The sequence below is a fragment of the Eucalyptus grandis genome, chromosome 5 (assembly GCF_016545825.1).
Source record: "Eucalyptus grandis isolate ANBG69807.140 chromosome 5, ASM1654582v1, whole genome shotgun sequence".
Taxonomy (NCBI): domain Eukaryota; kingdom Viridiplantae; phylum Streptophyta; class Magnoliopsida; order Myrtales; family Myrtaceae; genus Eucalyptus; species Eucalyptus grandis.
Genome location: NC_052616.1, coordinates 61,182,962 through 61,255,050, shown reverse-complemented (window position 1 = coordinate 61,255,050; position 72,089 = coordinate 61,182,962). Strand labels below are relative to the sequence as shown.

Below are 72,089 nucleotides of genomic sequence, written 5' to 3'. Positions count from 1 at the left end.
TTAATTTAGTCAATTTAGTCCTAAGCATTTTGACAATTTGCCAATTAAGTCATTTAAGCTAATTTTGGTTGGAAATTGTTGATGCGAGCACTATTCATCTACATGGCATGATCCAAATTGATCTAGACAATTTTTTAAATTTTTGCTGAATTCTTTATCATTAATTTGAATTTTGCATTTCCTTTCAATTTTTTCTTTGCTTTTTTTCATTGTGGCTGGTGATGGTCACATGGCCGTTGAGCTGTTGGCAAGGCCCTCACTAGTTACAAAGGCCTTGGGCGAGGGTGTGAAGGCCCTTGCCAGGTTTGGGTATGGGCCTTTGCAACTTCGGTAGTCCGAGGCAAAGCTATCGTAGTTGACAAGGGTCATTAGTAACTATCATTGGCAAAATGAAAAAAAAAAATTAATAATAATTTTCAAAAAGATTTGAAAAATTATAAACATTGTCGAAGTCATCTTTGACTGAAGCACATAGAATATCTAGTATCCACGTTAACGATTTCTGATCAAAATTGGCAAGAATAACTCAATTGATAAAAAGTCTAAAACTAAATTGACCAAATTAAAAGATTTAAAATTGAATTGACACATGTGCAATAGGTTTAAGACTTTTTTTTGGTAAGTTCTTCATTTATGATTCAATTAGCAAAGTTGAAATGTTATGATTGAATTAACGTATGTATAATAGGTTTAGGACTAATTGAGTAATTTTCCCTATATATTTTTGTTATTTCCAAATAAAAAAGTGGAAGAATATCAATGAGCATAGAACTTTTTTATGCATGTAATTCACATCCTATTCCGTAAAACCATCGATATACATACTCTCAACCACAAGTACCAATAGCAATTCTACAGCACCGACGCTATATTTAAGCCTAAAACGAAAATTAAGAAGAATATAGTCAATAGCTAATAATTCGTCAAATTATTGATGGACCAAAAACATCTTGTAGGTAAAAAAGGCATTCGCTTTGAAGATATGTCAAATATTTGATTATCCATGAATCATTTTATAAATAATTTGTACATACATCAACTTATTAAAATCGACAAATTCCCTCCATAGTTTTTTCAAATTTCTTGCATGATGATCCATTCACTCTAAAATTAATAATCCATAAAGTTACAAAAAAATCATAGAGAAAAAATTGCTAGAAAATGAACATCACCACTCAACCTTTCGTTTCGATATTCGTAGTTTAGACTGCCATAAACTAAATTAAAGTTGAGATAATAAAAGGACATTTCATTGCCCAACACACTACTCAATGATTTTGTACACATGTTAACTTAGACATGTTGATTAGATGCAAAAATATAAAATCAAAGGTCTTTTCATTTCTGCTGAATAACCAAATTGAAGAAAATGTCAGTCCGATAGGGGACTCCCACTCGATCGGACGTTATTCTGACATTTTGAACTGACATTTTCCCTAATGTACATTAAAAAGACACACACTTCAATCTGTACATTTTATGCAGATTTTTCCAATCAGGTAATGCCAATAGAATTTATTCAGTTGTCATGACCAACATATACGAAAATAAATTAATCCACAGATTTTGCATAAATCAGTCGAGACTGTAAGAATCTTCTGGAACCAAAACGTCAAGACCGAGCCCCACGACCGTGACTAGGCTTCACTCTATGGGCCCTATGTGGGGGTCTTTTTGTTTGGCAAAATTTATTCCAAATGGGCTTTTTTTTTTTTTTTTTTTTGAGCAAACTATGTGGGGTTTCAAATGCCCAAGAAAATATTGGGTGTCCAAGTGTAGAAACGTGAGTTTGGTACTAGTCCACTCAACCCCCGCCATGTGTCAATTTGGGACCCACTTGTCATGTACCCTCCCATCCTGTCTCTTCAACTATTAAAATTTTTTACTTTTTTCCCCTGTGGGGTTTTCCAAGAAAATATTTTTTTTCAGTTTTCTTCCACTTCCTGCTTTCACTGTTCCACGCATCCCCTCTCTTTCTCTTCAATCAATGTTTTTACTTGTTCTCTTCTTTTTTCTTTTTGTCCTTTCTTCTTCTCCTTCTCCTTCTTCTTCTTCTTCTTCCTCCTTTCAGTCCTTTCAGTCCGTGAGAGACCTCCTCCTTTCACTTCGCCTGGAAGGAAATGCCTCAACTAAGACTCGCTATCAGCTTAATCCCGCGAATCGCCTTCCACCACCACCTCACCGCTGTCTATCCTGCATTGTCGAGCTCGAGTTCCACCGGCGAATTTGAGCCTCATTTTTTTGATCTAAGATTGAGTAAGTCCTAAAATTGTGATTTAGAGGTCAGCTTGACCTCGAATCAACAGATTTGAGTTCGACTAGGGTCGGCATAGGCAACGGAGAAAGCGAAGGCAGAGGCATTAACAAAGGGAGAGACAGAGTGGAAGGAGGAAGAAGAAGAAGTAAAAACAAAAAATGAAGAAAAAAGTAAAGACATTAACAAAGGGAGAGGGGACGACGTTGAGTGGACTAGTGCAAAGCTAACGTGTCTAGGGCAACCAATATTTTCTCGCCCAAGCAAGTCAAACACTGATGCAGCTCTTCTTGCCACGCGTCAACATGATTCGTCCACCTCGTGCTTACGTGGCCTTACTCTCCCTTGAAATGCCGTGCCAGAAAATGATGTGGCACTAACTAGGTTGTTTACGTAAAGTCGATAATTCATTTTAACTTAGGTAGGTAATATAATGATGGAATTAATAAGTTACATGCGTTAGCAGGTCATTCAAATAACATGTGGTAAGTTAGCATAAAGATTGGTAATCTATAAGCTATAAACAAGTAGCTGATACTCATAATACTATGGTTAAATTATCAACATGCTACTCGGAAAAAATAAGTCACTTATCATTCTTTTAACCAGTGGTTGTTTCATATTTATCATCATTTATTGAAATTTACTGGCACAAGAAATCTGCATTTTTAACACGTAATCATATCATTCAGCATAGGTAATAGATAATTGTTATTTTAAACTAGAGAAGTATGACCTTAGCAATTTTATCACAATCAGACGTGCTATCAATCAATTGCTCCTCGTGAAGGAAAATGAATCGAATCGAAATGGGAAAAAAAGTCATAAAAACTCCGACCTATGCTCATATGATACATTTATCCCAACATTATTTTATAATATCAAAAATTCCAAATTATACTCATTGCAACACATTTAACATAAATATTTTTTTATGACATAAAAAACTCTAAATTTGTACTTATATGAAACATTTATTCTCCTTCAAGGTTTCGGTAGATTTTTTTCAACCAAAAAATAAAGTTTCTTTTAGCCATGTCAATACTATTTACTTTTGTGGTGTCAATGTAGATAGATATTTAGGAGTTCTCATTGATAGAATTTTGATGGAGCATAAATATGTCATACAAGTATAAGTTTGTGATTTTTTTATTTCATGAAAAAATATTTATGATAAATGTGTCATCATGTGCATAATTTAGGGTTTTTAGTGACTTTTTCCAATCAAAATAGAAAATAATTTCAATTCAGAAAATTATCTTTCTTCCACGCCCAACCCCTTCCTACTTAATAATCCTCAATAACCTTCCACTTGTTTCACTTTTCTTAGTGAACTTGACTTTTAATTAATTACGATAACTAATCATTAAAAATTATCCCTTCTAGTCTATAAGAACTATAATTTCTTTCTGATACTTACAATTTATCATGGTTATCGAGACTTCCCGCTCTTCTTCTATGAATTGTTTATAGAATTTTTATGGATCTCTAGAAAATTGTGTTGAAAAACTTTTGTTTAGCCTCGTAACTAAAAATCTATAAATTATAAATAATTTCGATGCAATGTTGAATTCTCACCTACCATTAATTTGTATTCTTGGTAACATTAAAAAATCTCAGAGAATAATAGCTTTTGCTTTTGCTTGATGTGACTTATTTCTCCCACCGATTATCGCGGTGTATCATAAACACATGTCAAAAGATAAATCTCATGCTTGATTCAAATTCAAACTATGATCCGAAGCTAGACAAATTGACCAACAAGTCAACAATTAGATCAGAAAGAAAAACATATTTATTCTAGAAACTCGTAATTGCCCATAAGATCCAAAAGATATCTTGAAGCTAATTATGACAGTGACACGCGATATAATTTTTTTTATAAAAAAGCAACTGATTTATGAATTATAAGGACTTGTCTACTGTCATTTTATAACCACTCTACAATAATCAACGATATTCGTACTATTTTTGACACGTCTAAATGTCTCAAATGCACATAAAATATATGTACTATGCAACGCAAGCATACCCATTTATTTTGGACTGCAATGAGTTTAACCAAAAACAAGAGGAACCCCTTGGAATATATAATAGAAAAATTTCCTAAGTTTTTAAATGCAACGTGCAAAATTGATATTCTCCATATTCTGACCTATTAATTTGTCCGCGTCAATTGTCGAGACATAGATCAGTGGCGCTGCCTGTACAGATCGGCCATGGGATGTCACAAACCAAGCCGGCACATGAGATGCTCGTTCAAGTAGGGTTTTGGTCAGATCTATGATCTGACTAAATTAATTGATATATTCTGTTGTACTAAGAATTCCAAGTCATCTTACGCAAGAAAAAAAAATTATATTAATCAGTTGTTGCTGACTGCTCATCGACAAAAAGAAAACAATCTTTGCGAAGTGAACATCACAATTTTTATTTTATTTTTGGGCCATAAACATAAAGAACAAATCGAATTTGGACGTTCCAGTATAGAAGATATATAAGCATAAAAAATTGAACAAATTTTCTGATGTCAGTGGAATTAACAAAAATTTGATTTTAACAAAAATTTGAAACTAACTCTAATTTGATTTAAAATCTCTATATTGCTAGTAAAAGGAATACACCATTATTGATGCGGAAAATTTTAAACAAAAATTTTAAATGTGTAAAGTAATTGGGTATGATTGATGACACCAATATTTTGACAAAACCCCATTAATTATTTATTGTATAAAAAATAAGGATTGACTGACTCCGATCCCTTAAAAAAAACATTATAAATGTCATATTATGAGCATTTTAATGAGCCCACATGAACTAGAAATTTGGCCAACCCATTTAATATCCTTGATTTGATGAGCTGGGTGAACTAAATTAGGCGGATGGGTGAAACTTGAAGAGCGACAGTGCATATTTCCTCTTGAAAATTTGGTCGCGAGGAAAGATAAGAAAGATATATTCTGAATATTTCCATTTTCTCGGCCACAAGAAGAAAGTGTAAAATGCCACATGTTCTCAAATCTCAAAGAGTTAAGTGTCAAATTCTTTTCTTAAGGTCTTGGCGTCAAAAGGAAGCTAAATAGGGCATGTATATTGGGGCTCACCATCATCATTTCAATCGTTTACCTCTCTCATACACGAATGCTAAAAGAATTTTTCTGCAATTTGTCATCTCACCAATAATCTCAAGAAAGAAAGGTCACTTATCATTTTTTGAGAAAAAAAGCCACCAAAACCTTAAATTATATCTAATGACTACGATTTTGGGTATTCACTTAATCTTGTTAAGCATTTATCCTGAACTTTTTTTTTATAATATCAAAAGCTCCAAACTATGCCTATTGTGATACATTTATTCTAAATTTTTTATTATGATATCAAAAATATTAAACTTGTATCCGTGTTACACATTTACTCTCCATCAAAGATTTGTCCGATGATATTACTACCATTTTTATTTTATTGTGATGTGAGCTCTATGTCAACACCATTTGCCTTTCGTTGTCCATGTAAGTAGATTTTTAATGATGCTTATTAACAAAATTTTGATGGAGGATAATTGTGTCATAGGTACAAGTTTGGGAGTTTTTCCTTCATACAAAAATGGGTTAGGGTAAATGTGTCACAATGCACATAATTTAAGATTTTTGGCTTTTATTCCTTCTTTTAACTAAAAACTTATTGATATTTGCAATATTTTTTGAAATTTATTAATACACAAAACATTGGATTCTATAGACGATATAGATAATCGCTCTTTTTAACTACGTAAATATGAGTACTTCTATTATCTAAGCAAATGTATTAAATTCAAAAGTCTTACAAAATCCACTGCTCCTCACTGAGGAAATTGTTGCGAGTCAAAATAGACAATCATTTCAGTTCAGAAAATGATCTTCTCCCCACTCCACCCCTTCTCTCTTGTTTTTACAAATGGTTTCCTCTGTCTTTCCGGCAATGTCTTGTTTCCATGACAATAAATCTTAAAGTCAACCTCATGACAAACCCTAAATTTGGGGCTTGCTCACCTTTTACCTAACAATGATAAATAAACTAAAAAGATGTTGAGGACCCATATTGACGGTGAGGGAAAGTACACAGTACTTTTCTAGTGCCATGCTCCCAAAGGTATGTACATGTACTGCTCAGCTTTCTATCGTGCTTAAATGCAGCGAAGTCTGGATCGTCTTCATACTCTGCTTCCCCTGCTTTTATCACGATCCATTATGCTTCGCAACGACCTCCCGCTCTCATTTATATAAGGTCTCGAGTTGACACGTGTCCATTGGCTATTTTTATGTTACGGTGCCAGGAGGTACGTTTTTGTTTTTGTTTTTTTTTTTTCACCAATTTAATTTCTTGCCCTACTCTCACTCATATTCATGCTGTGAGGTGTAGTCGTCTCAATCCATTATTTTTCATTAGAAAGTCCAACATAATAACTTAAACTTATAGATGAAGGGATAGCACATGTATATAAGAGCATATGATGAGATATATTTCAATAATCCCTCTAATGTGTAAGCTGAATTAAGAGTGACATATAGTAGACACACACACGAAATAAATTGAGGCAGAAATATTAAAATGTTTAACCCAAAAGTTTAGGCAAATAAGTCGAGGGACATCCTATTTACGTAAATAATATATGAATCTCACAGTCAAGCGATATATGATATATTTAAACAATTTCATATCAGTAACCCTTCGTTTGTCATACTCGCATGCTATGCATTAAGATTTTATTACTGCAAACACACATAAACAAGAGATGATTAATTGTACTACCCTTAGCATGTGCATATTATTCCTTTTTGCAAGAGCTCCATGCGAGTTTTCTTTTTTAATTTCCACGTGCAGTCCCTTTTGTCTACCAAGAAACCATTTATTCAACTCTAGGCATGTCCTGAGTTAACAACTGTTTGCATACAGGGACAATATATGAACAGATGTACAACGTGCACCCACGATAAAGTAAAGGATGCCAAACTTTTTGCTTTGATTTGTTCACCAAATAAGTTGGAGGGAAGGAAAAGATGGTCCACGAGCAGCTGAGATCAAGGAGGCCCATTTGGGTAGAAAAAGGGAGTTTTCTAAAAGTTAATAAATTAATCCTTTTTACTTAATTATTTGTATAGCTAACTTTCGTTTGGATCTATGTGGGTGGAATCAACTGAGAATGGTCAGAGCGAGCCTTTGTTTAAAGTGCTACAGCTAAATTCCTCTTGATCAATCTATGACCAAAGCTAATTGATGCACGTTCCGTAGGTGTATTAGCGGGTCATAAATGAGCACCTTCTAGGAACAGGATCATCATTCTACCTGATGGAAAACAACTACATTTTTAACTTCTGCGCCACCTCTTCTGCTGCATCATTGGTGCATATCTGTAATACACGACTAGCAAAAGTACCTGTCCAGGGGAAAAGGTGATTCCTAAAAATGCCATTGCTTAATTATTGCACATCACATCGATTGTTCTCTCTTTTGTTCAACCAATCACAAAACAAAGCAGGTGGACAAGTTTTCTCTGCACGCCAGGTTCAACAAGAGAGGGGATCGATCCACGAGGAATCACTTTCCAGCTTATTCCACTACTGAAATAGTTGAATAGAATATATCCCGGCTTTGTGAATTGCCAATAAGTCTACTAAAGCTTATCTTGTCATTATATCACGTTATCATTGGTGATAATGCTATATTACCAAAACCTAAAGCTCACATGGACAATAGTAGAGATGATTTGGTCTCCATGATCTGTGGATAAGTCATTGATTTCTTTTTTTTGAATATTCCGTCTTTTTAGATTAATTGATGGGAACCTTGGAGTGGGTCTTTTTTCTTTTTGGCCAGTAAAACCATGGACTGAATCATTGGCTTCTTTTTTACCAGGATGATCTCATTTAGTTTGTTGAGTTCTCCATTATTACCCTAAAACGTGCCCATACGGCAGATATAATTATTACATGAAACAGAACATGGCCAATGTACCTAGTCAGCCCACGGAATATTACAGTAAACTAAAGAACAAGGTCACTGCCGTGCATGCGACAAGGGCTACTGTGATTAACAGGTTGGCCATGTTGCGCTTATCTTTTAATTGTCCCACACGACCTTGTTTAATATTCTAATTGGACGCAAGATAATTCCGCTAAAGCACCTTGATCGACACAACAACGTAAGCTCGTTTTCAATCTTCCCAAATAATTTTGCTGTCATTTTCGTGTTCTCATAATCATGTGATGGTATGGTCAATTGAAAGGGCGTTTTGTATGGCAGTGGATGTCAATTGAAAAAATGATTGCCTGAAGAACGAATGACATGCCAACGAAATGGTGCTGAAATACATTAGGAAACTTCCATCGGATGGGGATCTTCTCCAGCTAAGGAGGAGACATTGTGGGAAAAGCATCACTTTAAGGAAAGTGTCTACACGCCTCAAACCTATACATTCTCCTTCATTCTTCCTACATTTCTTTCATGGATTCGTGGATAGAAGTAGATCTCTGACAAGGGAGATATTTTTAGATGCAACCTAAGACTTTCTCGTCTCCCAAACTGATAATAAAATTTTCTGTCCAAAAATTCATCAGTTTGGAAGAAAACGAGAAAATATACAATACTTAATATGCGATAATTTATTTGGATGGATTGTGATGTTGTGTGGTCGGAAGTGTATAAAGTTTCTATTGGCGAGGGTAGAGCGTTTGACGACTGGCCTCTAAGGGCCTGTTTGGCAACATGCCAAACGGTGCATTCGATTTTTGTTCCCAGAATCAGTTTGGGACGAGAATCGCGTTTGGTAAAATTTTTGTTCCCGGGAACGATTTTGGACAAGATTTGAGAATAAATAAAAATTTGATTCTACGTCCGAGAATCAGAAAAAGAATCAAAACGTAAAACCCTTGTTCTTCTCTTTCATCATCTCGGTTGCCATCCGCCATCGCCCGCTGCCGTCCGCCACCGCCCGCCGCCGCCCGCCGGTCGCCGGTCCGGCGAGGTCGCCGAAGGCTCGCCAAGCCAGGGCGAGGTCCGGCGAGCTCGCCGGAGGCAAGCCCAGCCACCGGCGAGGCCGGCCTCGCCGGTGCCAGCCGGCCTCGCCCGGCCCGGCGAGGCCGGGCGAGCCTCGAGCCCGGTGGCTGGCGAGCCTCGCCGGCAGCTGGGCGAGGCTCGGCCTCGCTAGATCGGGCGAGGTCGAGCCTCGCCGGTGGCTGGGCGAGCCTCGCCCGGCCCGCCGGTGGCCAAGCTAGCCTCGCCGAGGTTGGGGGCGGGCGAGGCCGGCCCGGCCACCGGCGAGGCTCGGCCGACGAAGGCCGACCTCGCCGAGGGTCGGCGACGCTCCGGTGAGTGTCGCCGGCCCTCGTCTGGCCGGTCGCCCGGTCCGGCGACCGGCCAAATGAAGAAGAAGAAGAATAGAAAAAAAGGGAAAAAAAAAAAAAAAAAAAAAAAAAAGAAAAAGTAAAAAAGTAAAGAAATTATTTAAAATTTATTTAAAAATCAAAAGAAATTAATTTGGAACATAATCAATTAATACGGTACCAAACGCAATTCTATTCTAGAATCAAAAATTTTAAACAGTTACCAAACGCGCTTTTTACTCGAATCGGTTCAGGAAGAGAATAAAAATAATCATTTCTAGTCGAATCGCTCTCGGGAAGAATGTTGCCAAACGCGCCCTAAGACCATTGACTACTAAATTTACTGATGTGGTGTCCTCTCAAGAAAAAAAAAAAAACAATTATTTGTTTGCATTTTAAAAAGAAAATAGCAATTCTTTATTTTCATGTTAAAATATGAAATGATATCCGAATTTCAGACAATCATTAAAATTTAAAATTATATGTTAATTCACATGTCAAATTTATATATTGTGAAAGTTTTAGATGTTTTGGGATTAAAAAAGAAAAATTCAAAGTGTTTCCATTGCAAGATTTAGATAAAACAAAAGGAAAAAATTAAAAACTAGAGGATTTTTAGTTGATTGAAGCATTGGTGAATTTCTAGTTAAAAATTAGAGGTCATACTGCATGCAAACTGTCATGGGCTAAGATTCCTTGCTAAGGTCAATGATCTTGACTTAATTAGTTCACGGGTCTTGCAGGGTGTTTTATAAATTTTCAGGTACTCCCCACGTCTATGCTTTTAAAGAAAAAAGAGTAAAAATAAAAAAAGTCTATCCAGATATGCCTTGAAGGTTTGTGGACGTTGGCAACTCGAGGCTCATTGTAGACCAATATTTATGCCAAAATTTTACATTTTGGAAACAGTTTGTACCCGAGCTTTTTGTTATATGTACAAAAATATATGTCAGGCATATCATGTAAATAATATTCCCCATATTTGTGTGTGGGGGAAAATAACACGAAGAGAGAGTAGGAAATCAAACTCTTTTTCTTGAGGCATTAATTGATGATTATATTGGGAAAATAACCCTCAATCACCGAGTTTCAAAGTGAAGGGTCTCATAGAAGTATGGTCAATTTTTTAGGGCATGTGTTGGTCGAAAGATGTTTGTGAGTGAAGAATCCCTTATTTTAGAACATCCCCGGCTACCGGGGGTCCATTTGATTTTTGTAAAAGTTGACCACTTGGGTTTCGTCTGATTATATAGATCCTAGCTATTATTTAGTCAGAATCACATTATAAGAATGCAGGGCATGCACAACTTACCGAATAAACCACTAATCACTGACTAATCCCCGGTCAAATATCATTTGCGCCCCGTGATTATTAATCAAATCCAGCATAAAACCGCTTGAGCATGTTTTTCAGGTACAGGAGGATGATTTTTTTTTTTTTGGCTCTATTTTTTACTTCAGTAATCTACACATTCTTTTCTTCTGACAAAAAAATAAAAAACTACACATTCTTTGGCGAAGTATTTAGACATTTTAAAATATGGTCATATTGAAAGAGTCTCTAAAGACAATAGACAATCACGCGTTTTAAAAAGTGATTTGATATCAAAAGAAAGTCATATTGAAAAAATGTTTGATTATTTGCTTTTTTGGTTGTTGAAATTGATTGGACAGATGCTCTGAAAAATTCTTTACATGAAAGAAAATATCACATATTAGGCATCGGCACTACATAAGAGGTGATGCCGATAAGATGGTTGGCATAAAATCTTATGATTATTTATTCAACTAAAGGCACAACTTGCCTTTATGACTGGAGCAACTGTGCAACATTAACTAGAATTCTGCATGAGTTATCTCTCTCTTTTTGTATTTGATATACCATTAGAAAAGGCATTTTCTTTTGTGCTTTCTTTTAATGAAAGATACAATTTTCTCTGTTGAATATCTCTTGACTTCTAGAGGCTCTTTACCATACGATAAATTTCAGTGGTAACAAGGGACTGGTCCACTTTGTGTTCAAGAAAACGTTGATGCCCGCTGTCTCCCTAAAAGAACAAAAGGGAAATCATTAATGAGTTTTCAAGCAGTGGGATGAGCACGTAAAATAATGTTTCTTTTTCTCTCTCTTTTTGCCGACATGACAGTAAAGTTGACAGAAGTTTTGTCACCTCCTTCCTCTGTGACGCTCGTCAATCAATCTTCTTTTTCGTGGAAACGACGGAAAAAAAAAGAAAGAGCTCGAGCCTTTGAAAGGCGATTGCTCTTTTTCCTTCAATTTGCATTTGTTATTATCTCATGGGACACGCTTTTGTGAGCACCAAGACCGCTTCGTTTTCACGTGGCGCCGATTGAGACTGACTAGACAGGCACCATCAGACATTGCAAGAAGTTCCCTACAAATAGCCACCTTCAATGGAAGGGGAAGGTCACAAGAAGAAAGAGACTGAGCATAACACAAGTCTCCTTTCTGGATCAAGTGATTGGTACAAGTTCAGTTGCATCTTGTTGAGAGAGAGAGAGAGAGAGACGATGGGAACATTTCTAGGGTTTGCGCTCACTTTGAGCCTGCTCTTTTGCATGGCTCAAGGCAAAGTCCTCTTCTATGATTTCGTGGTGAGTAGGAACATCCCCTTCTTAAGCTCTATAAGTGTCTTTTCTAAGACATATAGAACATTTAGTGACTATTTGTGCATTTGTTACAAGTTAGACTATATTGAGGCATTACAGTTGATTATGATTTCATAATTCATAAATGTTCTCTTATTAGTGTATTCAACACAATAATCTCCTTTTATCAACGATGATCTTCACATCTAAATCTTCAGCTAGCTAAAGCTTGGACTATGCTTGAGGCCAAGTATTACAGCATGTATATACCAAACTACATTCAATTATCTGCAATCGCTTTATTTATCTACTTACTCTTTTGCAATCTGGTTTCCAACCCAATTTGGAGTTTTTATTCCGGAAGAAAGTCCATATGCAGGCCTTTGAGTTAATTACTGTCACTTGTGGATAATGATGCACCAAAAGGATTCTGCATCAATTAAAAAAGAGGGATTATTTTATGGGTATAATGGTCCTAGAGTCAATGGATGATTTTTGTTGCAGGTGAAGGAGACACCTATTAAGATGTTGTGTGAGACGAACCGGAGCATATTGACAGTGAATGGTTTATTTCTTGGGCCAGAGATTCGTGCTCGCAAAGGCGACACCATTTATGTTAACGTCACCAACACAGGACCTTATGGAATCACTATTCACTGGTAATAATAAAACCACCTCCCTCTCTCTTTCTCTCCCTCTCCCCCTCCCTCTCCCCTAATGTCACACACACCTGCAGGCATGGAGTGAGACAAATAAGATATCCTTGGTCCGACGGACCAGAGTTCATCACGCAATGCCCAATCCCTTCGAACTCGAGCTTTCTTCAAAAAATTGTACTCACCGAGGAAGAAGGCACATTGTGGTGGCATGCTCACAGTGATTGGTCACGAGCCACTATACACGGCCCTCTCATCATCATGCCCGCCTATGGAAAAATGTACCCTTACAAGTTTGACCAAGAACACACAATCGTGATTGGTATTCTATTTTCAACTAACTTAATTGACATTATAATTTTTTCACTTATTCAAAAACACACACAAATTAATAGTTTGGTTTGTTTTTCTTAACAAAATTATTAATTGGCATGTAGCTGAATGGTATACGAGAGATACAAAGGCCATAATCGACGAGGCTCTTGAATCCGGAGGCGATCCAGACTTGTCTGTGGCCTATACCATTAATGGTCAACCAGGAGATAGTTACTCATGCTCTAACGGTATGAATTCTAGTATATATGTAAGTTTGATATGTACTATTTATATAAAAAAGAAAATTCCTTATTTATAGGTGATGATATCTTGCAAAAAAATTATTTGTAAATACTAATTAATGACAATCGCTATATATTACTAGTAATTTCAAGATCTCCCCCGATAATATTTGATATGTTGCTTTTTTACCTTTTGCAGGTTCGGCGTACAACAAAACTGTTGTGCACGGAAAAACATATCTCTTTCGGATCATCAACTCTGGGATGAACGAAGAGATGTTCTTTGGCATAGCCAAGCACAATCTCACCGTGGTTGGAATGGACGGAGCTTATCTAAAGCCTCTTAAGACCAATTACCTCATGATAACTCCTGGTCAAACGATGGATGTTTTGGTCACTGCGAACCAAACTCCTGGTCGCTACTACATGGTTTTCAGTCCATTCGTGGACACCAATGCCCCATCCAACAAAAATGTCACACAGGGGAATATTCCAATACAATGGCAATTATAACCACTCGAAGACTCCCATAATACCCGAGTTTCCAGGTTTTACCAATAAGAGTGACGCTGGAAACTTCACTATTCAATTGAGAAGTTTGAACAGTAAAGAACATCCTTCCAATGTTCCAACCAAAATTACTAGGAACATTACGATCGCGGTGTCCGTGAATCAACAGCCATGTCCAGCTAATCAAACATGTACCGGTCCAAACGACTCTATGCATTCGGCAAGCTTGAACAACATAAGTTTTTCAGCTCCATCGATTAGCATTCTCCAAGCATACTACAAGTACGTAAATCGCTAGACCTACCAATTTTGATCCTATTTGGTAGGATTGAATATTTCTCTCAAACCGGTGGGGTTGATTTGGGTTGAAATATTCCCCAAATCAAAGCTAATTTAACGGGTCAAAAAACCTTCGATGTCTTAAGGGTAAGGCATAAATCAACATCTGCATGTCTATATCATTGTGTTTGTGGTGTGTGCAGCAATATAAATGGAGTCTACAACAGAACTTTTCCGGATCAACCACCTACCTTGTTCGACTTCACCGGAAATGTTTCGGCCTTGGGGAAGCTGCCAATGTGACTACCGAAGTGTTGAAGATTGACTATAATGACGAGGTTGAAATAAGATTCCAGGGGACCAATTTCGGGGCAGCGGAGAATCACCCAATGCATTTACATGGGTATAGCTTTTATGTCGTCGGGATGGGCGATGGAAATTTCAGTGAGACCGAAATATCAAAGTATAATACGGTGAATCCACCTTATGTTAACACCGTCGGACTTCCCAAAAACGGGTGGGCAGCGATCAGATTCAAAGCTGATAATCCAGGTACTACAATTTCATCGGTAGAAATGCATAGAAACATATAGCTTGCACGGATTTAAACTTGTATATAGATGCATAATTGACACATTAGTCTATTACGGGCGCTTGTAGGAGTGTGGTTCATGCACTGTCACTTAGAACGCCATTCGAGCTGGGGAATGGACGCAGTCCTCATCGTCCGAGATGGGAAGAAAAAACATCAGAAGGTTCGTCCGCCGCCCAAGGACATGCCTCCTTGTTCCGTGTCTTCGTCATGATGAAGTGTTCTTTGAGTTTATTGACAGGGCAGAGGTAAATTGATATCTTAAGGGGATTGAAACGTCTGTATTTTGTATCTGAGTTTGCAATTTTGCATCATTCTAGTCAGTTTCAATTGGCTGCAAATGTTTTGGCAAGTAAGAAGGTTTGTTCGATTCAAAATAACTGTACTCTTTTGCTATAAGTGATTTGAAAAAACCTTATATTCCCTGAGGAGGTAAACTGATGCGGTATCGACAAAGATACGACTGTTCTCCTAAGCTTGCGCAGTACTGAAATTTTGTTCATCCCGTTTCTCGTGTGCGAGTCACTCTTCCGATCCTACTGTTTGAGAAAGCCTACCCTAGGCTTGCATCATTAACGCTCTTTAATGGAACTTTAGCTTTAGCTAGTCATGAACCTTTCCTTATGGGAGTAGGAAAATCATGATCGGGATAGCGGACCCAAGGCTATGGAACTTGGGTGTGGGTCTTTGGTCAACATTGAATGGCCTTCCTTTCTTCTTTTTATTTATTATTTCTCGTTAAGGGCTGAAAAATGAAATAGAGTATGCCCCGGCATATTTTGGGGCAAAATCTTCAACTATGTTGGCTCATAGATGTACTCTGGACAAAGGATTGATCACGCAGTCAAAATTGTGTAAATTTTGTCTTTTCCTTGGGACCTTATGCCTAATGAAGGTTTCGTCATATCTCGAATTTTAGATTTAGCTTGTCAACGAGAATTTGTTGCGATTAGTCTACTCTTGAACGAGATGGTCAGCATTGCAATGTCGGTATTGCGATAATAAAGATAAATCATCCCATCGTTCTCTAATACTTAAAGCTATCAAAAACAAGAGCAGGGTTTGGTATACTTCATGTCACTCAACAAAATTAGTATACTAAGATCACCAAATAATACAGATATACAGCGTGCACCCATGATAGAGTAAAGGATGCCGAACATTTCGCTTTGATTTCCTCACCAAATAATTTGGAGGGAAGGAAAAGATGGTCTACGAGCAGCTGAGATCGATGAGGCCCTTTTGGGTAGAAAGAGGGAGTTTTCTAAACGTTAATTAATTAATCTTTTTTACTTAATTATTTGTATAGCTAACTTTCGTTTGGACGTATGTGGTTGGAATCAACTGAGAATGTGTAGAGCGAGCCCTTGTTTAGAGTGCTAGGGCTAGATTCCTCTAGGTCAATCTATAACCAAAGCTAATTGACGTACGTTCCGCCGGTGTATTAGCGGATCATCATTCGCCCCGATGGATAACAGCAACATTTTTAACTTCTGCGCCAACTCTTCTGCTGCATCATGGGTGCATATCTGTAATACGAGACTGCAAAAGTACCTATCCATGGAAAAAAATGATTCCTAGGAATGCCATTGCTTAGTTATTGCGCTTCACATCGAGTGCTCTCTCTTTTGTTTGACCAGTCACACAAAGCAGGTGGGCAAGTCCTCTCCACGCCGGCTTCGAAGCTAGAGGGGATCGATCCTCGAGGAATCACTTTCCAGCTTAGTGCACTACTGAAAAAGTTGAAAAGAATATATCAAGTCTACTGAAGCTCATCTTGTCATTATATCACGTTATCATTAGTGATAATGCTAGATTACGAAACCTAAAGCTCCTAAGAACAATGGTAGAAATGATTTGGTCTCCATGATCTGTGGATAAATCATTTATTTCTTCTTTTCGAATATTCCATCTCTTTAGAGTTATTGCTGGGAACCTTGGAGTGGGTCTTTTTTTCTTTTTGGCCAGCAAAACCATGGAATCGTTGGCTTCTTTTTGACCGGGATGATCTCATTTAGTTTGTCGAGTTCTCCATTATTTACCCTAAAAAGTGTCCATATGACAGAGAAAATTATTACATGAAACAGAACATGGCCCATGTAGCTAGTCAGCCCCCGGAATATTACAGTAAACTAAAGACCAAGGTCACTGCCGCGCATGCGACCAGGATTACTGTGATTAACAGGCTGGCCATGTTACGCTTATATTTCAATTGGCCCCACATGACCTTGTTTAATGATTTAATCAGCGATTATGCAAGATAATTCCATGAAAACACCTTCATCGATACTACATCATAAGCTCTTTTTCAATCTTCCCGACAAAATTTGGTTTCCTTTTCGCGTTTTCATTATCATGTAGTGGTATGGTCAATTGAAATGGCATCTTGTGTGGTGGTGGGGACATGTTAATTGAAAAAATGATTTCTTGAAGAATGAATTACATGCCAATGGAATGGTGTCGAAATACACTAGGAAACTTCCTTAAGTTAGGAATCTCCGGTTAGGAGGCAACATGGTGGGAATAGCATCAATTTAGGGAAATTATCTACATGCCTCAAAGATATTCTATCTTGTTCTTCCTACATTCTTCCATTGATTCATCGGCAGAAGCAAATCTCTGATGAGAGAATTTTTAGATGCGGCGCAAGACATTCCCGTTCTCCCAAACTAATAATTATGTGTCAAAATTCATTTCTTTGGAAGAAAACAAGAAAATAGACAATACTAAGTATGTGATTACTAATTTGGATGGATTGTTGATGTTGTGGAAAAATTAGACGATTTTAAGTTCATTGGGGTACTAAAAGATTTTTAATTAGAAACTAGAGGTCATTCATTCAAATCCCACAAACTACTATGGGGCACGGTCTTTCTTTAGAGGGCCAAATTTTGGACTTAAGTGGCCTTTACAGGGTATTTCATAATTCTCCATGTGCTCGAATCTTCATGGCCGTGTCCTTAAATTATAAAAAAGTAAAAAGTCTTTTTTTTTTTTTTAACGAGAAAGTAAAAAGTCTATTCACACAAGCGGTTTGCAGGTTGGCATCTGGAGGTTCATCATTGAAGCATTAATCAAGCGAATCACACAAGTTTCGTTTCCTTTCATCTTTATTGGTCAATCGGCCGCCCGAAGCAAGTCATGCAACGATAAGCAACTTTCAGAATCAGATATAAGCATCCCTTGCTTTGGAACGTCCACGGTTTGTCGGGGGTCCATATGATTTCTGTAAAGAAAAGTTGACCACATGGTTTTGTCCTATCAGGTAGATCCTGGCGATTGCAGACGCATATTTCGAAGGTGTAGGGCCTTGCAACTTGCCGAACAAATCATAAGAACACCCACTATTTCCTATTCGCTAGTCAAACAATGATATAGACCGCGTGCTTGTTAATTAAATCCTGTAATTAGCTACTCGAAAATGTTTTAGTCTGGATTTTTGTTATCGTCACTGATCTGGATTTTGTTGTTTATGTGTCACGAGAAAGATCAGACAAAGATATATCCTACACGCTTGTGTTTGGCGGAGGAATTGAGACAACAGCTTGGTCTAGGTAAAACCCTACTCTATATAACTCCCGGAGAATTGGTAGAGTAACCATGACTGCAAGCCATCATTTCACATTGGCAAAAACAACGTAAACCATACCAAAATTTGCTTTTACATTCCTATATATTGCAATGAGGGGTCTACGATGAGAACCAATGAAGATCTAAGGCCCTTCTCTCGACTATCCATAAAGACTTGTTAATTTTCAGAGACCATTAATTCCTATCTCAAGGCTCTCATCTTTAATTAAAATCCATAGGATCTACATAGGGTAGCAAGTAGAGAGTATACTCGTAGAACTAGATAATCTTATCAGACGAGCACAATAATTTGGGAAAATTACTCATTTAATTCTAACTTATTGTACAAACGTCAATTTAGTTATAAACTTTTCAATTTCATCCTAAATTTTTGTGTGAAATTATGATATAGTCTTTCCAATAAATTTTCTCAAGAAATCATTGAAGTGGTGCTCCAGTCATCGCTGGCAATCCTATGTAGAAGGATTGCCCATTAGCAATTTCCATGAAAATTGCCGGTGGGGCTACATTGTAATTTTCCAAGAAAGATTATAATCAATTTGTAAAATCGGAAAGTTTAGGGTAAAATTGACATCCGTAAAATAGATTTAGGACTAATTGGATTCTAACCTTTTAATGACATCAGACTTCGAGGAGAGGGGAGGGTGTTTAGAAGAGCGTTGGGAGAGAACATTATATGAGATTCAACTCTTAGCCCACTGTTGCAACTATAAGGTGTGGAAAAAAGTGAAGTTGAGTTTTCTAATTTTCTTTCTGACATTTTTCATGTACAGGAGAATGGTAATATTTGTGCTTTATATTCACTTAAATAATATACACATCCTTTGGAGAAAAAAATTATTTATACACCATAGAAGAAGGTTGTGTTGAAAGAGTTTGATGATTACACATTTTAAGGAACAATTTGATTTGTAAAAGTTTTATTTACACGTGTCACAAGAGAGCCGTCACTTTAAAAACTGGAAAGTTTCTTTTTTGATTGCCAAAGCTGATTGAACAAATGTTCTAAAAGTTTTTTAAACAAGAGAAAACATTATGTGTAATGGGGTTGTGTTGCGTAACAAGTGACGTGGATAAGATGGTTCACATAAAATCCAATGATTATTCATTAAACTTAAGGCTCAACTTTTTCACTAGAGCACCTAGAATGGGATAACTAGACCTCTGTACGACTTATTCTTTTTTATTGTAGATGATAATGATAAACCATTAGAAATATATATATATATATATATATATATATATATATATATATAAACAGTTTTCTCTTGTCCTTTCTTTTTTTGCAAAATACAATTTTCACTGGTCAACCTGTGTCAAGAAAACGTCGATACCTCCTGTCTCCAGAAAAGAACATAATGGGAATCGCTAATGAGTGTTAAAGCAGTGGATGAGCACATAAAATAATGTTTCTTTTTCTCTCTTTTTCGCCGACATGACAAAATAAGTTGAGAGAAGTTTGTCAGCTCGTCCATCTGTGATGCTCTTCAACGGATCTTCTTTTTCGTGCAAACAACGGAAAAAAAAATAAGCACTGGAAGGCAATTGCTTTTTCTCATTTAATTTACTTTTTTTTTCTTTTAATATCTCGTAGGACACGCTTTTGTGAGCACTAAGATGGCTTCATTTTCACGCGGCGCAGACAGAGACTGTCTAGATAGGGACCATCACACATTGGAAGAAGTTCCCTATAAATAGCCACCATCAATGGAAGGGGAAGGTCACAAGAAGAAAGAGACTGAAGATAACGCAAGTCTTCTTTCTGGATCAAGTGATTGGTACAAGTTCAGTTGTATCTTGTTGAGAGAGAGAGAGAATATGGGAACATTCCTAAGGTTTGCGCTCACTTTGAGCCTGCTTTTTTGCATGATCAAGGCAAAGTCCTCTTCTATGATTTCGTGGTGAGTAGGAACATCCCCTTCTTGAGCTCTTTAAGGGTGTCTTTTATGGGGTATATAGAATATTTAGTGATTACTTGCACATTTATTACAAGTTTTAGATTATATTGAGGCATTACAGTTGACTACAATCTCATATCTTCACATCTAAATCTTCAGCTAGCTAAATCTTGGATTATGCTTGAGGCCAAGGATTACAGCATCCATATACCAAACTATATTCAAATATCTACAATTACATTATTTATCTGCTTTTTTGCGATGTGGTTTCCAACCCCATTTGGAGTCTTTATTCTGGAAGAAAGTCCATATGCAAGCCTCTGAGTTAATTAATGTTACTTGTAGATAATGATGCACTAACAAGATTCTACATCAGTTAAAAAACAAAGATTATACTATGTGTATAATGGTCCTAGAGTCATAGGATGATTTTTATTGTAGGTGAAGGAGACACCCATTAAGATGTTATGTGAGACGAATCGGACCATATTGACAGTGAATGGTCTATTTCCTGGGTCGGAGATTCGTGCTCGCAAAGGCGACACCATTTACGTTAATGTCACCAACATAGGACCTTATGGAATCACTATTATATATATATCTCTCTCTCTCTCTCTCTCTCTCTCTCTCTCTCTCTCTCTCTCTCTCTCTCTCTCCTCTAATGTCACACACACCTACAGGCATGGAGTGAGACAAATAAGATATCCCTAGTCTAACGGTCCAGAGTTCATCACACAATGCCCAATCCCTTCAAACTCGAGCTTTCTTCAAAAAATTGTACTCACCAAGGAAGAAGGCACTTTGTGGTGGCATGCTCATAGCGACTGGTCACGAGCCACTATACACGGTCCTCTCATTATTATGCCTGCCTATGGAAAAATGTACCCTTACAAGTTTGACCAAGAACACACAATCGTGATTAGTATTCTATTTTTAGCTAACTTAATTGACATTTTAAGTTTTTTGCCCAATCAAACACACACTCACACAAATTAATAGTTTGGATTGTTTTTCTTAAAAAAATTATTAATTGACATGCAGCTAAATAGTATACGAGAGATACAAAGGCCATAATTGATGAGGCTCTTGAAACCGGAGGCGATACAGACCTGTCTGTGGCCTATACCATGGTCAACCAGGAGACAGCTACTCATGCTCTAACGGTATGAATTCTAGTATCTAAGTAAGTTTGATATGTCCTATTTATATAAAAAGAAAATGTTGTATTAATAAGTGATGATATTTGGTGAAACTATTATTCGTAAATACTAATTAATGATGATCCCTGTATATTACTAGTAATATCAAGATCTCCACCAGTATTATTTAACATGTTGCTTTATTACCTTTGGCAGGTTTAGCATACAACAAAACTGTCGTGCGCGGAAAAACGTATCTCTTTCAGATCATCCACTCCGGGATGAATGAAGAGATGTTCTTTGGTATAGCCACGCACAATCTCACTGTGGTCGGAATGGACGGAGCTTATCAGAAGCCACTTAACACCAATTACCTCATGATTACTCCCGGTCAAACGATGGACATTTTGGTCACTGCGACCAAAATCCCGGTTGCTACTATATGGTTTTTAGTCCATTTGTGGACACCAATGCCCCATCCAATAAAAACATCACGAGGGGGGTATTCCAATACTAGGGCAGTTATAACCACTCGGAGACTCCCGTGTTAATTGAGCTTCTGGGTTTTACCAACAAGAGTGATGCCGGAAACTTCACTATTCAATTGAGGAGTCTGAATAGCAAAGAACATCCGTCCAAGGTTCCGACCAAAATCACTAGGAACATTATGATCGCAGTGTCCGTGAATCAGCAGCCATGTCCAGCTAATAAAACATGTCTTGGTCCAGGGAACACTACTATGCATTCCGCAAGAAACTTGAACAACATAAGTTTTTCGGCTCCGTCAATTAGCATTCTCCAGGCATACTACAAGTAAGTAAATTGTTAGACCTGCCAAATTTTATCCTATTTGTTAGGATTGAATATTTCTCTCAAACCGACAGAGTTGATACGGGTTGAAATATTCTTTAAATCAAACACAATTTAACCGGTTAAAAGACCTTTGATGTCTTAAAGGTAATGCGTTAATCAACATCTAAATGTCTCTACAACGTTATGTTTGTGGTGTGTGCAGCAATATAAATGGAGTCTACAACAGAACTTTTCCGGATCAACCACCTACCTTGTTCGACTTCACCGGAAATGTTTCGGCCTTGGGGGAAGCTGCCAATGTGACTACCGAAGTGTTGAAGATTGACTATAATGACGAGGTTGAAATAAGATTCCAGGGGACCAATTTCGGGGCAGCGGAGAATCACCCAATGCATTTACACGGGTATAGCTTTTATGTCGTCGGGATGGGCGATGGAAATTTCAGTGAGACTGATATATCAAAGTATAATACGGTAAATCCACCATATGTCAACACCGTCAGACTGCCCAAAAACGGGTGGGCAGCGATCAGATTCAAAGCCGATAATCCAGGTACTATGATTTTATCACTACTTGCACGGATTTATACTTGTATACGAATGCATAATTGACAGATTAATCTACAACGGGTGCTTGTAGGAGTGTGGTTCATGCACTGTCACTTAGAACGCCATTCGAGTTGGGGTATGGACGCAGTCCTCATCGTCCGAGATGGGAAGAAAAAACATCAGAAGGTTCGTCCGCCGCCCAAGGACATGCCTCCTTGTTCCGTGTCTTCGTCGTGATGAAGTGTTCTTTGAGTTCATTGACAAGGCAAAGGCAAATTGATATCTCAATGGGAATAAAACATCTGTATCTTCGTTCGATTCATTGTATTCTTTTGCTATAAGCGATTCGAAATGTACTTGCCTGTTGCCGATAATAATTCCAGAAATTTAATCGATAGGGGCAAAATCTTCAACTATGTTGGCTAATAGATGTGCTCTGGAGAAAGGATTGATCACGCAGTCAAAATTGTGTGAATTTTGTCTTCCTTGGGACCTTATCTCTAGTGAAGGTTTCATCATATCTGGAATTTTAGATTTAGCTTGTGAACGAGAATTTGTTGCGATTAATCTACTCTTGAACGAGATAGTTAGCATTGCAATGTCGGTATTGCGATAAAAAAGATAAATCATCCCATCGTTCTCGAATACTTAAAGCTATCAAAACGAGAGCAGGGTTTGGTATAGTTCATGTCACTCAACAAAATTAGTATACTAAGTAATGTGACCGGTTGCAAGTGATGAACTTCTCAAATTAGTTAGCATCGTTTCAAAAAATATCTTCACTTAGCTTTAAGATGATGTCGACTGTCACAAAATAATTGAAAGTGCGCACGTGTTTCTTAAAATTTATGTGAAGCATTTAAAAAGTGCTTAATTAAATTATATTACCTACTTGGCTAAAAAGATGACAGAGTAATTACAGTTGGGACTTTAACTATTTAACTCCAAAACACGTGCGACATGCGTCATTTAATTAGAACCACTTGCTAAATTTTAATGACGACACTTCCACTTGTGCACCAGAAGATGCGGTCAATAGATGATGAATTTTTTTTTTGTCAAAAGACAAACACGTGGTTCTGGGGTTTCGATTATAGTGTGACCATAGTGTGAATAGATTATAGTACTCTTGTTTTATACGAGGGTGGCAAAAGAAAATTGCAAATTGGAGCGGTTGAGGGAGATACTGAGAAAGAACACTTACTCCATCCTTAGTTCACATGAACAGAATTCCTGTTTTGGAGACATCGGGGACCTTCGTCTCGCAACAGCTGATCTTCTTCGTGGAAAAAGATGGAAAGAATCTAAAGGACATTGCACACTTTTGCCCCTTTGTAAAACCCACCTTGCTTTCTTTTAACCCCCCCAAAAAAAAAAACCACCTTTTTTGGGTCCTCAAATGTTGGGATTTATGATTTGAGAATGGCGAAATTGTACATTTTGCTAATTTGATTTGTAATATGATGTCTGGTCCTAATGACATTTAGATACATTGATTCCAAAGTCAGATATACCTCGAAGCAAAGCAATCTACAACCATGTTAATAAATAGCTAAACAATGGTTCTAATCATCATACAATTCTAATTAATTATTTTTGGGTTTTCTTCAATGAAGACTAATTATATTATATTCTAACTTAAGGTGAACATGCTTGATGTACTATTCTAATGACATATGATATGACTTAATTCTAACATAGCATACAATTTTAATCAAAAGACCTAAATATGCAATCACTATATGACATGGAAGTTGTCGGGCAGGGGCTTGCTGCTCAAAGAGGCAGCGAACGGTGTGAGCTTCGGAGGTGTCCAAGAAGTCTCGGCTATGTTGTTTCACTAAGCAGGGCAGCCGCCGCTTTGTCGTCGCTTTCTGACTGCAGTAGCGGCGTGGATGGACGTTGGCAAGAAGGAGCGCGGAGCAGCAGAGGGTAGCGGTGGTGATGATGGGAGAACGGTAATAATTCGAACAATATCGAATCAACGCATCAGAATAAAATAATCTCCCCTCTTGTGTAAACTTAATAGGAATCGATATAGTAGAGTAAAATAAATACCAAGCACGTGAACACAAGATGATTTTTTACGTGGAAAACCTCCTCGATGTGAGGAGATAAAAAACCACGGGACCAGAGTCCACCTGAAAATCTTCACTATCAATAAAATTGTTCTTCTCTAGCAAATACTAGAGGTACATAGCAGCAAACACCTCAAGAACATAATCATTGGTAATACACATGAACTTCACAAGAGATCAAGGATAAATCTGACCAAAAACATAGGTTTTGATCAATCCACGAAAAACCTGATGTATAGAGCTTCAAACGAAAATCAAATCGTTCAGATTCGATTAAATTGTGCCACGAACATGCTGACAAAAGTTCAGCTCAATCGGACCACGAATCGACCTCCGACGCCAGCTTGATGTAAATAAGATATTGCCTCAAACCCCATATTTTCTGCTTTCTCTTTTTCTCTTGTTGTTGTTTCATTTTTTGCTGCTACCCCTTTATATAGATAGTGAGAAACCCTATTTCCTCATATAACTTATTATATGGGCTCAAGCCCTTTTTGGACTTACAACTCATTGGGCTTCCTCCACATAGGAGTGAACCTAGCTAACAAATCTCCCCCTCACGACAATGTGGAGGGATTCACCATCCCTACTATCAAACGGCAATGTTCAAGCTTTTCTCTTGGTAAAGTCTTCATCATCATATCGGAGCCATTATGATCCGTATGAATTTTCTCAAGTTCCAACAACTTTTCATCTAGAACATCCATTATCCAATGATATCTAACATCAATAGTTTCGATCTAGAATGAAAAGATGAATTCTTACCAAGATGAATTGCGCTTTGATTATCACAAAATAGCACATACCTCTTTTACTTGAACCCAAGTTCTTCTAAGAACTTCTTTATCCATAGCATCTCTTTACTAGCTTTAGTCGCTGCAATAAATTCAGCTTTGGTTATAAAAAGTGCAACACACTTTGCAATCTTGACTTTCATGACACAACTCCACCCGCAAAAGAAATCAAATATCTAAAAGTAGATTTATGAGTATCAATATCTCATGCCAAGTCGGAATTTGTGTATCCAACTAACTCAAGTTTCCGGTCCCGAAGCGAGTTTCAAATTTGAAGTTCCCTAAAGATACCTCATAATCAACTTCACTGCATTCCAATGCTCCCTACCTGGATTTGACAAATAGCGACTAATAACGCCAACTACATGCGCCAAGTCTGGGCATGTACATACCATCGCATACATTAAGCTTCCTATAGTTGAAGCATATGGAATACTTTCCATATCTTTCTTCTCTTTATCAGTCGTAGGACTTTGCATCATATTTAACTTAAAGTGGGCAGCAAAAAGAGTACTAACCACTTTAGCCTTGTCCATGTAAAATTTCTTAAGGATATTCTCGATATATTTCTCTTGCGACAAAAATAACTTCTTAACATCTCTGTCTCGGGTAATTCTAATGCCAAGAATCTGCTTTGCCGAGCCCAAGTCTTTCATGGCAAAAGACTTGCTCAACTGTTTCTTTAATAACTCAATTCTTGAAGTATTCCTGCCAACAATCAGCATATCATTAACATAAAGCAAGAGAATAATAAAGTCATCATTAGAAAAATTTTGGACAAACACACAGTTATCCGAGGAAGTCTTCTTATAGCCCTGTTCTGTCATAACTAACACAAATTTCTTATACCACTGTCTTAGTGCTTGTTTTAGGCCATATATACTTTTCTTCAATTTGCACACATAATCCTCTTTCCCTTTCACTTTGAAACCCTCAGGTTGTTCCATGTATATCTCTTCCTCCAAGTCACCATGTAGGAAGTTCGTTTTTTAACATTCATTTGCTCAATTTCTAAATCTAGGCTAGCTGCCAAGCCTAGTACCACATGGATAGAAGACATTTTCACTACCGGAGAAAATATATCATCAAAATCAATACCCTTTCTCTGACCGAATCCCTCAACAACCAATCTAGCTTTGAACCGTGGTTGTAAAGTATGTTCATCTTGCTTCAACCTATATACCCACTTGTTCTTCAAAGCTCTTTTACCTTTAGATAACTTCACCAATTCAAAAGTATGATTATCATAAAGTGACTGCGTCTCATCTCGCATAGCATCGAACTAATTGCTTTTGTACTCATCTTCTATTGCTTCTGCATATCACTCTGGTTCACCTGCATCGGTCAATAATACATACTCATCTTCAGAATACCTGGTGGAAGGTCATCGGTCTCTAACGGATCTTCGAACTGGAACATCTAGTGGAACATCTAATTGAGCCTCTGGTTCAAGAATAGTATTATCTATTTCAACATGTTCAGGAACATGCGTTATTTGGAACATTGACTTCCTGCTGCTCTTCATCAACTTGGTTAGGAATATTTGTAAGAGGAACTGGATCTAAATCAACCAGATTATCACTAACCTGTGGTGCTGAAATCATCTTCGATTTCTCAATATCCTCTATTGTTTGATCTTCCATAAACACAACGTCTCTGCTTCTTACAATTTTCTTTTCAAGTGGATCATAAAATTTGTAGCCAAGCATATCTTGTCCATAACCAATAAATATGCACACATCAAGTTTAGACCTCTCATCTTTGGGAACATGCACAAATGCTTTGCACCCGAATCCACGCAAATAATCATAAGAAACTTCTTTGCTTGTCCAAAATCTATTATGAACATCAAACTCTAAAGGAACGCATGGAGTAAGATTTAATATATGCACAATTGTACTTAAAGCCTCACCCCAAAAGGATCCAGATAGCTTTGATTGTGAAAGTAAGCATCTTACCCTTTCAACTAGTGTTCTGTTCATTCTCTCAGCTAAGCCATTTAACTGAGGCGTCTTGGGAGGTGTCTTTTGATGTCGAATACCTTGTTGTCTATAGTATTCATCAAAAGGTCCAATATACTCTCCCCCATTATCAATTCTGATGCATTTCAATTTCTTTCCAGTCCGTCTCTCAACTGAAGCCTGAAATTGCTTAAAAGCATCTAACACTTGATTTTTAGTTTTCAAGGTATAAATCCAAATTTTCCTTGAAAAATCATCTATAGAAGTAACAAAATAAAGAGAGCCACCAAGTGATTTTGTTTTCCTAGGACTGCAAACATCAGAATGCACTAAATCTAGAGTACCTGACTTTCTTGAAGGAGGGGAGCTTTTAAATGCAACTCTGTTATGTTTTCCTGCTAAACAATGAGCACACTTCTTTAGTGCTGAACTTTTCAATCCTAAAAGGAGCTTCTTCTTGGCCAATATTGACAAATCTTCTCACTGATGTGACCGAGCCTCTTATGCCATAACTCAGCTGCATCTTCACTATCTACTGCATTAATTTTGTCTCGTAAACAACTTTGCTCGCATAATGTATAACGAAGAATATATTTCACCTCTAGCCACAACAAGAGAACCTTTGGTAAGTTTCCATTGACCATTACTGAAGGTGCTGCAATAGCCCTCATCATCCAACTTACCTGTAGAAATCAAATTCAAGCGGATATCAGGTATATGTTTAACATTATTCAATACTAACCTTGTGCCATTGCTGGTTTCTAGGCACACATCACCGATGCCTACAACTTGAGCTAGTCCATTATTTCCCATCTTCACAGATCCGAAGTCACCTGACCTGTATGATGTAAAGAAATCCCTACGAGATGTAGCATGAACGGATGCACCACTATCAATTACCCAACTGGTCTCATGAGAAACAAAATTCACCACATCACCATAAAAAATAGTGAGAAAGTCTTCTTTAAGTGCAGCGACATGATTGTCATCACTGTCATCATCACTTTTCTTCTCTTTACCTTTCTCCTTTTGTTTCTCTCTCTTTAACTGGTGACAAAACCTCTGAATATGTCCATTCTAATGACAATAATGGCACTCAACATTAGCAAATTTATTATACTTACCTCTGCTTTTGTCTCGACTTTTATCTCTATTTCTCGGACCTCGACACTCACTTCTCCCCATTTTCTTAACAACCAAGGCATCGGAATGTGAAGAGGACGATCCATGTGTCTTCCTTCTCATCTCTTCATTCAAAATACTACTCTTGGCTAAATCCATGGTAATTGTACCATCCGGGGCAGAATTAGACAAAGATGTTCGGAACGTCTCCCATGAGTTCGGCAAAGTACCAAGCAACCATAGTTCTTGTATCTCATCATCAAACTTGATTTCAATCGTAGCCAACTGATTTATAATTCCTTGAAAAGAATTTAAATGATCAGTCAAACGAATACCATCATGATATCTCAGAGCCATCATCTGTCTTATAAAAAATAACTTATTATTCCCAGTCTTTCGAGCATATAACTGTTCGAGCTTATCCCATAAACTGTGTACATGTGTTTCCTCAATAATATGGTTTAAAACATTATCATCTACCCACTGCCTGATATAACCACACACTTGACAATGAAATATAGACCATTCAGCGTCAGTTTTATTCTCTCGTTTCTCCTCAGCAAATACAAGCAAATAAAAATCTTTCACATATAAAAGATCTTCCATCTTCCATTTCCAGATATGATAATTCGAACCATTCAGTGTAACCATTCTACTCGTATTCGTTTCCATTATTTAACACAAGGCAGAAAAATCAAGCAATAACCTGTTGCTCTGATACCACTCTGATGGGAGAACGGTAATAATTCGAACAATATCGAATCAACGCATCGGAATAAAATAATCTCCCCTCTTGTGTAAACTTAATAGGAATTGATATAGTAGAGTAAAATAAATACCAAGCACATGAACACAAGACGATTTTTTACGTGGAAATCCTCCTCGATGTGAAGAGATAAAAAACCACGGGACCGGAGTCCACCTAAAAATCTTCACTATCAATAAAATTGTTCTTCTCTAGCAAATACTAGAGGTACATAGCAGCAAACACCTCAAGAACATAATTCTTTGTAATACACATGAACTTCACAAGAGATCAAGGATAAATCTGACCAAAAATGCAGGTTTTGATCAATCCACGAAAAACCTATTGTATAGAGCTTCAAACAAAAATCAAACTGTTCATATTCGATTAAATTGCGCCACGAACATGCTGACAAAATTTCAGCTCAATCGGACCACGAATTGACCTCCAATGCCAACTTGATGTAAATAAGATATTGCCACAAACTCCAGATTTTCTGTTTTCTCTTTTTCTCTTGTTGTTGTTTTCTTTTCTGTTGCTACATCTTTATATAGATAGTGAGAAACCCTATTTCCTCATATAACTTATTATATAGGCTCAAGCCCTTTTTGGGCTTGCAACTCATTGGGCTTCCTCCACATAGGAGTGAACCCAGCTAACAAGTGAGGTGTCCGTGCGCGTGGGGGCAGGCGCGAGGACTACACGATGAATGGAGAAGACTTCTTTCTCTTTTTTTTTTCTTATGTCCTCTTTCGCGTTTTCCTTCTGCAGAACATGCCCACTCTCTCTCCTTATCCTTTTGTGTGAAAGGGCTCCTCTTCTCCTTCTCTCTCTCTCTCTCTCTACTTGCCGTCTGTCAATTGTTGTGAACCCCACTAATCGTGAAGACTTCATATGATTATACAGTGAAAAAACTAGGTCTAGCTTTATGCTAACGGGCTTAATTTTGGCCTTTCAAAGGTAATGGATTCTAATTTCAAGGCCTTTTACTAATTCCAACTCCTACGAGTTAAAATTAGTTCAATTGAAGCTTAATAGGACTCTCCCTCCTTGTCAATTTTCGGCCAGCATAGGTATCTAATTTTTTCTTTCTTTTTTGTGCAAGCGCATAGGTATCTAATTGGCTTGGCCGAATTTGCTTCTTTCATGGGTTTAGTCCAATCAATTTAAGTTCAGAACTTTGATTCACTGCCGGTCCAATTTTAATGCCATTTATGAACTTATTTATTAATAAATTTTGTTCCTAATACCTATATGTAATATTGTAATTTAACTAATATATTTTTTTTAGGAGCCAGGATTGATTCCTAAATTTCTATATTACTAACTGAGTCGTCAAAACTTAGGTGTCAATAGAGTACTATATAAATAAATAAATTAAATTGCATATAGATATTAAGACATTTTAATTTAGCCTATAAATTGATTTGATTGGTGCAGAGAGACGCTGAGCTCAATTTTTTGATAAGCCCATAATTCCTCCATGGTGGCCGAAATTACTTGTGCCATGCACATGGATGTTCTAAATTGGGAAAGTCGATTTTTGAGAATTAATTGGGAAATTTTGGTCAAATGGAGTACTTTCTATACTAGAAAGTTGATTTTTGAGAAGGGAGGGATCCCTTCCTTGCGCACATCTGGGGCCCAAGGCGCGGATGCACCACCATCCCCCCTCCCCGCGCACCACCGGCTAGGATCACGGAGCATCTGCGACAGTGCGGGGCCTAGAGAAGACAATATTATGGCTTGGGAGAGGGATGACAGTGCGTCCACACCTTTGCCCCTGCATAACGTGTTTCAAAGCCGTGAGAGCCGAAGCCCCAAAGTAGACAATATTACATAATGGGAGACCTGGGTCCTTACAAATGGTATCAGAGTTGACTCCCGACCGTATGTGGGGCCACAACAAGGATGTTGTGCTCCTAAGGGGTGGAGAGTGTGACGGCCCGGGTGGCGGTGCACAAGGAGGAGGGATGTCGGTGCGTCCACGCATTGGTCCCCAAGCATGCGCAAGGAAGGAATCCCTTTCTTGTCCCACATTGCTTAGGAGGAGTCCTAAGCTAGTTTATAAGGCTTGGGTTCTCTAATTTGTGTAACGCGTTTCACACATGCTTCCACTATGCTAAGAACAAAGCCTTGAGGGTCACCGACTAGGATGGCAGTGCGTTTTCGCCTCTGCCCCTACATAACGTGTTTTAAAGCCGTAAGGGCCGAAGGCCCAAAGCGGACAATATTACACAGTGGGAGGCCCGGATCCTTACGAGCACGATCAATTGAAAGGATGCCTTGTGTTGTGGAGGGAACATGTCAATTGAAAAAATGACTGCTTGAGGAATGAATTACGTGCCAATGACATGGTGTCGAAATACATTAGGAAATTCCCATACGTTGGGGATCTTCTCCGGTTATGAGGCAATATGGTGGGAATAGCATCAGTTTAAGGAAAGCATCTACACACCTCAATTTGATACTTTCTGTTTCGTTCTTCCTACATTTTTCATCAATTCCAAAAATAGATCTCTAACGAGGGAGATATTAAGACATTTCCCGTCCTCCTAAACTAATAATTGTGTGTTGAAATTCATTAGTTTGGGAGAAAAACGAGAAAATACAATTGTACAAATCGTTTTTAATTTGTAATGATTAATTTGGATGGATTGTTGATGTCATTTAAAGCAAAAAGTAAAAATTAAACGATTTTCATTTGATTGGTGTATTGGAAGATTTTCCTGAAAAGAAGTCATTTTCTTGATTGAATAACTCCACTTATAGAAAACAAGATTTGCTTGTATGGATGACCAAATCAATAGGATCTTTGATTGTTTTATTTTAACGGCTACCATAATCTTCTAATCAATTGTCCAATGGCTAAGTATGGAGATTGATTCTAACAGAGTTTGTCCAATCAATGGGAAGTTTTGGATTCCGAGAAGTACAAAAGAAGACCAAGGTGCTCAAGAGAGATTTATCAAGAGAAAACAATTCTAAAATTCAAGATAGCTTCACAATCTTTTATTGTCTTAAGAGAGCTTACCATTGTAATCGTTTAAGAAGTGTTAGTAGAGTATTAGTGCAAGATAGTGACACCTATTAGCTTGTGTGTGAGCTTTACCAACTTTGAGAAGAAGTGCTTCTGAATAAGCAGCAGCACTCACTACTAATCCACTTGCCAAACAAATCATATTATAGGGCTTGGGCAACTTGCCAAATAAATCATATTGTAGGGCTTGTGCAACTTGCCAAACAAATCATAAAAACATCCACTAATCCCTTTTTTGCTAGCCAAATAATGACTCAGACCAGGTGCTTATTAATCAAATCCTTTAATTAGCTACTTGAACATGTTTTACTTAGGCCTCTCGTGAGAGTCTCTGATTCGGATTTTGTTTGTTTATATGTCACGAGTAAGAACACACAAATATATTTTCTGAACGCTCATGTTTGGCAGAGGAATTGAGACAACTCGAGACAAGTATATACCTCACGGAAAATTAGTAGAGTTGCCATGACTGCAAGCCATTATTTTACATTGGAAAAAACAACTTAAATCATTCCAATGTTGGCTTTTACATTCCTATATTTTGCGATAAGGGGTCCAAAATGAGAAGTAATTGAGATTTAAGGCAAGTATACTCTTTCATGTCTACGGCCCTTGTCTCGAATATCCAAAAAGGATTGCTTAGTCTTCATACGCCATTAATTAACATATTAAGACTGTCAGGACTCAGAATTTTCGGATCCACAGGTTCTACATAAGGTATCGAGCGGAGAGTCTATTTGCGAAACCAGATCATCTTATCAAATGAATACTATAATTTGGAAAAATTACCCAATCAGTCCTAACCTACTATATGGATGTTAATTTAGTTCTAAACATTTTTTTTTTTTTAAATGTCAACTTTATTTTATTGATGATATTTTTTAAACTTTTTTGTGATTGTGCATATTAGGGGTGAGCAACGGTCTAGGGTCGACCCCTGGACCAACCATGGACCGGCTTAACCCGCTGGTCCTGGTTCGGTTCCTAAGGAGACTGGGTTGGTCCTTGGTCTTGAAATTCTAGGACCAACACTGTACGGGTTGGTCCTCGGTCCTAAGAGTTTCGGGTCGGTCCAACCCTAGACCAACCCCGTATATTATATTATATTATATTATATTATATTATATTATATTATATTGAGATGTTCTATCAATAGCATTAATAGTAATTTTAATTTAAAACTTTTGTTGAATATTAATTATGTGTCGTTTGTTTTGTTTTTAGGTGTTCGAAGTTCAAGTGAATTAACAAGATGTGAAGTTATATATTCATGGTTTATATGAAGTATTTTGAACTTTTTATGGTTTAATTGTATTTTACTAATGAATTTCTGCTGCACTTTGCTTTTCAATTTGTGTCAAATGATAGAAGTTTTTGAATAGTAGAGTAATACTGTAGTTGTTACGGTGATTTGCTAGTCAAGTGGTGTAAAGCTCATTTTTTGGTTGAGTGGACTCTACTGATCAAATGCTAGTCAAGTGTTGTGAAGTTCATTTTTTGGTTGAGTGGACTTTATATGATCAAATGCAGGAAAACGCTTTTGCATATGTTGTTATGAATATTAAAGATAGATTATTACAATAACTTTCCATCTTGTCCCATATCTCGATGAGCGGTTAGCAGGTACGAAATTTCTATTATTGTGTCATCTTAAATTTGTTAAATATGTATTGGTATTTATAGTTTAGTTGCACAATGCCGCATTGTCAATGGATGTGTAATTTGAATTTGTAGGTTTGCTTTTTTAAGGAGTATAAAAAATAAGACGAAAAAAATTATTGATTGGTCCCGAGTTGACCCTGGAACCGGACCAAACCCATTGGGTCGGTCCGGTCCTTGATCCCAAGCTCAATAGGGTCGGTCCTCAGTCCTAAAAATTGAGGACCGACACTATACGGGTTAGTTCTAGGGTTAGGGGGTGGCCCGGACCAACCCGGACCATGCTCACCCCTAGTGCATATATTTAAATATTTTCCATATCCTTGATTGTCCTTATCTTGATTAATTGTACTTGATTTGATTACCTTATGTAGAAAATTAATAAAGCATAAAAATAGACTCATATATTTTTTTCACTAGTATCATCGAAATATACAAAAAAATTCAAATTTTTCCTTTTACATAAATTTTTGGAAAATTTCAAATAATGGCCTGAAATACTATCATTTTCCCAAATAAGAGCTCAATGTGAATATTATTTCAAGTGAAGATGTAAAGTGGCAAAATCATCTAAATTATTCCAACCATCAAAGAAGGGGAATTTTAGTCAAAAAAATTCTAAATATATTTTTAAATTTTTAAATTTTATTTTTTATTTTCTTTCCTTTCCTTTTTTTTCCCTCTTCCCTCCCTTGGCCATCATCGTGCCTTGTTGATGGTCGACAAAGGTTGCCAACCTCAAGTGAGGGTTGCCCTCACCGATATCAAGTGAGGGTAGCACATACGAGGGCGAGGGTGGAGGCATTCCTCACTAGATCTAACAAGGGCATTCCTCATTGAATCCAACAAGGGTTGCCCTCACTAGTGTCAAGCGAGGGTCGCCTTGGTTAGGCTAGGTGGGCAAGGGTGACCCTCACCAAATTCGGCATGGGCAACCCTTGCCCGAGTCTAGCAGTCTTTGCCATGGTTGGCGAAAGGAAGAGGAAAAAGAAAATAAGAAGAAAATAAGGAAAATAAGGAAAATAATTTTAAAAAATAAATGATAAAAATGTCATTCGACTAGTGAGGTTAGGCTATTCTTTAAGATTTATATGATCACTTCAAACTCTTATTTGAAACGAGTTTTATTTCAAATCTTTATTTGAAAAAAATTAAGGCACTTCATGCTTTTATTTAAAAAAAATGTTCATTTTAGGTTTTTATTTGAAAAAATAAGAACACTTCTGGCTCTTATTTGAAGTTTTCCTAAATTTTCTTGTCTATAGTTATGGGCCTCCCTAGATGTACGTAAGTGACTTAATACTTCTTCTATTGTTGCGTACCCACACACAAGAACACTGGAATTCTTACTACGCAAACACCCCCTCCATCAATGTCTGTTGTCACTACACAGTTGTCACGGTGTTGTCAATCTCCCGTGCACCACTTCAGATCAAGGATGAAATAGAACTTTCAACTTTCCCATCATCATTGTTGCGTAGTGTCAAATCCCTAAGAATCTAACTTTTTTTCTTGTCACTTGTTAACTAGATCCTAAGAAAAAATTATGAATGAGTAACATAAATATACACTGGAATTAGAGACTAATATTCAAATTTTTGCAATCTCAATATTCGACTCAAGCAGAAAACAGTACATTCTTCAAAGAAAGCTTGTCACTTAAAAAAACAAGTGATTTTTATTCGACAAAATCCATTAATACATCACAAATTAGAAAACAACCTACTAAGAACATAACGATTTTCCTTATCGATGCACTCGTCAATAGAGAGATCCTTCTGAGGGACATGAACGATGGGCTCATCTGAATCAGTTTGCTAGTTTTTGGGCTCATCAATAATGGTTCGCATCTAAAACATCTGGATCATTTGCCCAAACCATACATGTCCTTGACTCCTAGCAACTATCGATGACATAATTCAGCATACAACAGTAAAAGGAAATAGCAACAAAAATCACAATTTATTGCCAAGGATAAACGAACATGAAGAGAAAATAAAACCAGAACAGCGAAAGAAGCAAAAAAAAGGACTGGTATGTAACATGCTGCCCCAATTCTGTAACTGGGCTTAAGGACATGTTTGTCAAAACAGTGGGGTTTCAGCTGGGAAAACTTAGGCCCAGTTTACATTGCACGCTCTTATAAATTACGTCATTTGGAAGAGATAGAAGAAGCAGATTCAATTTCACCCTACTCTCAATGTCAGTTCATTTTCTTCGGATCTAACTTTCCCACAATGACATTGTTTAAAAAGCCATTTGGGGTAAATGTGTCACTTGATGGACCAGTAAAATTAGTTTACTATTAATGTATCATTGGCATAGAAGTTTGAATTTTGTGGTGTTATTATGCCATGCTTTATTAGAAATTTTCCTCGATGGTAACAAATTTGTGCCCGAGTGGACACCTATCTACCTAGAGTATGAAATGCATAGCCCAATTTTTTAAATGAAAGATAAGCACTTATTGGCTGTTCCGTCTAAATAAAAACTCTTTTACGAAAAATTATAATGAAATTCTACGTTATTCAAATTACCTTCTTGTCAATATTATGATTGTGAAAATTTGAGGGTGTCCACTATAAATTAAATTCTGAAACCCTAGAGGCACAAAGCATAAACTTAATCCTAGAAGCAAAACTTCCCTAACAAACGAAAGATACAATCAAAAGTGAGGGTTTCAAGTATCTTATCGCACCATATCCTCTGTAACATGCAGATGAAGACAGTCTTGACCCTTTTTTTTTGTTTTTTGTATTAGCAGGGGTTTGATGTGCTTCACAAAAGAAATCACATAGAACATGCATGGACTGTCATGAAGGAAATAAAGCAAGAGATAAGACACTGTTGAGTGGTCAACCTGAAAGCTTATTGACAAATAAGCATCCACGCCTCCCCTTATAGAGCTGGCGTTGTCCTATTAACTGGTCTTTGGTTCCATCTCGAAATCATCAAATGCCGTTGATTTAACTAATATTCTTCTGTTAATTGGCATCCTGTTATATATATATATAATAAGTGTTGTAGGAGTGCTTGTTAATTAAATAAATAAGGAAAATTTCATTGCATCACTGCCGTATCAAATAAGAATAGTGATTTGAAAGTCGAACGAATTTCTTATTAAGCATGATTGATGGGACCAATGGAAAATACACAACCACAAAACTTAGAAAAGTTGAAAAGAAAAGGATAAGTACACCTCAAACACTAAGAAAAGTTATACCCGACCACAAACAAACAACAAAAAGAAGAAATTTTTGTGGGTCATGTAACATTCATGCAAGTTTTCACTATTAATATTGATGTTTTATCATTTACAAATTACAATTAATCCGTTTTCTTGTGTACTATAATTAGCAATTGAATAAGAGTGTGATTCTATAATCCCCTGTAGCAAGTAAAGATAATCCAAAATAGGTACCTGCCGAAACCAAGCACTTTTTGACTCTATCTATGGAATTATTATTTGGCTCAAGATATAAAAAGAAAACAAGAATCAAAAAAGGAAAAGCCCGCACTGCGGCCTTGTATATATGACCTGTATGCCCTCTCCGCCATGGATTTTCTCTTGTCCTTGCCTTCTTCCATTCCCTTTAAATTAAATTACTCCTCCTCTTTGTTCCCAAGCACAGAGAGAGAGAGAGAGAGAGAGAGAGAGAGAGAGAGAACAGCGAAGAGGTTAAGGAGACTCTTCGATGGAGACTCTTCGATGGACCAAGCTCCCAACCGAGGAAGCTAGAATTCTCCAAGGGCAAAGGTAAGTGCATCGAGCTTTAGTATCATCCCAAGTTTCGATTTCCCAAGAACTCGAGTCATGTGTGATGTGATGCTATGGTTATTTCAGAAATAGGTAAAGGATCAAAGGAAAAAAGAATAAACGTGACAAGATGACCCATGGCTTTGCAGGTTTTGACTATCAAGCTCAAAGAAAATGTCATGTTTGGGCTGGGTAATCTGAAATTGGACTTGCCTGGCTCCCTGAATGCCATCTAAGAAGCAGCTTTTGCCAAAGACAGAGTTGGCAACTTCCTTAGTTGGCATGAGGGGAGCCATGCAGGCCCTAATGCATACATAACCCATTACAAGCAGGCAAGCCCCGGTCATCAACATCCTCAGATAAGTCGTTAATTTCACTGGCTTAATTTCTCGTTCACTCCTCGTTAGCCAAGAGCAGCACGTCAAAGGTAGCAAGCTAGGATAAGTCGTTAATTTCACTGACTTAATTTTTCGTTCACTGCTCATTAGCCAAGACGACTTATCCTAGCTTGCATCCTTTGACATGCTGGTCTTCATTAAGAGGATATGCACGACATTTCCAGGATTGTGTGTACGCTTCTTTCTTGTTATTTGTGGATGAGTTAAGCTTTTCTCAACAACATGCATAGATGCGACGGTTCAGATTGAAAATCTTTGCAAAATGGTCCACATAAACTTTAGAGAAGCGTGGTGGGGCTTTAAGACCTTACCACATTGCGGCCTCGCCCTTAAATTGGTCCTCTCTCTCCCTCTCTATTTATGTATTTCCAATACTCTTTTGCTTCTTCCCACTTAAGGGATAGCATAGGCCGGTGATACAAATCGAAGGATAAAACTTCTAAGTGAACCCTAAAGGGGCCAGTTCCAGAGAATTTAGAATCAGAACTTGCAACTCCCTGCATGCATGTTGAACTAATTCTAACCTAGCAATATAATCTAGCTTTAAATGATAAAGAAACCAGTAGGGTCCTGTATTTCCACTTGAATTGATGAGAGGTAATTATGCCCTCAAAATAATGTTGCTCAATTTTTCATTCAACCCTACTTATTGGACTGTCATCTTATATGATATTTCGTGTTTCATGACACTGCTTATCTTGTTTTCATTTCATTGATTGATCAGACTTCTTGTATTTTTACTAAAGCACATATAGCATTTTGAATCTTTTCTCCAAATTTCATTTGGCTTCTTTTATGTCACAATGAGTTCAAAAGGATATTAGATATAATTAGAAGATTTTCCATATCTTCCTTGATTTTCCTTATTTCGATGTTCATATACCTTTCTCGAATATGCAGATTTTACATTGATTATAATTGATATTTTCCATAAATAATCTTTTTAAAAAATTAATAAATATCTCATGCAATTTTTATTCTGGAATACGCAATAATTACAAAATTCTTTTCCACACTTTCCGATCTTTCTTGATCGCTCTGCAAACTCTTTTTGACAGATTGCTTCCACATAATGAGATGAACGATTGATTTGATGTTTCGTATGGATCATACAGAACCGGACTAGATGCTTTGCCCTACTTCCAGGTTCCAATTCACATCTCTCAGGTCATATTCAGGTTAAAATTGGACGGTACGTACAGTGATGTCGTGTCCAATATTGTCAGCTACATTATTTGTTGGAATTTTGTGCTCCTGTCATTTTCTAAAACCAAAAAAAAAACAAAAAAAAAAACCCCTCCGGAGACGTTGATTTCCATATTCCACAGGAGCCAAATATGCATGATACAAGATATATATTGATCTTAATAAATTATCTGGGGTCGGTCCATGACAATATAATTATCAGTTCATACAATAAAGTGGCCTTTTTCTTTACGCTAAAGGTCAAATTCTTTGCAGGATTTCTGAATAACATGGTGATAATAAGTGGAAGAGAAGACAGACGTGTACTGCAGGGTGGTCTTATGTGGACGCTGGCTTTCAGGCTTTCCATATGATATTAGGTCTTGATTCCAAGTGAGAGAGATCTTTCCCATTTCGGGACCGACCGTGTAAAAGGAATCTACAAATATGGCATCAAGATAGCATTACGTGCAGCTCTTATCTAAGATTAATATGTTGTGCTTAATCATCGCGTTTTTTGATATGGTAATTTAAATAAAAATAGTGAAGGTTGTTTTTATTTCAAAATTAATTGTGAATGAATTTTCCTTCTGCAATGACAATTTTTGGTACTCAAGTATCAAAATAGGAGGACTCGATTTTGTTCCAATCCAAGATTAAGATTGTGTCTAAGTCTAATTTATTTTCTATGGTGGTGGACAGTAGTCACTATTGTCAGGTCCTGCTTCAATCATTTTAGGGATCAGTCAATTCTTTATCGGCCCTTGTATCTCCAAAAGGATTGGCTTCATGGACTTTGGATAAGATTGTTTCATGGAAAATTAAATTATTTGAAATTTTTTTATAAAAATGATCACTTATGTTGCTCAAAAATGAATGAATGAAAAATATTTTTATCATTTATTAAAATATTAATATATGAATTGTTGTCGATTATGAAAATATTATTTTTTCAACTAATTATTTCAAACGAAATAAACTAACATTTTTAAAATTTATTTTTTAAATCATCAATTTTCGTGAAATAAACATAACTCTTATCCTTTCTGAATTGGAATAGCTGCTTGCAAGTGGGGACTTGCTACATGCTGTCATACATAAGTCATAACAATAATAGTTCGGAGACTTTTGGATTTTATTTTCACTAGCTCTTGAGAAAACGCTCAGCCATTGTTGAGTAGCCTTTCAATTTTCTTTTTATAGTTTTGGAAAAGTAATCCAAACATTACAAATATGAACTTTCTTCTTGAGAAGTAAACTCAAAACATCCACCAAACTTTTGCCAAAAAATTCATAAAGTCCGTGCAAAAGAAGCATTTCATTTCATTAGAGTGTCATGAGCAGGATACATAGTAGGAGCATCAGAAATTGAGGAGCCCAAAGGCTTGAGGGTAGACTTGAGACCTAACTTTTTGGCAATCGAGAGGCTGAAGATGATGAGCAGCAAGAGTAGTTCTCATAGTGGAAGGAAGGAAAGAACAGAAAAAATAAAGGGAAAAAACATAGAAAGGTCAGAAGAAGAATGGCGTCGTTTTGTCCACCTCACGCTGTGACCTTTATACACAGGACAACCGACAAAAACTCACTGCGACGTCAGATAAGTATACGATATCTTTTTTCAAAATTAAAATTATTTATCTCGCCTACAACCAAATCGAAATTCTTGGTCCTTAATGGGCATAAAAAGTGAGATTGGTTCGACCCTTCGTGTGACCTGATTCCTGTTACAATATTTTTATTATGATCCCAATTTTGTAAATTTCAATTAATTTTGATTTATTGCTCAATTTATTACCCTAATTTATTATATGATATTTACCCATTAATATGTTACCAATTTTGATGGAAGATGTCGATAATATAAGAAATTGAATAAAACATCAAGTCATCTAGTCATAACCCATCACTGCAAAAAACACACCATCATGTTTGATGGGTATTGGTTGGTTACTGAAATAGAACGTTAGTGTTTCCATATTCGTAGATTGATCGTGCTTCATGAATCTGTCCAAGGTCTTAGGATTTTCCTTTTTTGTAAATTTTCATCAATAGCTGGAGGCATGCTAATCTTTACGTTTCCTCAAATCAATCTCGAATTTTGTACAAATTTATCTATGAATGATAAATCGGAATCGTCAAATTTTATGTAGATTTAGTCTTATAGTTGGCATCGAGTATGTTTATAATCTTTGCCTTGGTGAAAATTTTGGAATTTTTGTATGTTTTCACTGAATTATGTATGGTAAAATTCAAATCTTTTGTGGCTTGGAACGGAATTTCAAATTTCGGCCAAATTCATGGGACCCACCACGCGATAACAAATTTGCATGATCACACCGCCATCAGGAAGAAAAACCCTTAAGATTATTCGGTATATTATTGATCGTCGGAGGTTAATTGAGAGGTGAAACTTTTGGTGGTTAGGGTTTTAGGGTAGATCATTTTAGGCTTAATTCTAGTCAATTTGTTGGTCTTTTTGCTAGATCTTGAAACTATACGTTCATCTCGACATTCTCTTTGAAACCCATTGATCAATTTGGTCAAACATGGGCTGTGGAAGGAGACCCAGGCGGTGGAACAAAGTTGGTCACGATAGAGTAGCAGCGGAAGAAGAGAAGCCTGTTGCATGTGCTTAAGAAGGGAATAGCGCTCATGTGTTGCACGTGTGTCATGATGTTTTCTCGATTTTGCCCCCCTACTTTTTGTAGAATTGCAATTCTGCCATCTATCGACTAAAATTATGATCTTGCCCCTCCGCATTAAGGAAAATTGCAATTCTGCCCTAGCGCATAAAATTCTGGTTTTGCCCCCTCTGGGGTGAAAATTTACAATTTTGCCCTTTTGGGCGTAAAATTCCAGTTTAACCCCCCTCTTGCACGTGATTTTACTGTTTTGCCCTTACGTTTAATTTTGTGAATATTTTCTCGTGAAATTAAATGTTTAGTGATCCGTATATATTTAATTAATTAAAGATTAGTCACAATATCTTTGATTATATTAAATCATATACATTAAGAGCCTTTGGATTACATATAGTCAAAGATAACAATTGTGATTAGTCACATTAATATTATGAATTTCATTCCACAAGAATTTTCAATATGTTAATGAGATTAATTAGGATGGAATATTATTTTATCTTTCTTAATTTATCCACATGAATTAAGGAATGAAATATTATTTGATTGTTTCATCATGAAATAATTTTGAATCTATTTAAATTAGAAACTTAGCCCACAAGTAGTTTTTGATATTATGTGATTCGTATTTTATAACATGTTTTACATTGGTAAAATATGATTTAAGTTTATTTGCCTAAAATATATTGATACATAAGTTTTTCTTTTATTATGATGCAATCTTACCACCTACAATTAATTTTGGTATAATTGTTCCCAAGCTTAATGAAAATAACTGCTGAGAATAACACTCGAGCTTAATATACTATTTATACATGATGGGAGTGGTCCAGCCGTCTCAGTGTGATGTACAAAAAGACAAAACTTTTTGCTAGTATTCGTAGTTCAGTCATTCAGCATAACAATGCCAAGTAATTGCTAGAGGCTATTGATGCACAATATGAGTTTTCAGAGAAGGTGTATGCTATGACTCCGATTATGAAATTCTCATCATTGAAGCTTACCAATGTAAGAGGTATATGTGAGCACATCATGAAGATGAATGACATTGTAGCTCAGCTAAAGAATCTTGAGGTTGGGATATCAGAATTCTTTCTTGTATACTATATCATAAACACTCTCCCACAAGAGCATGCCCCTTTCAAGATCTCTTACAATACACATAACACTAAATGGTCAATTAATGAACTCATGACCATGTGTGTTCAAGAGGAAGAGAGGCTGCTAATGGAGAAATGAGAAAGTGTTCATATGGCAACACATGATAAGTATAAAGGGTAAGGCAAGTAGAAAGGAAAATGTAAAATGCCTCTATCTCCCCAAGTGCTTCTTCTGTAAAAAGAATGAACACATGAAAAAGGATTACGCCAAATTTAAGACTTGACTCAAGAAGAAATGTAACTTACTCTCATATGTTTGTTACGAATCTAATATGGTTGATGTGAGTCACAATACTTGATGGATTGGTTTTAGTTCCACAATCCACATTTCAAATTCCTTGCAGGATTTTTGGAACCAGCAGAAACCAGTGGAAAATGAACAAAGCATCTATTCGAGAAACAAGATGTGCTCACTTATGGAAGCTATTGAGACATGCAAACTGGTTTTATTTTAATTTTAGAAATAATCTTTTATATTCCTGGTTTCTCTAAGAATATAATTTCAGTTTCAAGACTCGTATCTTTGGGATACTCCTTTGAATTTTTAGATTCAATATTTAGTTTATCATATAAATATGAAATTGTTGGGAGTTGTATTTTGTCTGATGGTCTCTTTCGAATTGATTTACCAAACAATGCTATTCGTAACGCGATGCACGTTCACAATAATGCTGGCATAAAGCAATGTGTTGTGAATGAGGATTCCTCTACGTTGTGGCACTGGAGATTGAGATATATCTCCATAGATAGAATTAAGCGGTTAGTAAATGATAGAATACTTAGTACTCTAGACTTTATTGATTATAACATTTGTGTGGGTTGCATAAAGGGAAAGCAGACTAACAAGTCAAAAAATGTGCTAAGAGGAGTACCGAAATATTAGAAATCATACAAATAGATATTTGTAGTCCAGATATTGACTCAAATGGTGAGAGATACTTCATCTCTTTCATAGACGATTATTCACGATTCAAGTATCTCTACTTACTTCATAATAAGCATGAAGTGCTAGATGCCTTTAAGATATTTAAAATCAAAGTAGAAGAACAATGTGACAAGTTAATTAAGATCGTGAGATCAGGTAAATGTGGAGAATATTATGGTAGATACACGAAGATGGACAAGCACTTAGTCCATTTGCGAAGTTTCTTAAAGAGCATGAGATTATTGCCCAATACACTATGCCTAGTTCTCCAGAACAAAATGATATCACAAAAAGAAGAAATCGAACATTATTGGACATGGTGGTATGCTCGGCAACTCCAAATTTCCTAAGTTCTTGTGGACTGATGCTCTTAAAATGACAATGTACGTATTAAACTGAGATCCAACCAAGGTCATTCCAAAGACGCATTTTGAGTTATTCAAAGGTCGAAAATCGAGTTTGCAACATGTACGCGTTTAGGGATGTTAATCTGAAATAATAATCTACAATCCACAAGAAAAGAAGTTAAATGCAAGGACTATAATTAGGTATTTTGTTGGATATGCAGAAACGTACAAGGGATATAAGTTTTATTGTCCATCTCACACTAGGTTTGTGGAATCGAAAAATGCTAAATTTCTTGAGAATGACCTGATCAGTGGGAGCAATCAATTCGAGACCTTATTTCCAAAGAAAATCATTCAAATATTCAATCTTCCACCTCAGGGATTGGATTGGTTGTTGTTTACAATGCCCATTCAAATCAACCGACCGTTGAACAACCAATCATTAAAGATCCACAACCTACCGATATTGATCCAATAGACCCAATTGTTCATCAATTACTAGATATTATTGAGCTTCCAGTTGAATAATAAACTCCTCAGAAGAATGTTGATGCAACATTAAGAATGTCTACTAGAATTAAGAAATCAGCAATCTCTAATGTTGATGCAACATTAAGAATGTCTACTAGAATTAAGAAATCAGCAATCTCTAATGACTACATTGTGTATTTGCTAGAATCTAACTACAATGTTGGAATTGAAAATGATCTTAAGACGTTTTTATGAGCCATGAGTTGTGATAAATCTAATTTGTGGTACAGTACCATGAAAGAAGAGATGAGTTTTATAGCATCTAATGAGGTCTGGGATTTAATTGAGTTGTCTAATGATGCAAAGGTTGTTGGTTGTAAATGGGTCTTTCAAATTAAGAATGATTCATTAGGCAATATTGAGAGATACAAAGTCAGACTCGTTGCCAAGGGACTCACTCAAAATGAGAGAATTAATTATATAGTGAATTTTTTCTCTCGTATCCAAGAAAGATTCTCTTCGTATTATTTTGGCATTAGTTGCTCATTTTGATATGCAGTTACATCAAATGAATGTAAAAACGGCATTCTTCAATGGAAAATTAGAAGAAGTGGTTTACATGAAACAACCATAAGGATTCTTCTCTAGTACTGGTGAGCATTTGGTATGCAAGCTTAAGAAGTTTATGTGGGTTTGGGTTAATATTTCATTTGATGGAATATTGGGATTAAGTGAGAGGATGCTATAATATATTTTATTATTCTAAATATAGTCCTAATTTTGTATTTCCCAATTAATTCCAATTTATTGCTCACTTTATTACCCGTGTTTATTACATGATATTTGCCTATTAATATGTTACCATAATATTCTTGATGGAAGGTGTCGGTAATGTAAGAAATGGAACAAAACGTCAGGTTGTCTAGTCCTAACCCATCACTACAAAAAACAGACCATCATGTTTGGTGGGTATTGGCTAGTGAGACAGAATGTTAGTGTTTCCATATTCGCAGATTGATCGTGCTTCATGGATCCGTCCAAGGTCTTAGGATTTTCTGCATTTGCAAATTTTTATCGATGGCTGGAGGTATGTTGATCTTTATATTTCTACAAATCGATCTCGAATTTTGTACGAATTTATCCGTGAATGATAAATCGGAATGGTCAGATTTTATTTAGATTTAGTCTTACAATTCCATCATCTTGGGATGCAAGCAAAATGCAAAGGGAGGCCAGAATGTCATGTAGGCGAAGAGAGAACTTATGTAGTTCATGACTTTGGAACCAGTATTCGACGCATTCCATGAAAGTCTTGGTCCTTCGATAACACTAAATAAATGGCACATGCAAAAACCCACCTCCCGCACCGAAACTTCTGGGTCAAAGCAATGGAAGCTAACCAACATGGCGTCAAATTGAAGATCTTGTTCATACTATCTTGCAAAAGATAATGCGAAAAGCCTTAACAAAGAAGACACAGAGCTGTACGCGTCGAGGTCTTGAAGCAAAGGAGCAGGCAGGCAGTGATCTGCTCCCGTATAAATAAGTGGTCGCAAGAGCTTTCGTTTTCATCCTCGAACCAAGCTCTTGCGACTGTCTTCACTCGGCCAAATTAGATCAGAAGAATCTCAACGAGAGAGACAGTACGAAGGTCTGAGCGTACTTGCTTTTGTGGGGAGCTGTGTTCTTGTGTGTTTTGTCTCACTAAAATGGTTCTGTTTTCATATATCTGCAGATGAAGATTGTGATGCAGGTCCAGATGAAATGCGGGAAGTGCAGGACTAAGGCATTGCAGATCGCTGCTCAAGCACATGGTGATTCATTATCCCTACACTGCATAAACCTCGCATTACGATGCGTTTTCTCTATGTATTTCACAATTCTCATCCGGCCTCTGGCCTTGTCGTTTCTTGGTGCACTCTGCAGTGCTTTTGATGCAGATAACTGGGATTAAGTTGGTCGTCGTTGTATCTGCAGGTACGGAATTCGTGGGGTTCAACGGAGAGCGTCAAGATGAAGTGGTGGTGATAGGGAGAGGAGTTGATGCTGTGGAGATTGTGAGCGCAATGAGGAAGAAGGTTGGGACGACGAGGCTACTAAGCGTTGAGGATTGATTGAGGAAGCCTAAAGCTAGATCGAGACGGACCTATCGAGTTTAGAAGATTTCAGAATTTTCTATTAAGCACATAAATAGATTTGATTCTTCTTTCCATACATATTGTCATTCTTCCTGTCGTAGAAAAAGTGAAGCCAGATACTTTAATTCTTGGACTGTCAATTACATATTATGTTATTCATGCATGCTTATACTTTGAATAATTGAGTTACGCTGAGTTTGTTCATTGATTACCTGTAATCTGCCGTATACATATTAATTACTTGTTATCGATCAAAGATCGACTCACAAAAGTTATTAAGTGAAAATAGGGGTAGCAACGGTCTCCGTTCAATTCGGGAATCCATCAGAATTGGCCTTGCCGGTTTGGTTCAAGATTGGTTTCCAGGACAATCGAAAAATTCCATCGGCTGAAAATCTGGGGATCAGTGAGGTTCAATTAAATTCCATGGTTGAGCCTTAAACCCACCGGTTCTACTAGGAACCGAACCTACAAGGTCGGTTTCACGGTAGAACCAGTCTTGAACCAAATCACCAAATTTTTCTTAGAAAGCTATAGCAAGTTAACAACTTAAAATAAATAAAGAAATAAATAAGAGGCCCCCAAAGACATGCAACTGAACAAAATCACGTGCACAATCTGAGCCCACATCCATCTCTTTCTAATCAAAATAAAATTTATAATACAGATTAAAAATTCAAACTCATGGCTCTTGCTTCACTCTTTCTTTTTCTTCTGTTTCCTCCCGTTCCGCTTCTCCTATCTCTCTCTGTTCTCTTGCTCTCAGTCTCTCATTTCTCCGGTTTCCCCTCTCGGTTCGGTCTCTTGCCGTCTCGAATGCGGACCCAAGATAGATCGGTACTTAAAATCACTACTTGCTAACTTAAAATGAGAATTAGAAGTTAATATAAATAGGGAGTTCCCAGCTCTAAGGTACTTGATTCAGTGCCTGATTCTAGATTTTCTGGGACCAGCCCCAGTCTAGCTCCATAAAAGGACCATATGGATCATACTCACTCCTAAGTGACAAGAACATATAGAACCTAATCAGTGCTTAAGATCATAATAATCAAAAAAAAAAAAAAAAAAAAACCTCAGTTATTAGGCATTGGACCAAGGGCTCAAAACACAGATTGTCAGAAAAGTTTTTTAATGAGAATGTTTTCTAGCTACAAAATAATATTCCTGAAACGAGTGGATCCGTAATACTTGACCATCCACTGTTACTCTTGATCTATTAGGTTTAAGTATGAAAACTTCTTAGGTATTCCAAGTGCATAAGCCCCGGTAAATCACAAATTTTAATATTGGTAGGTCCACATGATTAAAAATAATTGGATGATTTTGTAATGAGTTCAAACTTTGGGTAAGCATGGTCCAGATTGGACCGGTCCACTCCCTAACCCTAGGACAGACCCACATAGTATTGGTCCTTAATTTTTGGGATGGAGGACCGACCCTATTAAACTTGAGACTGAGGATCGGACCGATCCAATGGGTTCAATTCTGATAAGTCCAGTTCTAGGATCAACCCGAGACCAATCAATAAGTTTTTGTTTCATTTTTCGTACTCCCTAAAAAAAGACAAATCTACTATTTCATTTTAAGTAAATTCATGTACGAAACACATATAATCTCCTCAATCACTCATATATTCCAATTGTAATTTAAATCTCTTTCCTAAATACAATCAGATTCATCCACAATGAACGAAACAAAATCTATCATTTTGTGTGCATATCTTTATGATTGTTTTACATGCATATGCGTGTGATTCTGTGCTAGTACGTACATGGTAATAAACGAGTTGTGAAATATAGGTACACATTATTCTTATATGCATATTTTATCCGATATATTAACTAAAATGTGGGTATCAATTTTTTGGATCAAGCTCGAGACCTTTAATTCCGATGTTACGTGCCTGCACACTTAGGATGCATTTGATAACTATTCTATTCCCGAGAATAATTTATTATAAAAAAATAATTCATTTTTATTCTGCTCCCATGAATAACTTGAAATATTTTAAGGCATTTGGTAACTGTCTAAAATTTATATTCCCAGAATAGAATTGTGTTTGACATTGTCCTCAAAATTTCTACTCCAAATCTTTTGCTTTTAATTTATTAATAATTGTATCATTTTTTCCTTTTCTTCTTTTTTTTTCTTTCCCTTCTTCTTCTTCAAACTTTGGCCAGTCGCCAACCTTGGGAGGACCAACGACGGGCTAGATGAGGGCCAACAACCTTGTTGGAGCATCGCTGGTCTTCGGCGAGGCCACACCTCGTCGAGACAACCCTTGGTTTGGCGAGCAACCTCGCCGAGATCCGGCAAGGCCGAGCATGCCTAGCCGCCAACGAGGCTTGACCTCACCTAGCCACCGCAAGGTCAACCTCACCTTGGCCGAGTGATGCCAACCTCACGATGGCCCTACAAGGTTGAGCCGCGGCGGCTAGGTGAGCTTGACCTCGCTAGATTTGGGCAAGGTCAACTCTTGCCTAGCCATGGCTCACCATGCCTTGCCCAGCCAGTGTAAGGCCCGTCGATGGCCGAGAGAGGCCCAGCCCACCGATGGCTAGGCGAGCCTTTGGGGAGCTCGCCAAGCCTCACCCGGCTGGTCACCGCGTCGGTGGATGACATCGGTAGTGGTAGTGGAAGAAGGAGAGAGAAGGAAGAAGAACAAGAAGAAAACAAAACAAAAATGAATTGACTTTATTCTGGAATTGTTTCCGAGAATAAAAAATTAATTTTTTTTTTACTTCTCGATTCTACTTCAAATCTAATTCCGAGAACAAAAATATTACCAAATAGATTTATGTTTCAAATCTACCCCAGGAACAAAAGAATATAAATTTTACTCTTTAGCATGTTGCCAAACACACCCTTAATCTTAATATCCAAGAGAGAATTTATGTAATTCATTGCTTTAGAACACGTATCGGACGCGTTCTATGATAGTCTAGATGCTTCTTATTAATACTAAGATCAATGGCACATGCAAAGACCCCCTACACGCGCCAAAAATCTTGGGTCAACCTTTGCAACCAACGTAGCGTACCGCCATCCACGTCGAGCGTTACGTGCAACTTCGCAGAAATGGCGCGAAGTGGAATGACGATCTACTTACGGCTGCAGTAGAGTCATAGTGACGATCTCGTTCACACTGTTCTTTCGAAGAAGAGGAAAAAAACAAAAGAAGAGCCTTAACGACGAAGACAGCTGTCCGCGTCGAGGTCTAGAAGCAATGGAGCATTTGCGTGATCTGCTCGAGTATACATAAGCAGGTCCGAAGGGCTTTCGTTTTCGTCACTCATAACTCCTCGAACCAAGCTTTCGCAGGTGTCTTTACAAGCCAAATTCGATCAGAAGAATCCCAGCGAGAGAGACAGTGCGAAGGTCTATGCATACTTGGCTATTGCAGTGAGATCTGTTCTGTTGTATTTGTGTCTAATGTGGTCTTGTCCTCTTTTATTTCCCGTCATTTCCAGATGAAGATCGTGATGAAGGTAGAGATGAATTGCGGGAAGTGCAGGACCAAGGCATTGCAGATCGCTACTCAAGCAGATGGTGATTACTTATCCCTACACCTCTTTCTCTTTGTTTTCCTTTGTAGATAGACACGATGCATGTTGATATACTTCGCAATTCTCATTCGCCCTTTGGCCCAGTTGTTTTGTGAGTTAGTCCGAGTTTCTAAAATCTCTCTTTTCACCACTGCCAAAATACGGAAACAAACCGAACTGAATCAGTCGTCTTTCGGTGCATTTTGTGGTGCCTAATGCAAAGAACTGGGATTGATCTGACCTTTCCTCGTTGTGCTCGCAGGTGCGGAATTCGTGGGGTTCGACGAGAAGCGTCAGGACGAACTGGTCGTGACAGGGAAAGGAGTTGATGCTGTGAAGATTGTGGGAGCATTGAGGAAGAAGGTTGGAAGACGAGTCTGATAAGCGTTGAGGATGATGTGACGGAGCCTAAAGCTTAGAACGAGACGGACATACAGAGTTCGGAAGATTTCAGGATTTTCTATTACGCACATATCGCCCTTGATGTTCACATGGATTTGATTACTTCTTTCCACGCAGATTCTCATTCTTCCTATAGAAAAAGTGTAGCCAGATATATATGTTCTTGGACTGTCAATTACATTTTTTGTTATTCATGCATGCATGCTGTTAAAAATCATATGTGCTTGTAGTTTGCCCTCATGCTTTGAATAATTGAGTAACACAGTTTGATTATTGATTATCTGTTGTCTGTCCTATATTTATTAATTACTTGTTACCAGGCATAGATTAACTCACAAAAATTATAAAGTGAAAGTAAGGGTGAGTAACATGTGTCCGTTTAATTCGGAAATTGGTCAAAACCGGCCTTGCCAATCCAGTTCAAGGCTGATTCTCTAGACAACCTAGTAAGCTCATGTGTTGAAAACCTTGGAATTGACCAGGTTCGGTTCGGTTCGGTTCGGTTCTAGAGTTGAGCCTTAAATCTACTGGTATTGGCACTTAAAATTATTAATTACTAACATAAATTGAGAATAACAAACTAATTTAAATAGGGAGTTATAGATGAAAAAAATAAGGCAGGATGGTTCCCAATTTGTCCGATTCCAGATTTTCTTGAACCAGCCTCTATAACAAGATAACCCAGATCATATTCACTTCAGATCGAGATAATCATCCATAAAATAACTTCATATACTAGACATTCACCAAGGATATAAAACCCAAATGATGTAAAGAAGTTTTTTGATTAAAATGTTTTCCAGCTACAAAATAATTTTCTCGCCCACGTCCAAGTAGGCATCCGGATATACCATCCACGTCATATTTTGGCCTTGTCCAACGGCCACATTAGTTGAATTTGGTTGGATTTAATAAACACAATGTCGTAATTTGAGTACAGGTTCCCATCCCCATGAAATGCTCCAGCTATATCATTTTGCCAAGGACGTCTTGTGGGTGCACGCGAAGCTTTCGCTAAGAAGACTTTTCTTAAGTCAACTTTAAATTAATCAGCCGAATAACGGAAGTTCGCCGAGTCTTTACGCTCTCAATCGGACCAAATCAAAAGGGCACATGACGATCATGTAGAGAACGTCAAATTGAATGATTTTGTGCATTAATAGACACGAATTTGCCTTAGGGAAGCAGCTATATAGCTGTACGAATATCTCAAGTTCATACAGCTTCATTTTTTGCCACAAATCGCTGACATAAACAGCGGCCTCACGAATGAGTCATGAAAAATATGTATACATTACTCTTACGTATGCTTCTGACTTTGACCTTGAGTGCACTTTGATAATAGACTCATAGAATGCATTTTGCATCTGATATATTAACTACAATTTGACCAATTTTAATTGGAGTCAAGCTGAGATCTCTAAATCTAATTCCATGACTTTAGAGCATGTATTGGACAGTTCTAGGAATGTCATAGTCCTTCTTATTAAATACTAATTAAATGGCAAATGCAAAAACTCTCGACGCGAAATTTTGGATCAAAACGATGGAAATGACAGCTAAAGAATGTGACACATCAATGCAAACCCGCATGCAATCCTAAGTTATCCGAAGAGGAGATATAATGATCAAAAGAAGAGGCATTTCAAGTTAAAATAATGGGATTACCTTAAATAAATTTCAGCCCAAAACCAAGCATTGACCAAGACTGAAGTCCACTCCACGTGGCGTACATCCCACATCGCAGCTTCGTAGCAATGGCGTGAGTGACGATCACATTCGTGGAAATAGCGCCAAAGCGAAGATCTGTAACGCGTCGAGGTCCTGAAGCAATGGAACATTTGGGTGATCTGCATGGCGTATAAACGAGTCGCCAAGAAAGCTATCACCTTCATCACTAATAGCTCGAGCTAAGCACTGGTGCAGGACCAATGCATTGCAGATCGCTGCTCAAGCACATGGTGATTCATTATCCCTACACCACATAAACCTCGCATTCCATGTCTTTTTGGATTTGATATATTTCGGAATGCTCTGGAAACGGAGTGAGTCGGAAGCGTCGGACCGGGTCGGAGGACGAGCTCTTTGACTAGATCTGCGACCTTGTACTGGTCTTCTTCTTCCATTGTAGAGAGAGAATGAGGGGGGAGAGAGAGAGAGAGAGTTGGGTGGGGGCGAGTAAGAGTGGTGGTGGCTTCTTTTTTATTGTTTAAGGGCGCGGAAATGATGGATTTCGTAAATTTTTTGGAAAATTGAAATGAAAAGTTGACCACCTTGCAAGATTGAGAAAGTAATTCGAGAGAGAAAAATGTACTAGGTTGTTTCCTTTTATACGAGGTCTTGGCTTAACTTTACTCAAAACGGTCATGTTGTTTCTTTTTGTACATTTGCTTCATAGTTCAATCCCTTGTACAATTAAATTTACCCCTTTTTTTCACTAAAAGGCAAAATTGCCTTAACGTATGCAATTGCATTTTAAAGTGATAGACCCAAATTTACTTTCCTTCTTTTTTGTTCTTTTTCTATTTTTATTTAGAATCTAATTGTCATAATTAAACATTTCACATGTTTTGTATTTGTTTAATGTGGCTATCTCGTGCATATTAAAGGTATTATGCTTTCTTTCTTTTTCTTTCTTCTTTTTTTAGATTTTACTTCCAAAAAGAAAGTTCTGTTGAGAAGAACAATGTCTCAGAAATCTTTTACCAAATTTTTTTTTATATAATTTTACCACAAAAAAAACAATTTCTCAGAAATCTAATTCTTTTACATTGTTGAGCAAATTAATGAGTTAATTGTCAAGCAGAATCTAGAAATTAACATTGATAATTTTGTTAAAAAAAAAAAAAAAACTTATCTTCATAACCTTTTACTTCTGTTGTGCATATCACCATCAAATTCTTCCTTTTCTTGATATTTTTTAAAACACTTCATGAATGATAATAATTTTTTGTCAATTCAAATCGATGAGATTTCATTGGCATTTAAAGAAAACATTTGTTATTTAATAAATGTTGTGATTTAATTACGTTTAATCTTTTAAAATTTCACATTGAAGAATATAACTATGATTTTATTTTAGAAATTATTTTTTATTTTTTATTTCATCGACCATCCCATTATATGTCTATGTGTACAACAAATAATTTAAAAGAAAGAGTTTGTGAAAGTTTATAAACAAATTATTACATTAAAAAAATTGTATGTTAAAATTTTCTAGATTCTACTTGTCAATTAATCCACAAATCTGTTAAACAACTTTGGAAAAATTAGATTTCTTGAAAATTTCTCTTTTGATAAAACTAATCTCTAGATTAATAAAATCTAACAATAAATTGAAAACACAATACCTTTAATATACATGGCGTACCCACAAAAGAAAAAACACGTGAAATCTTAATAATGGCAATTAGATGCTACATAGAAATAGAAAACTAGAAAAAAAGAAGGAATGTAAATAAGTAGGGGCCACCACTTTAAATTACAATTGATGATTGATGGCGAGTTTTTTTTTTTTTTTTTTGATGAAAATTGGGTGGATATAATCATATAAGGGGTGGAAATAGGGCCGCTAGTGCTATATGGATATTAAAAATGCACAATCAATAGTTCAAATCGAAAACCTCACATCAAATATGTATTAATAACCAAGCATTAAACAAAATATTAAGATCTCGTTTATATGTAGCTGAAAACCAAAGCCTATACTTGTTTAATGATTTGTTCATGGATATTAAAACCACACAATTAGTTATCAAAAACCAAAAAACGTCAAATCAAATAATGTATTAGCAACCGTGCGTTAACCAATATGTTAAGATATGGTATATAATTAGCTGAAAACCAAAGCCATACCTATTTCATGATATGTGGATGACTTGTGTCGAACTTTCACTACCACCTTCACGCTCCCATCCTTAATCCTACCCCCGAGCTCTCTCATTAACTCAATAAGTCAATCCATGGATCCATTTATTTTTCAAAGGCGACAATATTAAGGAGGAAAAAAAATGCTAAAAGTGAATCCCAAGTCGGGTCGGGTCAGGTCAGATATGGGTTGAGCGCCCACACATTTGACTAGCGTACCTAAATGCAGGTTCAAACTCGAGAAATTTAATGTTAATTTCATGATATCTATGTTTCTGCAGGCATGAGTTGATTCAATTCAAAAGTTCATATGAAAGCGAATGCATTTTTATTTCTCCCTACTTTTGGACTTTTGTACCAAAGCAATGGCTTGATTTTGCTCGTGCACGATACGCCTATTGGATGATGTGGACCACCGATGTGAGCTCAGGCTCACTGCCCCTGGTGCACCCATTTGTATTTCCACACGATCTAAGGGCTAGAGTCCACAAGCACTTGTTGCATTGCACCTAACAATATTTTGCTGAGCACAACCCACCCTCCTCTCCACCGCATGTCTTTCAGGAATTCCTGCTCCGGAAAGTTTGCTCCAAGGGAATAAGTATAGTCATATAAAAGGTCGCGAATTTTCAAGAATTCCAGCCGAGAAGGCCGAGGATTGAGAATCCAGTCTTCACAACTTGTGAATGAGCTTCATTAAGCCAACGCATTACTGAAGGTCTTAGTCCTCGTTTAAAAATATAAAATTCAGGTCTTTGTTGCTTTAATCATACTACAATTTCACATAGCACCAATACTATGCTTTGCATATGGGAATCCACATAATATGTGATTGGGTCAAAAGAAATTACTTTTCGTCCATGTACTTTCACAACTTTTTCTAGTTAATTTTATATACTTTCTATTTGTCTAATTGAATCCTAGCTTCACAAATTTTCTAACCAAGTCCTCCTGACATCAAATCCAGCTCCAAGTCAGCATCGGCATACTTTATCAACATCACAACATCACGCAACAGTTACGTTAGTTGAAGTTACTCGGACTTGGCATTCGAGGATCTCGAGATGTAAATGCAAGTCCCCATTTCCATGAAATGCTCTAGCCAATACCATTGTGCAGTGGACGTCTTGCTGGAGCACGTGAAGCTTTCACTAAGGAGACTTCTTCCTAGTCAACTTTAAATTAATAGGCTAGGTAACGGTAGTCCACCGAGTCTTTCTGCTCTCAACCGGACCGAATCAAAAGGCCACATGACCACGAAGTAGAGAACGTCGAATTGAAGATTTTGCACGTTCATGCAAACGAAATTTGCCTTAGGGAAGCAGCTAACTAGCTGTAACGCGTCGAAGTCTTAGGAGCACGTCCGAGTTCGTATTATATAAGAAGCACTGCAGGGGTCCCTTTTGTTTTTCCTCGTTCATCTGAGCATAAGCATTTCGTCCAACGTGTCTTTTTGGCAGAGAAACTGATAACAGAGACGACATGACCAAGGAAAGTACTTACACTAACTTCTTGCACTAGTATAGTCGATAGTTTTTATCTATTTATTTTGTGTTTGTGTTCGCATTTGTTGTTTGCTAATCAACACCATCATTTTGCAGAGGAAGATTGTGATTAAGCTTGGCGTGCAGGGCCAGAGATACAAGACCAGGGCACTTCAGATTGCAACTACAGCCGATGGTGACAGACCCTAGAAATCATATATCATAGTCAAGATACCTCATTACCCAATTTAATCCCGAAAAATATTTTTATCATGTCATAGATATTTAATATTACTTCGCAAGGAGTACTCTTTACACAAATTGGTATTAGAAAGATGGCTTTTATTGTAACGATTTTTAGATGGCACGATTTTTATTGATTATCTTTTCTAATACTATATAAGAATCCACGTCTTTAAATAATAGATCTGCGTAGAGGTAATTTAGCATGCTCTATGTCATTGTAGGGGTGGAATCTGTGAGTTTTCATGAAGAGCGTGAAGAGGAGATGGTGGTGATAGGGAAAGGAGTTGATGCAGTGACGATCGTCAGCAAATTAAGGAAGAAAGTTGGGAAGTCGACCAAGTTACTAAGCGTTGAGGATCTTGTGGATTAATTAATGAAACCAAAAGCTAAAACCAGCATGGAAGACATTGTCCTAGATTCCATCCTTACTTTTCTAGGGCATTTACTTTACTGCTTTGTTCTTCGTGAACTATTTTACTAGTCGTGCGTGTGTATTTGTATTCTAAGTCCAAGTTCTTTGGCCGCTTGAACTTGTCTTTATCCCGCATATTAGATGGCACTTTTGTTTTACGGACTAGTTTCTTTGATCTATCCTTCTAAATAATATTTCCTTTTCGTCCGCTTTTAATGATTATGTGCATGAGCATGACCTCTTCTTTTTCTTTTCTTTTCTTTTTTTCCATTTAATGGTTATGGGTAGTGCACACAATATCTTTTACCAGGGGTTCTAGTCAACACATCAGTTAAAAGACACTGTGTGAAGCATCAATTGATCAGCAGGAGTCTAAACTTCACAAGGCTTTACCAGCGATAGTCTAGTAATTCGACTCCCTACCTAGATGCTACACCTTTTTAATGTCCAGTGGCCTGCACAACCTTGTCTTCTAATTCCCCACTAGTTTTTTCTTCCTAGCAGAGTGGGAATACAGGAGGTGACATTGGGGAGTCCCAACCCTCAGCAATTCTTCACTCTGTTTTTTCTCCTTTGAGCATTTTAAGGACTTGCTCAGGTCTACAAATCTATCATTATATCCGCATTTTAGATGGCACCTTTTTTCTACGAACTAGTTTCTTCAGGGGCTGTTTGTTAACCATCCAAATAGTGACTGATTCTGATTTTTTGTTCCCGATAGTAGTTTTGGAACATAATTGCGTTTGCTAAAATTTTTGTTCCCGGGAATAAATTTATATTTTTTATTCCCGAAAGTAGATTTAGAACAAAATCAAGAATAAAAAAATAAAGTTGATTCTTGTTCCCGAGAACAAATCTAAGAATCAATACCATATTTCTCTTCTTCTTCCATTTTCTTCTTCTTCATCTACCGCCATCCCCAGTTGCCGTCCACCGTCATTCGCCCCCGTCCGTTGTCTGTCATCCGCCGCTGTCCATCGTCTACCGTCCACCACCGCGGTCGCGGCAACCGGTTCAGCAAGCTCGCCAAGCCAGGGTGAGGTCCGACGAGCTCGCCGGTGGCCAGGCGGGCCTCATCCAGCCCCAACAAGGCCTGCCTAGCCATTAGCGAGAGCCAACAACGCTCCAGTGAGGTCGCAGAGTCTCGTCTAGCTAGTCGCCGAACCGCTAACCAACCACTTGAAGAAGAACGGGAGAGAGAAAGGAAAAAAGAAAAGAAAAAATATAAATTAAAAGAAAATGATTTGGAGTAGAAATTTTGAGTACGATACCAAATGCAATTCTATTCTAAAATAAAAAAAATTTAGAAAGTTACCAAACGGCTTAAAATGCTCAGAAATTGTCCCCAGGGAATAGAATAAAAAAGAATAATTTCTTATCATAATTTGTTCCGAGAACAAAATCGTTCTAAAACGCCCTTCATCTATCCTTCTTAATAATATCTCGTTTTTCATCTGCTTTTTATTGTTTAGTGCATGAGCATGGCTTATTCTTTTTCTTTTCTTTCTTTCTTTTTTTTCATTTTATGGTTGTAGGTAGTGCCAAATAATAGAGGTGGCAAAATGGGTCATGGACCCATTTTGCACCCATATTTTTCACAAATGGGTCGAATGTGGGTTATGAAGTTGTAATGGGCCATGACCCACATTCGACTCATTTTAAGTTCAGTTTTATACGGGTCGAAAATGGGTCACGCGTTCGGCCATTTTCGACCATTTTTAAAACCTAAAACAAATGAAAATCCTAGCGACACAACCCTTGACCTTCGTCCTCCGCCGCTCGCCTCCGAGCCGCCTCCGCCACACGCCGCCCGCCGCCGCGGCTTGCCTCCACCGCTCCCTCAAAGGTCACCAACGACTAGCGAAGCTTGAGCTCGCCGATGTTAGGCGGGGCTCAATCTTGCTAGATCTGGTGAGGTCGAGGCCCCGCCCGACGCCGGTGAGCTCGAGCCTCGCCGGCATCGGGGCGAGGCCTCGGCCTTGCCAGACTGGGCGAGATCGAGCCCGCTTGACACCGGCGAGCTCGAGCCTTGCTAGTCCGGCGTGGCTCGGCCTCGCCGACACCGGCGAGGCTTGAACTCGTCGATGTTGGCGAGGCCTCAACCTGCGGATCTGGTGAGATCGAGCCCCGCTCGACGCCGGCGAGCTCGAGTCTCGCCAAATCCGGCGAGCTTGAGCCTTGCCAAATCCGGCGTGGCTTGGCCTCGCCGACGATCGGCGAGGCTCGAGACTCGCTGGATGCAGCAAGACTCAAGCTCGCCAACATCGGGCGAGGCCTTCGCCTCGTCGGATTGGCGAGATCGAGCCCTGCCCAACGCCGGCGAGCTCAATCCGCCTTTGTGGCCTTTGTCGCCGTCGAGGCCGTCATCGTGGCCGGCAACCGGCCAAGAAGAAGAAGAAAAAGAAGAGAAAATTCAAAATAATTATTAAAAATTAAAATGATATTTTAAAAAATAGAAATTATATTTTTAAAATAAAAATTATTAAAATTTTATTTTAAAAAATTAAAATATATATTTAAAAAAATTAAAAATTCGATTTTTAAAAATATTTTAAAAAAGAATTATAAAAATTTCCATTAAATTTGTATTGCATATAAATTGTTAAAAAAATTTGTATTGCGTAAAAATATTTTAACAATAAGTAGGTTTTAGCAATACGGGTCGGGTCGGGTATGGGTCAGGTACGGGTCGGGTCGGGTATGGGTCATTAGATTTACACTATAAGAATATGAGTCAAAACGGGTTAAATGGGTCAAATATGGATTGATCAATTTTCAACCCGACCCATACCCAACCCAACCCACCCATTTGCCACCCCTACCAAATAACAAGGGAAAAGCCATCAAGACCATTATGGAGTCGTGGATGCATCCTATCCCGGCATTATCTCAAAACCCCGACTGTTTGACTTGGCTAAAGCATTCTTCAGGTGTGTTCTCGGTGGCATCAGCTTGGCAAAGCCATCCGTCCCAAGAGAAATTTGGTCCCGTGGTGCTACTTCATGTGGAACAAAACTCTTATCCCACGGTACCAAGTCCACCTTTGGCTCACAACCAAGCATCGACTACCTACCTATGTCCTTCTACTATCCTATGGTAGAATTGTTGATGCTTCTTGTGTTTTTCGTAACTCTAGACCGAATTTAATCGATCATCTATTTTTTGATTGCCACATTACAACTGGTCTTGCCATGTTTTGGGCTGCTAGATGCAACCTTCCTTAGCATAACAAGGGGTGGATGGACAATCTTCAATGGGCCATCGAGTGTATCCCAAGCAGTGACTTTTATCAAAGTATTGTGAGGTACTCTTCCAGTGCTCTATGCCACACCATTTGGAAGATGCGGAATGACATACTCTTCCGGGGTCAAGTCCTATTCACTCGCGCAATGGAAAAACATCTCATCAAAGTTGTGAAGGATAAGGCACTTACCTTCAATCACGTTTTCGACACACCAAAAAACAAGAGGGTCCAAAGGGTTGTTCATGCTTGACTTCCCTTTTTTCCTTTTTTTTTCTTTTCTCGGCACCCTTCCACTCGTTATGACTTGTATGCCATTATGAGTATAAGTTTTGGTGCCAAGACCCCCGCTGTATAGCCCTGTTTGGTTAAAAGTTAATACAATGCTTACATTACCAATATATATATATATAAAACAAGGGAAAAGTGTCAAAAAAGTCATAAACCTTTTGTATTTATATCAATTTAGTCCTAAACATTTTCACTTGATATCAATTTAGTTCTTTCAGACTAATTTTTACTGGATTTTGTTAATGGGGTGCCGGCCATTTCGCCGACGTGGCACAATCAACACGGCGTTAACAACTTTTAATAATATTTTAATATTTTTGAATTATTTATTTTCTTTTTCTTTTTATTTTGCCTTTTTCTTTTTCTTTTCTTTTTCTTTTTCTTTTTCTTTTTCTTTTTCTTTTTCCTTCTCCTCCTCGTTCCTCCAGCTAGTCGATGGACCTCGGCGACCAACCGGAAAGTGACAACCAACGAGGTCAAGGTCGATCTCATCGGCCTCTGGCAAGGCTCGCCAGTGGCTATGAGGGCGGCCTCGCACTAGGCGGCAAGGCTCACCCTCGCCAGCCATGGCTGAGGCTTGACCTCGCTAGATTCGACGAGGTCAAGCTTTGCCCAAGCCTCACTCAACCTCTAGCAAAGGCAACTTAAGGCTGCCCAAGCCATAAGGGCGGTCTCGTTCCAAGCTAGCGAGGGTCAAGCCTCGCCGGAGGTTGGGCAAGGCATGACCCTTGCCAGATCCGCCGAGGGCAAGCCTTGCCACCCCACATGAGGCTGCCCTCACGGCCACTAGCGAGGGCTCGAGCCTCGCTAGTAGCCAACGAGGTCAAGGTCCAATGATTGGACCGGAGGAAGGAGGTGGAAAAGGAAAAAATAAAAAATATAAGAAAAATAAAAGGAAAAATAAAAAGAAAATAAAAATTCAAAAGTATTAAAATATTATTAAAAGTTATTCACGTTAGCTGACTAGCACTCACTTCAACAAAATCTTGCCAAAATTAGCTAAAAAAGACTCAATTGGCACTAAGTGAAAAGGTTTATGATTAAATTAGTACTAATAAAAGGTTTATGACTAAATTAACATAAATGCAAATGTTTCTGACTTTTTTTTAACACTTTTCCCCAAATAACAAGGAGAATAACAAATTCTATTATTCAATACTCGAGAGGAGAAATTACTAGACAAAATTCACAATGAATATCAAGGACACGAGATATTTAGTTGGTTCAACTTGAGTATTGATAATTATTCTATGGGAGAGTCGAGCCGCAAATAAATTCATTATGAGTCTAGAGAATTATAAAGTTGCAATACTCAAACGCTTAAATGTTTTTGAATTTCAGATTACACCCAAAGCAAATGTAGAAGTGTTATCTCATAATATCTCACAAGATTTGCCCGAAAAATTCTTGAAGACAAAATCCTAACACTCCTATCGATTGCTTTGAAGTGTAATAACCAAGCAGAATAACCCACATGTGTGCTTTTTATTCTGGTTCACTTCACTTGCCTGGAATTTGAAATCAAGAATGATTAAGCAACTAAAACAAATCCAAGCGAAATCATAGCTCTGCCGACTCAAACATGGAATGCATCATTTATTCAATGCAAGATCAGACTCCACCAAATTTTGGACTTCACCCAATTTGGTTGGAGAGAAAGTCCAATTAAGACTTTGCTTGATAAACGCCGCATCCGATCTCGCTTGCACTCTACTGGTCGACCTACAATCTCCCATTCAGGTGGTGTCATGTTTGTAAACCTGTCAAAATGGGTTCGAAATTCATTTAGTAACTCAACATTATTTAGAAGGGTTATACTAAACTTTGCGGACGAGAATAATGGGTTTGCAAAATAAAGAGGTCAAAATAAGTGGGTTATAGGGTTGCAAATGGGTCATAAAACAATTTAGGATTGGATCGACTAAAATGCGATTTATGTGGACATAATATAACTAAATAAAAGATGTTCCCAATGTCTATTATGTCAATGCTAACTAAGCTTAAAATAATATTTTATATAGAGGTCGGGTCAACTCCTAATTTTCTTATACGATATATGATTATATATGATTATATATGATAATCAAAGTTTATGTGTCAATAATGGTTCAAGATATTGATGTCATAGTGATAATATTATATGGATTTTCCCTTTAGGAAAATGAGTAAAGAATTTTCTTGCCCATTATTAGATGAATAAATATGATATTTTTTAAGTTATGTTTCGAGTTCAGGCTATATACAAAATTCCATCCATTTGAAGTTTTTGATTTGTTCAAAATATGGTGTGCATCTTTTAATCTTGCGCAAATCTAGATTACTCGGGTGAAGGAAGTTGATCTTTTATCTTCGACCGGTTTGACTTCTTGGGCTTTATTTATATTGCGTAGACAATTTCTTTGGACATGTGCAAAAGAAACGTATATATAAATATATACATGTACGCGTGGGCCAAGGGAAGTTAGAGGAAAGGCAAGTAAAAACAAGGGTTTTGCTTTTTCCTTCTTGCCTGCAGTAGCCGCATATAAAAAAAGAAAGCCATCTTTTCTTCATTGAAGAAGAAGCCACACAGTGAGCTCTTGACATAGCCGCACAAGGACGAACGCAAAGCCAACGAAGCGAGCGTTGTGTTCGACAGCCGTACGATGAGCTTTACAGTCCATTGAATTATTTACATGTAAACATGTTATTGAAACACTCGAACGCGTAAGTAACTTTAACTTTAATTTTTTTAATAATAGTAGATTATTTATCATTATTCGCTCTATCTATGAATATAGATACCGACACTCAAATTGAATTATATAAATTTGTGTCTTTTATTATTTTTCATTTATTTCACAGTGATTTCATATTGACTTAAATTTCAAGATATGATATTTTCTGTGTTAGTCTTATAACACTACGATACTTAATAGTAAATAAAATGGTAGTAAAGATGCGTAAATATAGATGCCATCTTATGATTCAATTTTAATGAATTATTCTCATTCTGAGATGATGTACTTTCATTACCTAAAATAACTCAAATCAAATTATCCTTTCTTTTTTTCATTTTCTTTTGGTGCACGTACATAAATGAGTCCCCTTCTTGCCTGTCACACTTAGAGCAAACCCCAGCAACGTTTTCAATATCAAACCTTCACATAGATATTCCATACCCTACAAGTCCATGTCTGCGAATAAATGAATGATGGACGGATTTGTATTTTAAGAAAATTCATGTATCAAACATATATATAATCCTCTGAATCACTCATATATTCCGACTGTAATTTTAATCTCTTTCCCAAATACGATTTGATTCATCTACAATTAAGAGAACAAATTTATCAGTTTGTGTGCTTATCTCAATGATTGTTTTAAATGCATATGTGTGTGCTCTTGTGCTAGTACGTACATGGTAATAAAAGAGTTGTGAAATATATGTACACATTATTCTATCTGTACATATTTTATCCGATATATGAACTACAATGTCAGTATCAATTTTATTGGATCAAGCTCGAGACCTTTAATTCTGATGTTATGCGCGTGCGCACTTAGTCTTGATATGTAAAGAGTGGCTAAAATGTCAAATGGGCAAAGAGAGAATTTATGTAATTCATGGCTTTAGAATACGTATTGGACGCGTCCTATGGTAGTCTAGAACCTTCTGATTAATACTAAGATCAATGGCACATGCAAAGACCCCCTAGACGCACCAAAAATCTTGGGTCAACCTTTGCATCCAATCCTAAATAGCCAGCATTGAAGTCAACTCCACGTAGCGTGCAGCCAGCCACGTCGAGCGTCTTGTGCTACTTCGCGGTAATGGCGTCGAAGTGGAGTCACAATCTCCTTACGGGTGCAGTAGCATCATAGTGACGATCTCGTTCACACTGTTCTTTGAAAGAAGAGGGAAAAAACAAAAGAAGAGCCTTCACGACGAAGACAAAGAGCTGTCCGCGTCGAGGTCTTGAAGCAATGGAGCATTTGTGTGATCTGCTCGCGTATAAATAAGCGGGTCGCAAGACCTCTCGTTTTCATCACTCGTAACTACTCGAGCCAAGCTCTCGCGGGTGTCTTCACTCAGCGAAATTCGATCTGAAGAATCCCAGCGAGAGAGACAGCACGAAGGTCTGTGCATACTTTGCTATTGCAGTGAGATCTGTTCTGTTGTATTTGTGTCTAATGTGATCTTGTCCTCTTTTATTTCCCGTCATTTCCAGATGAAGATCGTGATGAAGGTAGAGATGAACTGCGGGAAGTGCAGGACCAAGGCATTGCAGATCGCTACTCAAGCAGATGGTGATTACTTATCCCTACACCTCTTTCTCTTTGTTTTCCTTTGTAGATAGACACGATGCAAGTTGATATACTTCGCAATTCTCATTCGCCCTTTGGCCCAGTTGTTTTGTGAGTTTGTCCGAGTTTCTAAAATCTCTCTTTTCACTACTGCCAAAATACGGAAACAAACCGAACTGAATCAGTCGTCTTTCGGTGCATTTTGTGGTGCCTAATTCAAAGAACTGGGATTGATCTGACCTTTCCTCGTTGTGCTCGTAGGTGCGGAATTCGTGGGGTTCGACGAGGAGCGTCAGGACGAATTGGTCGTGACAGGGAAAGGAGTTGATGCTGTGAAGATTGTGGGAGCATTGAGGAAGAAGGTTGGGAAGACGAGGCTGATAAGCGTTGAGGATGATGTGACGGAGCCTAAAGCTTAGAACGAGACGGACATACAGAGTTCGGAAGATTTCAGGATTTTCTATTACGCACATATCGCCCTTGATGTTCACATGGATTTGATTACTTCTTTCCACGCAGATTCTCATTCTTCCTATAGAAAAAGTGTAGCCAGATATATATGTTCTTGGACTGTCAATTACATATTTTGTTATTCATGCATGCATGCTGTTAAAAATCATATGTGCTTGTAGTTTGCCCTCATGCTTTGAATAATTGAGTAACACAGTTTCATTATTGATTATCTGTTGTCTGTCCTATATCTATTAATTACTTGTTACCAGGCATAGATTAACTCACAAAAATTATAAAGTGAAAGTAAGGGTGAGTAACATGTGTCCGTTTAATTCGGAAATTGGTCAAAACCGGCCTTGCCAATCCATTTCAAGGCTGATTCTCTAGACAACCTAGTAAGCTCATGTGTTGAAAACCTTGGAATAGACCAGGTTCAGTTGAGTTCAGGTCTAGAGTTGAGCCTTAAATCTACTGGTTTTACTTGGGATAAAACTTATCAGATCGGTTTCATGGCAAAATCCATCTTTAACCGATTAGCAAGTTTTTATTAGAGAAAAATTCTAACGAGTTTAACAATTTTAAAATCATAAGAGGCTCTAGAGACATGAAATTGATTTAGATTACATGCACAGCCTGAGCTCACATCCTTCTCTTTTTAATCAAAATATAATTTACCGTACAAATTTAAAAGTCAAACTCCTAGCTCTTACTTCACTCTTTCTTTTGTTTTTCTTCCTCCTGTCCCAACTCTCTCTCTCTCTCTCTCTCTCTCTCTCTCTCTCTCTCTCTGTACGGTCACTTGCTGTCTCGGATGCGGACTCAAGATAGATTGGCATTTAAAGTTATTAATTACTAACATAAATTGAGAATTACAAACTAATTTAAATAGGGAGTTATAGATGAAAAAAATAAGGCAGGATGGTTCCCAATTTGCCCAATTCCAGATTTTCTTGAACCAGCCTCTATAACAAGATAACCCAGATCATATTCACTTCAGATCGAGATAATCATCCATAAAATAACTTCATATACTAGACATTCACCAAGGATATAAAACCCAAATGATGTAAAGAAGTTTTTTGATTAAAATGTTTTCCAGCTACAAAATAATTTTCTCGCCCACGTCCAAGTAGGCATCCGGATATATCATCCACGTCATATTTTGGCCTTGTCCAACGGCCACATTAGTTGAATTTGGTTGGATTTAATAAACACGATGTCGTAATTTGAGTCCAGGTTCCCATCCCCATGGAATGCTCCAGCTATATCATTTTGAGAAGGACGTCTTGTGGGTGCACGTGAAGCTTTCGCTTAGAAGACTTTTTCTTTAGTCAACTTTAAATTAATCAGCCGACTAACGGAAGTTCGCCGAGTCTTAACGCTCTCAATCGGACCAAATCAAAAGGGCACATGACGATCATGTAGAGAACGTCAATTGAATGATTTTGTGCACTAATAGATACGAATTTGCCTTAGGGAAGCAGCTATATAGCTGTACAAATATCTCCAAGTTCATAAACCTTCATTTTTTGTCACAAATTGCTGACGGCAGCCGTCACGAATGAGTCATGAAAAATATGTATACATTACTCTTACTTATGCTTCTGACTTTGACCTTGAGTGCACTTTGATAATTGACTCATAGAACGCATTTTGCATCCGATATATTGACTACAATTTTGAGACCAATTCTAATTGGAATCAAGCTTGAGACCTCTAAATCTAATTCCATGACTTTAGAGCATGTATTGGATGGCTCTATGAATGTCATAGTCCTTCTTATTAAATACTAATTAAATGGCACTTGGAAAAACTCCTGATATGCACCGAAATTTTAGGTCAAAACGATGGAAATGACAGCTAATGAACGTGACACATCAATGCCAACCTGCATGCAATCCTAAGTTATCCGAAGGGGAGAGATATTGATCAAAAGAACCTGTTGGCTAGAGGCATTTCAAGTTAAAATAATGGGATTACCTTGAATAAATTTCAGCCTAAAACCAAGCATTGACCAGGACTGAAGTCCACTCCACGTGGCGTACATCCCACATCGCAGCTTCCTAGCAATGGCGTGAGAGTGACGGTCACGTTCGTGGAAATAGCGCCAAAGCGAAGATCTGTAATGCGTCGAGGTCCTGAAGCAATGGAGCATTTGGGTGATCTGCTTGGCGTATAAATAAGTCGCCAAGAAAGCTCTCACTTTCATCACTCATAGCTCGAGCTAAGCACTTGTGCGATTCATTATCCCGGCACCACATAAACCTCGCATTCCATGTATTTTTGCATTTGATATATTTGGGAATTCTCAGTCGCTCTCTGGCTCGGTTGCTTTCCAAATTAATCCGAGTTCCTAATGCTTCTCTTGCAAAAGCAGACCCGAACCGAACCGGTCGTTCTTTGGTGCACTTTGTGGTGCATGATGATGCAAGTAACTGGGATTAATCTGGTCTTGTATCGTTGTACTTGCAGGTGCGGAATTCGTGGGGGTTTGATGGTGATAGGGAGAGGAGTTGATGCTGTGGAGATTGTGGGCGCGTCGAGGAAGAAGGTTGGGAAGAGAAGGCTGATAAGCGTTGAGGATTAATCGACGAAGCCTAAAGCTAGAAAACGAGACAGAATATATACAGCTCAAGAGATTTTAAAATGATATTCTAAGCACATATTACACTTGGTTGTCACGTAGATTTGCTTACTTCTTTCCTTGCAAATTCTTATTTTTCCTATTGTAGAAAAAGTTCAGTCTGATGTACTTGTAGTTTACCCTCGTACATTGACTAATCGAGTTGCTGAATTTGTTAAGTAACTGCTTCTTATCTGCCCTATATTTATTTAATACTTGTTATATGTCAAAGTCCGGCTCACAGAAATTATTAGTATTAGGGGTGGGGTGCGGCAGTGCCTGTTAAATCTAGAAACCAGACAAAAACAGCCTTGCTGGTGTTGTTTGAGGCTGGTTCCTAGGACAGCAAGGTGAGTTCATGGGCTTAAAACCTGGGAACCAATCAAGTTTAAATCGGTCGGTTTCAATTTTCAGGTATAGCTGAATCCTGGATCAACTTTGAATGGCTCATCAATTTCTTTTTTAGAAAATTATAGATAGTAACTTTACAATAACGAAAGTCCCATGAAGACATATGCAATTGCCAAGATGACATGCCCAGCCTCGAGGTCATAGCCATCTCTTTGCAATCTAGATAAAGTTCGCAATTTTACAATTAAATATCAAAACCCTAACCCTCACTTTGCTCTTGCCTTTTATTTTATTTCTTCCATTTTTGCCTCTCACTCTCACTCTCATCTCTCTGTGTCTCTTTATTCTCTAGCCATTGCTCCGTCTCTCTCGCTCTTTGGGTCGTGACTCTCACTATCTAGAATGTGAATCAAACTAACATAAATTGTGAATTACAAGTGAATTGAAATATAGTATTGAAGAAAAAATAATAATAAGGGGAGGTTGTTAACAATTTTAGGGTAAGTCTAGTTTGTTGCTCGGTTCCAAATTTTCAAAAACTGACCCCTTTCGTTCAACTCTTGGTTCAAGCTATGGATCATCAAAATCGCCCGAACTATACCCATTCCTAAGTGGAAGAAGTGCAGAGAACCGATTGTACCTCAAGATTATGATAAATAATCTTCGCTAGAAAAGTCCAATTATTATAAATTAATCCAGATGGTCGGAGAAAATTCTTTCATGAAACATGTTTTCCAACAACAAAGTAATTGTCTTGAAAAAAGTGAATCCATAACACTTAAACCATTATTGTCTCTCTTTATTTATTATGTTACGTATGGAAAACTTGCACGATCCCGATGTGGCGAGCCCAAACTCACCGGCACCATTGGATGATGTGGACGACCCGATGGGAGCTCGGGCCCACTGCACCTGGTGCATCCGTTTATCTTTCCACATGATCTAAGGGCTACGAGTCCACATACACCTATTGGATTGCACCTAACAATGTTTCGCTAAGTACACCCAACTCCCCCCTCTCCACTTCATGTCCTTCAGAAATTCTTGCTCAAGAAAGTTTGCTCCGTGGGAATAAGTCATAGTTATATAAAAGGTCCTGAGATGGTCGTGAATTCTCAAGAATTCTAGCCGAAAAGGCTGACGATCGAGAATATAGTCCGCACAACTTGTCAACGAGCTTGATTAAGCCAACGCACTAGTGAAGGTCTTAGTCCTCTTTTAAAAATATAAAATTAAGTGTTTGTTGCTTTAATCATACTACAATTTCACGTTGCACCAATACTATCTATTGCATATGGGGAATCCACGTAATATGTGATTGGGTCAAAAGGAATTACTTTTTGTCCATGTGCTTTCACAACATTTTCTAGTTAATTTTAGATACTTTCTATCTGTCTGATCGGATCCCACTTCCACAAATTTCCTAATCAAGTCCTCCCGACATCAAATCCAGCTCCAAGTGAACATCAGCATACTCTATCAACATCATAATTGGCATCGTCCAACAATTACGTTAGCTGAAATTACTCAAACTTGGCATTCAAGGATCTCGAGATGTAAATGCAAGCCGGTCTCCATGAAATGCTCTAGCTATGCCATTATGCAATGGACGTCTTGCTGTAGTACATGAAGCTCTAACTAAGGAGACCTCTTTTGAGTCAACTTTAAATTAATCAGCTAACTACCGGAAGTCCACTGAGTCTTTCCGCTCTCAACCGGACCAAATCAAAAGGCCACATGACTATGGTGTAGAGAACGTCGAATTGAAGATTTTGCACATTCATACGAACAAATTTTGCCTTAGGGAAGCTGCTAACTAGATGTAACGCGTCGAAATCTTAAAAGCACTTCCGAATTTGTATTATTTAAGAAGCACTACAGAGGTCCCTTTTGTTTTTCCTCGTTCATCCGAGCATAAGCATTTCGTTCGATGTGTCTTTTTTGGCAGAGAAAGAGATCGCAGAGACGACATGACCAAGGTTAGTATTTGCACTAACTTATTCTAATAGTATAGTTGATAGTTTTTATTTATTTTATTTTGTGTTTGTGTACATTCGTTATCTGCTAATCAATGTTCTAAGTTTTCTCCACCATTATGCAGAGGAAGATTGTGATTAAGCTTGGTTTGCTGGGCCAAAGATACAGGACCAGGGCACTTCAGATTGCAACTACAGCGGATGGTGACAAACCCTAGGAATCATATATAGTAGTCAAGATACCCCATTACACAATTTAAATCCCAAAAATATTATTATCGCATTTTAAATAAATAACATTATTCACAAGAAGTACTCTTTACACAAATTGGTATTGTAAAGATGGTTTTTGTCGTAATTAAGCTAAAGGGGAGTCATAATAAATCAAGGGTATCTTTCTCTAAGAGTAATCGGAACCTTATGATAGAGCTCTAAAGGCTTATTCAATCGAGTATGATTTTCACTAAAGCTTTTCACACGTTTAAAGAAAAGACTACCCAAAAAGACATCTTCAGCCATTTTCGAGGAAACTGAAAAAATTTTGAAAATTTTCTTGATTGTTAGAATTTTAGGTTTTTATATATTTTAAGTTTTTTGGATTTTCAAAAAGTAATTTTATTTTTCAAAATTTTTAATTTTCTAAGGATTCTTATGGATAAAATTTTTAAGAATTTTTTAATTTCCCAAGGATTTTTATGGATTTTTGAATTTTGAAAATTATTCTGAATTTTTAGTATTTTTATGGTTTTCTGAAATTTTTAATTTTTTAGAATTTTCTGGACCTGTTAAATTTTTAAATATTAAAAGACAATTCGGACCGGGTCAAGAGACCTGACCCTACTAAACCGATCCGGACCCTATAGGTTCGGGTTGGGCTAAAACCGGGCTGGCCTCAAAGCCCACTTTAACAAAGAAAAGGCCCACGCGGACTTTTTTAAAAAAGGGGCGGCCGCCAGCCCACTTAGATTCTAAACCACTTTACTGCGGCCCATATCACACCAGCCCAAGTAGACAAAACAGCCAATTTTCTCTTTTTTTTCATTCTTGTTTTTTTTTTTTTTTTTTTTTGGTTTTCCTTTTCTTTTTATTCATTTTTATTTTAAATCGTCGGGTCTTCTTCTACTACAGCTTCATTACCCGAAGCTTCCCCCTCGCCCGAAGCGTGCTCTTCACCAAAACTCAACCAAAACCACACCAGCCTCAGAATGTGCAGTCGCCGTTCCAAAGAGTTCATATGAAAGCGAATGCACTTTTTCTCCCTACTTTTGGACATTTTGAACAGAAGCAACGGCTTGATTTGCCGTCGTACACGGTACGCCAATGTAACGTGTTCAACATGAACGACTGACTTTAGGGGCTTTTTTTTTATTGGGAAAAATAGTAAAGCCAAGTTTGGGCAAGTAGACATATGTAACCCAAACGCATCTCATCATTTTGCAATATCTTTTGTAAGTTTGTTTGGTGTACCTATTATTATTGGGAAAATTACAAAAAAAGTCATAAACATATTGTAATTGTATCAATTTAGTAAAAAACTTATTTTTTGACCAATTGAATCTTAAACCTTTTACAATTATTTCCAATCAGTCCATCCGGCCAAAATGACTGGCCATAGCTAACATGGCAAGCGGCCGACGCCAGTGAAATTTTTTAATAATATTTTTATTTTTAAAATATTTTATTAATT

The 72,089-nt window shown here is 37.5% G+C and overlaps 2 protein-coding genes, 3 long non-coding RNA genes and 1 pseudogene across 6 annotated transcripts; all 6 read left to right on the top strand.

Annotated features, from left to right (window-relative positions):
• The first annotated feature begins 12,033 nt into the window (after positions 1–12,033).
• On the top strand, positions 12,034–15,234 carry LOC104445767 (annotated as a pseudogene).
• A 4,911-nt stretch (positions 15,235–20,145) lies between these two features.
• Positions 20,146–23,352, top strand: LOC104447689 (laccase-15-like). Its single transcript, XM_039312533.1, has 5 exons — positions 20,146–20,308; positions 21,347–21,468; positions 21,661–22,257; positions 22,460–22,809; positions 22,897–23,352. Exons 3-5 carry the CDS (start codon positions 22,112–22,114, stop codon positions 23,040–23,042), a joined length of 642 nt encoding a protein of 213 aa, XP_039168467.1. The 5' UTR covers positions 20,146–20,308; positions 21,347–21,468; positions 21,661–22,111; the 3' UTR covers positions 23,043–23,352.
• A 14,439-nt stretch (positions 23,353–37,791) lies between these two features.
• On the top strand, positions 37,792–40,111 carry LOC120293409. Of its 2 annotated transcripts, none has more exons than XR_005551167.1 (3): positions 37,792–37,961; positions 38,111–39,551; positions 39,821–40,111. It is a non-coding gene; the product is annotated as an uncharacterized LOC120293409 (long non-coding RNA). The 2 variants fall into 2 exon arrangements; XR_005551168.1 differs by having other exon boundaries at positions 38,049–39,551.
• A 6,558-nt stretch (positions 40,112–46,669) lies between these two features.
• Positions 46,670–47,329, top strand: LOC120293281. The gene is made up of 3 exons (XR_005551033.1): positions 46,670–46,737; positions 46,822–46,900; positions 47,064–47,329. It is a non-coding gene; the product is annotated as an uncharacterized LOC120293281 (long non-coding RNA).
• A 3,200-nt stretch (positions 47,330–50,529) lies between these two features.
• LOC104445765 lies at positions 50,530–51,137 on the top strand. Its single transcript, XR_005550914.1, has 3 exons — positions 50,530–50,602; positions 50,695–50,773; positions 51,032–51,137. It is a non-coding gene; the product is annotated as an uncharacterized LOC104445765 (long non-coding RNA).
• Positions 51,138–64,756: 13,619 nt separating this feature from the next.
• On the top strand, positions 64,757–65,650 carry LOC120293182 (heavy metal-associated isoprenylated plant protein 47-like). The gene is made up of 3 exons (XM_039312112.1): positions 64,757–64,831; positions 64,924–65,002; positions 65,261–65,650. The coding sequence occupies exons 2-3, from the start codon at positions 64,924–64,926 to the stop codon at positions 65,416–65,418; spliced, it is 237 nt and encodes a 78-aa protein (XP_039168046.1). The 5' UTR covers positions 64,757–64,831; the 3' UTR covers positions 65,419–65,650.
• Positions 65,651–72,089: the final 6,439 nt, after the last annotated feature.

Bases quoted from the DNA above. Each gene is read 5' to 3' on its own strand.
- LOC104447689 (XM_039312533.1), top strand. From the start codon at position 22,112: ATGATCGCAGTGTCCGTGAATCAGCAGCCATGTCCAGCTAATAAAACA. The intron at 22,258-22,459 runs GTAAGTAAATTG...TGGTGTGTGCAG, and splicing joins ATTCTCCAGGCATACTACAA to CAATATAAATGGAGTCTACA. The intron at 22,810-22,896 runs GTACTATGATTT...GGGTGCTTGTAG, and splicing joins ATTCAAAGCCGATAATCCAG to GAGTGTGGTTCATGCACTGT.
- LOC120293182 (XM_039312112.1), top strand. From the start codon at position 64,924: ATGAAGATCGTGATGAAGGTAGAGATGAACTGCGGGAAGTGCAGGACC. The intron at 65,003-65,260 runs GTGATTACTTAT...TTGTGCTCGTAG, and splicing joins GATCGCTACTCAAGCAGATG to GTGCGGAATTCGTGGGGTTC.